We start from the raw sequence: 72,089 nt of genomic DNA, 5'->3' as shown, positions 1-72,089 counted from the left end.
TGCTTCATATGGAGTAATAGACTGCAAAGCTTTCGTAGGACACCTGTTAAGTACATAAGTGGCACACATGATGGCCTCAAGCCAAAAAGAATGCGGCAAAGCTTGAATTTTGACCATACATCGTGCCATTTCTATCAGTGACTTGTTTTTCCTCTCAGCAACACCATTTTGCTGAGGTGTATAAGGCACTGTACATTGGTGTTTTATCCCACGACTAGCCAGAAATGCATTAAATTCATGAGACATATACTCCCCCCCTCGATCGGAACGGAGGGTGCCCATAGTACATTTTGAGACATTTTCAGCCATAGCCAGAAATTGTTTGAAGCACATAAAAACTTCGGACTTCTCTTTAAGCGGAAATACCCATGCATGCCTGGAGTAATCATCAATGAAAGTCACAAAGTACAGGTAATTGCCCAAGGACGGAGTTTGCATGGGCCCACAAACATCACTATGCACAAACTGCAACCTGCATGTGGCCCAAACTGAACTATCCTTTGGAAACTTAGAATGTTGCATCTTACCCAAAATACAGCCTTCACAAACATGTTTGACAGGTGCTTCAAGAGCTAGCAAAGAAGCAACCATATCAGATTTCTGCAAACGCAGCAAACTGGCAAAATTCAGATGACCAAAACGTGCATGCCAAAGTTTTGCATCTAAAATAGCCCTTGAATCTGCAACAGCATTTGCAAAATTTTGTCCACACTTGTCATACAAAGTGAGCTTATACAGCCCACGGCACAAAAGCCCAGATGCAACAATTTCATCACCAAAACTGAGATCATGAACTGTACATCTGTCATCCACAAATTTGACTACAAGTCCATGTCTAGCAAGTGCGGATACAGACAAGAGATTCTTCTTGATCCCAGGTACATAAAGTGCATCAACAATTGTGAAGTAACTGCCATTAGCAGCAATGAGCACAATCTTTCCAACTCCTTGAACTGGATAAGAGGCGTTGTTGGCACAAGTGACTGAATTCCCATGAGGAACAGACTCAAGAGAGGTAAACAATTCACGATGTGAGGTAATGTGCTTTGTAGCACCACTATCAAAATACCATACATGTGAATCTGCAGCAACTGACAAGCATGCATCATGGACAACAGGATTGTAAGTGCACTCTGCGCTAAAAGCCCATTCTGCATCAACATCAGCAACACAGTCTCCTTTCACAGAAGACTCAACAATGGCTGCATTTGTAGTGGAAACAGCATTTGCAGTGGAACCACCCTCTTTCTTCTTAACCTCTTTGGCCTTCAACTTAGGACACGACTTGATCAAGGGATCATTGGCTTTACAATAATGGCAACGCATCTTCTTTTTGCCCTTATCACCAGAATTGCCAGACGAAGTACTGCCAGCAAAAGCATTAGGAACATAATTTTTGCCACTCGCAGCAGAACCATAAGAAGTGGCTGCATTGCTGTTACCACCCTTTCTTTGAGAAGCAATAAAAGCCTGTTCAACTGCACGCTGTCTAGTCCTGTTTTTTCTGGAAAGTGACTCTTGCAACAGCAATGTGCATAATGCATCAAACTTGACAACTTCTGGATTTCCTTCGGTCGTCAGTCTCCAAGTACTACCAAAAGTCTGGTAGGAATCTGGTAAGGCATCAAGAACAGTCTGCACAAGGGAACTGTCTGAAATGACTTCACCTGCAGAAATAAGCTGCTCATTGATATCCTTGACACTAGCAAGGAAAGTGTCCATATCATCTTCCTCATGCATAATCTTCGACTCCAGCTCTTTATGCAGCAAAGCAATTTTGGCCTCATTGCGGCTTGCATAAAGACCTGCTAAAATATCCCAAGCCTATTTTGCAGATTTTGTTGAACGGATGTGAGGAACAATGGTGCGCTTCACAGAAAACGCAATCAATGCATGGGCCTGCGCATCCTTAACATCCCAACGAGCTTGTTCTGCCGTATGCAATACAACTCTAACAGCTGCAATCCTTGCAGCAAGACCTGCAACATCCTCAACATCGCATACATCCTCAGAACTAGGACGTACATCAATGCCCTGCACAATGTTCCAGACACCTTTTGACACAAGAACATGTTGCATCATAATCCCACATAGGGTAGTTTTCCGCATCCAACCTGTCCTCAGCAGCAAACATCTTGGAACACATCTGTGTTGTTGTTGTCAGCCATGGTAAATGCTGCACCTGATGTGAAAACTGCCCGAAAATAGGAGAAACGGAGCGGGAACAACCTGTGCTATATAGCACAAACCGTAGAAGACTATAAGGCACCTGTTATGCATAAATTGGCACTGACATAAATTCTGCACAAAATGACAAAATAGCCTGTGCAGTACTGCCTGTAGTGGAAACGAAGGCCGAAATGAGCCCAAATCAAAATTCTGAGCAGACCAAGCTTTTAGAGCTTTCCCAAAATATTTGTCGACCTGCGAATGCTCGCCAAAGCTCACTGAAATCGGAGAAAGTGAGCAGGCATGTGCTGGAGCAGATGGCGACTAAGCCCGGGAGGACGTGACCTGCTCGATACCAATTGTTGGAACTAGGGTTGCAGAGAAACACACACAGCTTGGAGAAGACGAAGGAAGCTCAAGGCACACAATAGAGAGTGTGTTACTTAGTGTGCAATGGAAAGATAGATAGCCCTAGAGTGATGGGCGTATATACAATGCACGGGGGAAAAAACCTCCTAAAGAGGGAAAAAATGCCCCGGCGGTCCTAGTGTGTTCACACACATCACTACCACATGTATATGGTAACAGGAGGAAGAAGAAGCAGAGAAGGAGGATGAACCAGAAGAAGGGCATAATGATGATGATGATGACTCTCCTCCATCTCCACCTTCAAAACCTCATACTGGTGGTGCATGGACAACAGGAGGAAATCCGTCACAGGCAAACCCACTAGACCAGCATGAAGGGCAGCAGTCGAGTGATCGGCAGCTGGGAGAGCAACAACCCAGGAACACTGGAAATTCACTGGCAAAACAGTCACAACACAGTAGGGATGCTAAAGGGAAAGGCAAAGCTGTGACTGAGGGTCTAGCAGGTAATGAGCAACATTCATTATAGCTCATCACGTTGAATAAGAGATTGAGACATCAGCAGGCTCCTATAGCCAGGCGGCATCTGGAGAATGATGATCTTATCTCTGATCTGTAGAGATTTCAACGACTATATGTCGGCACCAGGGAAATAGTTGAGCATTGGAAATCAGCTACTTTCCATGACCAGGAGGTCTATCAACTACCTAAGCATCCCAATACAATACAACTATTAGAAAGGGTGCCTGAATGGATATTGACTGTTGAAGAGAGAGTAGCTAATCCACATTGGCAACGGCATTCTACTGCAGATTATCGTTCCTTAGCCATGGAATTAGAACTTCTACTGGGGAACAAGCCAACATATAGATGCATGAAGGATGTCAGGAGTCAATTAAAAGAAGTCTTAGTACAAATGTAGATTGCTAGGGGAGTTTTGGATAAAAGGGTGCGAGCTATTCTTGAAGATCAGACTACCACCAGCAAGGGACCTCAAACTCGAATGTCAGTGGGAGAACAGGCAAATGCTCTCCGGCGACTCTTTCAGCTGGTTAAAGTGACCAGAAAGATGATGCAGCAAGAAAACCAGGCTGTCCTTAATTTCTTAGAATTTGTGCATGATTCCCCAGTTCTCCTGTATGCTTTACCAGCAAGAGATGCAGAGTTGCCAAGATTTTTTCCAGCACTCTATCCTCAACATACAGAACCAGTAGATCGGCTCACATACTTCAAGATTATTGATGATCTTCAGGAGTGGTATGAGCGATCGACTGTGGAATGGAAAACCTGGCAAACACTTTTCAATGACGCTCTCCAACTGAATGATTTCCAGGAGCTAAGAGATGAGGTGCAGAGGATCAAACTGCGTATGGGACAGTGGAAAATTCAGCTCAGAGGTCTCACTAAGATCACCAACCAACTGCTGCAACTCACTGTTGAGTCCTCTAAAGTGCCTGAAAAGGACATTATGGCTAAACCAGGCTTAGGACCCTAGTACAAAGAGATGACTGAGATTCTCTTTGAAGCTAGGATCAGAACTAAACAGTCTCTTCCAGAAGGATGGATCCATACAGCTTCGCATTGTCACAAATTGGCCAGAACTTGTCTCACAAAAGGCAAACGCACGTTGTATGATCCCGACACCCAAACTTATCATCCTATCACGCCTTATGAAGTAGAAATGACCACAGAGAGGCGGGATCAGCTTGAGAAAGAGGCCATTTACAGACTCATTCAGAAGGACAATGCTGGCACTGGGACTTCGGAGACACCATCAAGACCTAAGGGCAAAAGGAAGCGGGTTTAGTGGAAGGATACTGGGTAAATCCATCTTGGTATTCGATGGAGGAATTTTCTAGCCGTCTTAGAATCAGACGGTGGATTTTTCCCAACATTTTCAGAATCACAGGGTGGATTTTCTCAGCTGGGTGTGGACATCTCTTTGGCTGACACCCTTGGAATTACAACTATAGGGGGTGTCAAGCACTCAACAAAGCATGAAATATGGTATAAAGCCATGTTTCAGAAGGATCAGACGGTGGATTTTTTTCAGAAATTTTGGAGTCTTACCAAAATTCAAGAAAGGAGGGAAGGATGTAGATGGCGGAGGCAGCCTCACTAGCGGAGGCAGTTTCACTAGGTGGGAACCAGCTCCTGGAAAGCCGAGCAGCGGATCAATCAGTAATTATCATGACGGTTACCACAATAACTCTAAGAGGCTATAAGTAGGATTCATTACATTGTAATAGAGTTGGCAATTGTTGGCTGTACTTTTGGGATGTTTTATCTTTTGACTTCCTACTCTTAGTGTGTGGTTGTAGTCCTGAAGTTGTTCCTAAGCTACATTATCCCCACTTGTACTCTTACTCTATAATTCCTAATACAGTAGTCGAGTATACTTCAATCAGATATGCTTTGTATCCATTCCTTCTGAATTTGAGTCTAAATCTGAATTAAATCTAAACACTAATTCCAGTCATTCAGCTTGTCTATTTCTCAGCAGATGTATTCCAGTTCATGTAACTGTTATAGCTCAGTTTCTATCTTTTCCTCCAGTTCTCTGATTGAACTAATGAATCAGCAGTAGCTGTAAACTCTAACACTGGAATCAGCTATCTAAAGAGATCAGCTCCAATTCCAATAAGGCCTACAAAGATCTTGTGGATAGCACTTGGAGAGAGTAGTTTTAACTTGGAAATTTTAACTTGAAATAAGCAAAAATTACTTGAGATTGGCCCATATTTTTTAAACAGTGAATAAATCTAATAAAACATACTTTTTAAGAAAATAACCGCTTTGTCACACTTTAAACACAAGTATTGACACTAGCATCAGAAGGGGTGATGGCGTTCCGGCTCATTACATTTATATATTCTAATCTATATACAAATAGAACTTTTTTTGGATAGTAGTTCAAGTTTAAAAATTTATATACTCTAGTCTATATATAATTAAAACTTTTTTGGATAGTAGTTTAAATTAAGAAATATTAAGTAAGACAAGGATAACAACTGATAGGTTCTTTGACACCTATAATACATATTCAACGCTAGCAAATTTGTTGTCTTGTTTTTATGGATGCAAGTGAGAATTCTATCTTTACTTCAAATGGTTTAGCGAATTTGAAGATTTTGGCCAATTTCAACCTTAATAGCATCTACAACTCTAATACTACTGTATAGGATTATAGGAATGAGACCTCATTCGTACCATATTGTAGAAAAATAATTTGATACTAAGTTATTTTTGTACAAACCATTGTCCACTTATTTAAAGCCAGTTATCTTTAGAACTTTATGCTCTTTTGTGTATAAGTATTAAGTTTAGTAAAGCAACGCACACACACACAACACCTACAGCGCGCTGCTATTTAATTCACTCCTTCCAAATGCACCTCTATGAGAGCTTCAATGAGTTTGGTAGTGTCTTGCTTAGTTGTCTCTTGATAATGCTATAGTAGCCAAGTGCGCTTCATAAAGCTCAAAGACACCCTCACAAGCGATCTATGTGCACACAATGCAATACAACTGCACAAACAAACATTGACGTTGGCTTCAAGCACTTCATAACAATGCTCACACAATCAAACATCCTCTCGACCGACTTGCCAACAACTTTCCATGGAGGGAACTCTTGCTTCCAAAGAAATTGGAGATGGATCGCCATCTTCTTAGGTCGGCATCTGCTAACTTTTGTTGAATATTTTGCAAAATATGTATTAAACACACTTTATTTTTGCTTTTGAATCTATAAATTGTGTTTTATGATTCTAAACTTTGAACCTAAATTGAGTTAAGGCGGCCTAGAAAAGAAATCATCATAAGGTTGGTACAAAGTCTAATAGCAAGGATGCAATACAAAAAAATACAAATAGAAGCTTTTTTTCCCTTGTAATCTACCCACAGATGCACTTACACACTTGTAAATCATGATATTTATGTCATCACCATTCTATCAAGGTATTAACATTGCTATCGAAGATACTAACAAAGGATCTGTTAGACCTCAACCTTTAAGTTCTTTTCTTAGTCTTCTCTATGCACTCTAATATTTTTGCCTGGCTTTAGTCTTGAATCATTACTTCACAGTTATGAAGTCTTAGCCCATATATGAAGGAAACAAATTGTTTTTTTTACAAAGCATAGACCTTAGGTTGTGTCACTTTTTTTAAATCTAAAAATCATGTATTAATGTTTTTTTTAAAAGACAAAATTAAGCAATCAAATGAAACGACATAAATGGTTGCATATTAAATGATGCAATGATTGTTGTTTGCATGGATTCTAACAATTAAACTCCTTTGCTTTATTAAAATCCTTAACCACCCTTTCTATTTAAAAATAAATATGTTTATGATCTTGAATTGAAGGATATTCCTCAATCTTGCTCATCTATGCACACTTGCTTGCATGTAGACTATAAATCTGGGCTCAAACATTTAGTATATTTTCCACTTAGATTAAACTTCTACTCAAAACTGGAAGCTTGTTTTGAACTCAATTTCATCAAGGAAATAAAGTAGACAACATTAGTGAGATTTTTTTTTTTTTAAATGGATCTCACATGCTCACGATGAGATATACTAAAATCTACCTACACCTTTTCAACCAAAACTCCTCAAAAATTGCAGCTTAGTAATGAAACCTTACAGGAGACTTAAACTTTTTTCCTGTTTTACCATGTTCATACATGGTGCAAAACTGGAGTTCCTGAGGTGTTGAACAAAACTTGAATGCAAAGATAAGAGGGACATGGATGACAACTGTTGGGTTCACCCTATACCTGCATTCCATGTTTAAACAAAAATACTGATGATTTTTTTGCTTGCATGATGGTTGTAGGTCAGGATTCCCACTTCTCTTATCCATCGATTCAAAAGTTGCTCAACATATTTAGGTAGAGGACATCTACTACAGCTACTTAACCTTTTTTATTTTTGAAATGTGACTAAAACAACAAAATTTGTTTCAATAGGTACATATATTTATTTTAAAATATATGAATCCATTTTTACTTGTCTTTGTCAATTCTTTTTTTTTATCGTATGGTTCAAGTTGTGAATAAGCTATATAAATTAATACTTCAACACACACACACGCACACACATAAGCACAAGGTTCTATATTGACTTGTCAATTTAGCACCAAGAGGTTGACAAAGGTACTTCATTATTAAAAATTTAGGTTTTTTAAATTAGATTTCTAATAGGGATACCAACTTACAATGATAATATCCTAGGATTGAGTGGTTTAATGGAAGTAGGTATTACCATCTTACTCTTTCCCTTCTTTTTTTCTCAAGTAATTTTCTATGGCAAGAACACTGCCCGAATTAGGAACCTTAATGACCCAAAAAAACTAGAAGCCATCAATGAAAAACTTAGAATGGCACGTGCAAACTTTCACAAACAAAACCTTAAACGACCTCTTCTTTAGCCTATAAATAGAAACAAACCCTTTTTTGCTCGGGTTGCTAAGAATTTTGTTTACTAAATTATGTAGGTTTTTTTTCTCTAATTTAACTTGAAGTCTTTACTTTCAGCATGACTCTTTAGCCCTCATAATGGAACCTCCTATTGAACTTACTTCTTCTAAATCAAATGTGTATATCTTACATTGCATTGATGATGCGACTGCTTCCAAACTCATTATTGGCTCTACTAATGTAGAATGTTATCCTCAAGGCTCATTACTGCAACTTGTCTTTAATGATTGGAACAAGCTCTTAGCAACTCTTGTGAAAAACAAGAAAGATGGACTCAAACATCTAGAGGAAGAATTGAAGCAACTCACTCTTTTCCAAAAAATTCACACCCAATCATTAGCAACCTTCTCCTCCTCAAGTGCACAGACAAAAAATCTCCTAAAGAAGCTATGTGGGCTTAACCTGACCTTCATTACTACACCTACATCTCCCTATAAATGTCTCAAGTAGCATTTTTAGCCGCAATCCTGCAGTACTAGAAGCAATTAAGAATTTTCAAGAGGATTTATGTTCTCTTAGTATTCCTCAATTTTGGAAGTGGTATCTTAAGTCTCCAAGTGCTTTCCCTTTCTTCCTCCAAAACAAGTCAATGTCAAAGGGGCCAGTTTTGACAATCAAATTTGGACCCTCCCCAACAAAGGATTTATAGCACCCATCTCACTTAAATTATGGATTTTCTTGGCCAACTTACCTACTACTTGCATGGATGAATGTCGGGTTCATATTCTTAAAGTCACTCAATTCTAGGACAAAGGAGAGTTAATCAATGCTCCCTTTTCCCCATGATCTTCTTAGATCCATCCAAGTGTTCCACTAATACGAGGATTTATGGATGCACAAAGGTATTATGGCCTTCTCTAGCTCAAATGCATATTATTACTCGGGACTCTATCTAGAATATTTATAGGCCACGTATCAAATGTTCTTATAAATTCCTCGATAATAAGGTAGATTATCAGTCAAGTATAATCTGGTTTGATCTATGAGAGATATTAAATCACTCGGAATTACTATTTCTTGACAAAGTTGTAGAGTTTCACCTATCATTGATAGGTTCTTGGTTGGGAAGACAAGCATGTAACTTGGTCTTAGCACATATATCTTTCATTCACTTCCGCAACATGATAGAAGTCCTCAAGAAGCTTAAGAAAGATGAACGAGGAACATTTCAAACATCCTTTGGAACTTACAAAGGAGTCAAAACGTTGTTGAGCCTTCTTAAACCGAACATGGAGGAAGAATTTACCCCATCCCTCAAAAGACCTATTTTGCTAACAAACACACTAACTCTCTTACGTCTCTCTTAATCCCTCCATACTTCAAGCTCCAACTTTGGTAAAGGAAAAACTAAAAGCTACACCAATAAAGGGAGAGCCAAAAATCTACCTATAAAATATTTGCTTGATATGTGATTGTAATATTTTCATGCAATTACCAACTTGACTAGAAGGAAGATCTTCTGTAGTAAGAAGGAAGATGGAAACCAAATTTTTGTTCATCGCCTATTTTCAAACAAAATCTTGAAATTGTACGCACATAAATCCATTTTTTTGGAAAATTATCATCACCATTTTTGTAATACTTCTCTACTAAATTCCTTCATTAGTCACTGCAAGTACACAAAACCACTAAAAATTTGGTCTTACAGTACCGACTTATTAAGACAACACACCGTGCCAACTTGTAATTGCCCTTATTTTACTAACTATACTTCTCAGTTTGAAAATTTTGATCTCACATATGTACCTCAAAACTAGACTTTTGCAAGGATCATGAAATTCAAGCATTGCTTAACAAGGGACTGAATCATATTCCCCTTCCCCACTCAACCCTCACTTAGCATTTTCTGCCCTACTTGACTGCCTAACCGACTTGGTTAATAAACTCCAACTGAAGTTCAAGGTGCACCAAGCCCTCTCTCAACTACTTTTTCATTCTTTCTCTAATAAAGTTTTAAAATTAAAACCACACTGGCAATGTGTGGTATACTCTAAATATAATTACAAAGATTAGAGATCTCTCTATAAATTTCTTTATTGTCAGACTCAACAATAAAGAAATATGTGGTATACTCTAGATATACTTACAAATATTAGAGATCTCTCTATAAATTTCTAGCATTGTCGGACTCGACAATGCTAGAAATAGGGCCACAATTATCTGTGAAGAACTTACACACTCATCTTCACTTGATAGATTGAATGGAGATTAATAATCCATTTCTCTCCTCAACCCAAATGAAATTGGGTACTTGCTTACAAAACAACTCAAAGAACTTGGTTACAATCCTCATAACAAAAAACTACTTGTGCTTTTTTCTACTTACAAAGAACACCAACATAATTTTAATGAATTTTTTATGCATCAAATAAGATTTATTCAAAAGTTACAGAATGTTTGAATAAATGTCTTAATCTAATTCTCACAAAATAAGAATATCACCACGCTACTAAACAAAAACAACCAATGAGTTTATTGGACTCAATTACAACCCTTTTTGGATCGCTAGGAATAATATAGAGCTATTCATAAACCTTCCATAGAAAATTATGCATATTTATACGATAGATATAACGTAATGCACAAAAACATTCCTAATTTTGGATCAATGGGTTTACTCTTTGTCCTTGAAGACCTAATTGACCTAGCCTTTAAAAATAGAGCAAAAAAACACTCCTTTGTCAGTTCACTCTTAAAAGAACATAATGCCCTTATGCACCTTAACCAAGTATATCCAATACTACACCTCCATTGGCTACTTAACAATAGCGTTATCCAACTTGGTACTAAATGTTTTAAACAACAAAATAGAATCTCCATGGGTTTCTCTTGCTCACCAGTACTATGTAATTTGTACCTTGCATATTTTACATGCAAATGGTACATCAGACCACTTATTAACCATGCAACTCGAAAAAAATTGACACATTTTATCCATACGACAAGATATATGGATGATATTATGAGTTTTAACAATAGATACTTCAAAGTACAACTTAAGGACATCAATCCACTAGACATCCTCAAAATTGAGAGTACAACGGATAAGGTTGTGTCTCTACACAAGGAACCCTTTACTATACTAGTACAACTTATCTCACCTTAAAACTTACATTACTAGAACCTTACACAAGTAACTTTACTACAAGATATAGTTGAAAACGTGATAAGTTTAATTTCATTACTATCAAATTTGTCGAAAAAAATAGACCTTATAAAAATTCACTTAACACTTGCTTGGGCATTCTTTACCTAATTTTGTACTCCTCTAGTGATACCTTTATAGCCTTTGAAGAAATGTCTAAACTTATCAACAAGTTTGTACATAATGGGTTTTTAAAACCTAAAATTGTACACACTATTACTCAAGCTCTTATAAAAAATAAATGGCCAGGAATTAAAGTCAACAAGAACACTCTCATCACTGTGATGAGGCACTAGGCCCCACTCTATGGGCCTACTACCTCATAGAATGAGTGTGCTTGGGTGTGGGTACAAACACACACACGCACACACTTTGTCACTATACTTGGCTTGACCTAATGACCTACCTAGACACACACTCACACTTTGTCACTTCAATTTGGCTGGAATTGCCCCATCTAGCTATGGTGATTAGCTATAAGCTACTGAATATATGTCTTATAAGTGATTACCAGGTGTTGTTACTTGGTATTTCTCTCAATGGATGTCAATAACTAGTCATCTTTACCTTTCTCTAATCTCCATGTGTATATTTGTCTCATGTTATGCTCATTGGAGCTGATGGTTACATTGTCTTGTGGATGATTCTTGAACACTTATATCGGTGGTCTACTAGCATGAAATTTCCCTTGTTAATTAGTCTATTCTTGGATTCTCTTGTCTTAAGCCTTTATAGCATTATTAAATTGATATGACCATATCTCATGGAATGCTACCCACTTGTTGCTCACATAAGTCCTAAAACTTTCATCTCTCACGGGCTTGACCACTTCCTGTAGTGGCTTGGCATAAATGGATTGCTAAGATTGCTCTGCATTAATGAGCTATTGAAGATTATATATGATGCAGTGCCCTTTTCTCTCCTCTATACCATGATATGATCTGAGATTTTGTGGTTGAGTGTGACCCTTCCCCTATGGGGGTTTGAGTAGATGCTTGGTCAATAATTACTATAATTATTTGAATAAATCAAGAATTTACAATACACGGCCATTTTGGAAATGTAAAAAGTGTGTAACTCCAATCTTTATTGCTTTTTTTATTCATCCTTTATGTGCATTTGTACGTCTTTGGTCTTTACCAGCTTTTGTTAACAACACCATGTAAGTTTTTAGTGTATATTCTTTTGTACAACAAAAAAAAAACTTAATATTAGACATGTTTAGTATATCTAAATAAAAAATCAATATGAATCCAAGTAATTAATATGACAAATCTCACTTTAAGGAAAGTAGGATCATTTCATATTGAAAAGATTAAGTAATGTGTAAGATATCTATATATAGAGAGAGATAGATAGAGAGAGAGAGAGAGAGAGAGAGGTATTCTACATTATGTCCTTGAGGTATCTGCTCAAAGATAAAAACTGTTAGGTAAGAAACTTGCAATCCTCGTGACATCAACTAAGAGTAGACACAAAAAAAGATGTTAGTTTTAAAACGATACATGCCACCATATTATGTAAAAGTTTGCAAGAGTTAATGATTTGAGCAAGTAAATTAGGACTTAAATATTTGTAGGAAAGTTTTAAGTACGTTTGTTTTTGCAGACAAAATGTTTTACAATGGGTTCATTGAAAATGTGATTGATTTTTTAGCAAGTTATTCTTAATGATTCTTATTGTGCTTGTCAACAACTTAACCTAACACCCTTCTTTTTCCATGGAAAATTTGTCCACTCTTGAAAATATTCCTAAAGATAGTGTCACAAATAGTAAGGCTATTCTACTTGCAATTGCCTTTTAAATCATGTAGTAAACATTGATGTATGAAAATATTCTATTATGTACACAACGTCACCCGCACAAACCAAGCATATGGAGTTACTGGCATATGAATATTTATTAACAGTGTGTCATCCCAACTTAAGTGTTAGTGGGTTTGGGCCCAATTCCAACATTTGTAAAGGGGAATGGACCAAATGGTTGGACTCATTGTAGAGTTTGAAAAATCAAAAATCACCTCAAGGAGCATCTACCAACCTACATAATACATACACTACGATACCCTACAGTTCTTGAATTGTCGTGATCTGAACTGGCTACCACACCCCACATACACTATCAAAAACATCCTCGAGGTGCATCTACCTACCTAAATAGTACATACACTGCAAAGGCTCTCCCACACACACCACATACACTATCAAACATAGCCTTTTTTCTCCCAATCATGGCTGGACCTTCTATAACCGGAATTTTTTGTTCTTAGTGTATATGTTTTTGTACAACAAAAATTAACTTTAGATTAGACATTTTTAATATATTTATAAATAAAATCAACAATACCTTATGGAAACCCAAGTGGCCCGATAAAAGAGGTGAGCATGATCATAGTCGATGTATGATCTTGCAGGGCTTGTGGAACGTAAATCCTTGGGTTGTGACCTGCTTGTAGTAGAGGACATTGTTGACAGTTGCGAAGTGGCTGTGATGAGAATCCACGTGAAACTTTTTTAGCTTTTGTGTTATGACCTGGATAGCTTGGTCTTGTTGGTGTAGATGTGTGAGCTAGGTTAGCATGATAGGGAGTGCATCCTGTGACAGGGAGTGCAAATGACCTGAATAGCTTGGTCTTGTTGTTGTAGATGTGTGAGCTAGGTTAGCATGATAGGGAGTGCATCTGACAGTTGAGCATTATGAAACTTTGGATTGCAGGATAAACCATATATTATGTGGCTGGTTATACCTTTCTTATAGTGGATAGTAAATGTGTATTCATGTAAGGCAAGGACCCATCTAAGTAAGTGACCTGGGAGATGAGCTTTTTGTAGCAAAGATATGATGGGTTAGTGATCTGTCTCAACTACAACAGTGGCTCCATTGAGATACACATGATATTTAGTGAAATCCCACACAACAGCCAAGAGTTCTTTTTCAGTTGTAGAGTAGTTACTCTCTACCTTAGTCAAAGACATGGTGATGAATGAGATGGGTTTCCACTCACTAGAGGTGTCTTGTTGTAGAAGTGCAATGTCAAGTCCGTGATTAGAAGTATCAGCCTGCAGCAAAAATGGCTTCTAGAAATCTGGATGGGACAACATGGTTGACTCCTTAATGGCTTATTTTAGAGTATCAAAACTGGATTGGCATGCCATGGTCCATGTATATGCTGTGTTTTTGTTAGGAAGCACACACAATATTTTTTCTTTCTATTTTCCTTTGTTAATCCGCGGCAATGCTAGCGGTTCTGGATTTTTTCTCTTATAGTGTGAAGGGTGCAAAGACCGCTACTGCATCAGATAATCATGGGTGCGAGAAAATGAAGGAGACCACGTTATGGCGAAAGAGTCCTCATCAAGTGAAGATGTGGTAATGGAGGCTAAGCTAATGGATGATGCATTCTCTTATGCCTTTGGGCTTTTGGCCTTCACCCACCGAGCTGATGCACCCAACCTAGATCCCATCAATCCAATCCTCTCTCTCTCTCTCTCTCTCTCTCTCTCTCTCTCTCTCTCTCTCTCTCTCTCTCTCTCTCTCTCTCTCTCTCTCTCTCTCTCTCTCTCTTTGTGTGTGTGTGTGTGTGTGTGTGTGTGTGTGTGTGTGTGTGTGTGTGTGTGTGTGTGCACGCACAATTAGGGTACACCAACCACACACAAAACAGCCTAGAGAGAGAGGGGACGGGAGAGAGCACAGCCATGGAGGAGGGGTAGCACACACAAACATTGCACACACACACACACACACACACAGAGAGAGAGAAAGAGGCTTACTTGTGATGAGCGTCCTCATGTTTGAAGCTTGTTTAGGTTTCTTGCAAAACGACAAAATGCATGGAATATTTTTTCTTTGCATACCCGTGTGACGGTTAACATCAACGTAGCAAACGGTTTTTTTTTCAAATTAATGTTTGTGTTATTTTTGTGTAGCCCACACGTGGCACTTTCTCGAGAGCAGTCTTCCCATTATATAAGTTAGATCCTTTAGGCCAGCATACTACTCAAACACTTGAATATGAACTTCAAAGTCATCTCTTCGACTACGTTTGAAAGTAAGAAATGCTATTTTTAGATCATTGGACCCGTCTCATGCCTGAATTTTACATGATTATATGATTCTTGTATCATCTAAGTTTTTCATGATGCTCCGTTCCTTGTTCTCTTCTTGTGGTCTTCTCTTCATAATCTATGTCTCCTTCTCATATCTTTTGCTTCACATGGTAATCCTCGTCAGTTTCTATGAATGTGTCAATTTTTTCTCCCCAACCAGGTTTTGCCTGAGAATTTGATCGCCTATGCCTACATCTGGTTGCATCATTGATCCTAGTATGATCTCTGGCCTTGCCCTTTCCTGCTGAATGACAAGAACCATGTGATTTTGAGACTCTTCTAGGTCTTTCTAAATGTCTCCTACTGAATGCATTGAGTCTTTAGAGGTTTGGCGTTCCTCAGCACCTATGATGCGTGGATTTGCTTCAGTTTCCTTGCCATGAGAGTGTTGTCAGTCATCATCATACCCTTGTTTTGATTTCTCTACCACTTTACTGATGTGATCTTGATCTTTTGTAAATACTACAGCAACTCTTATTGCTTGTGTTTAGCACCATACAAGCATTTTGAATGATTGACTAACTTTGAGTCCTAATTGGGAGATTGGTTCCTATCAAGAGTCTTAGCTCGCCACCGCGATTGCCAAAATGGAACGATTTGGATTGCATTGACAGATATTCCAAAGTTAGACTCAAAATACTGAATAAGTTCAGACTTTTGAATGATCAAATGAGGACTTCAGACTTCATGTGACTAGATAACAGTTTCAGACTAGGTGACTTGACATCATATGAACAAGAAAGAATTGAACTAAAATGAAAGACTTTAGATGGCACCCATGAAAGAAACAACTTGAAAATATATCCATTAGTAGATATTAGGTCTCTAGAAAGATTAATCTAGAAGTACAAATAGCACAAAGCCCAACACTAATTGTCCTTAAGCTCGGAAAGCTCTACACAATACAAGATTAAGAATAAAGGAGTAGCCACCAAAATAGGATTAGGGTTGAGACTAGAATTTGATTGATTAGAAGAGTCATACAATGTTTGATAACCTGTCCTTCTTCATACAATGTTTGATATCATATAATCCAAGGCATCTCTAAGGACTGGTCCCCACCTTCTACAACAATCGATGCAAAATGCAGTGCCTTTGGCTCCAAACGATTGCACCCGTTGCCTGTGGAGGATTTTTTCCTTCATGAGCGTGGCTAGAAAGGCTTTTTGTTTAGCGCTGCAAGAGCCTTTCTCTTTGCCCATGCTACATGTGAGTCCTGAAGATTCCATCGCTTTGTGATTTCATATTAGATGTGTTTGGGGGTCCAATAAAAATCCTTTTGAGGGTTTCTTTTTTTGCCACACTCCTTAGAGTCCTCTCTCATGGAGCAAGCACCAAGGTAGCATAGCCTTTAAAGGCATCGTCAATTGCCAAGAAGGGCTCAGTAAAGGGACACCCGGCTCCTCGACAGAAATTTTCTTGAAATTTTTACAGCAAGAAGTTTTATATAAGTAGCCTTTGTTTTCTTTGAAAATTAGCAAACAAGTGCAAAGATTTGTGGACGAACATGACATATCACACAGGTTTAATGCAAACATGCGCAAGCGATAAGCAATTTCAAGCCAAGACTTAATTAATAGCAATTATAACTTTTGCAAGACAAATTTTAAAACGATATCATCCAACCATAGATTACTTTGAATCTGCACCTCTTGTGGGTATGGAGGTAGTTATGGAAGATGCATGTACGTTTTCCAGGTATGGAGGTAATTATGGAAGATGCACGGGCTATGGAGCGGGATGAGTTGCACAATGAGTCAACATGCATGAATTCAAAGCCCTAATCTGTTGCACAAATCAAATGGAATGTAGTTTGATGGCATTCCAAATTGGATTACACTCACAAAGCTCGTCAATAACTTTATGATGCAAATGGATCGGGACAGGTCACAAGGACATAATACCAGATTCAAAGCACTAATCGTGGACTACCATCATCACCGTCAATTTTTATAGGGCAAGAAATCTTAAAGACTTCCTGCTACATGAAGGATCTGAAATCGCTAATGTATAGGAGCAAAGATAAAGAGCTCAATAATGCTCCAATAAACACCATTTTACATAAATGGGTCAATGTTCATCAACTACAAGCAACCCTAAATGTCTTTAGATCTCTAGACACTAGAGATCTAAATGGAACAATGGACCAATAATGCTCCAATAAACACCATCTAAATGGACCAATGGACCAATGTTCATCTGTTTCTTTTTCTTGGATTGAAGCAGATACATTATAAGCATGTTCCTCGTAAGCAAAATAAAGAAGTTGATAAGCTGACTAAGAAAAAACTAGATGCTTTAATAACTCCTTTGAAAGTTAAAGAAACCTTGTATGCAGGAAGGGAGTCACTACAAGATGTGGAAGTATTTCTTGGTAGAGGTCAGTGTCGTAGGAGTGCCAAAAATTCGACGAAAGAGAATAGTTGCAAAAGCAAGAAGCTACACACTAACATGCGAGTATCTCATGTTTTATGGCAAAGATAGCATCCTAAGGAGTGCCATATAATAAGAAATAGGCTTGATTTTGAAACATTGCCATGAAGAAACAAGCCGTCAAGGCAAGGACCAAGCTCTCTTTCATGTTTTCACAGTGAGATACTGTTAGGCCTCTATGATAAGAGAATGCTTATTTTTGGATCAAATCATGCCATAAATGCCGAGTATTTGCAAATCAAAACTTTTGGCTAAACCTCAAAAAGCAATATGAACTTTAATGCATTTGCAAAATGGAGTTGATACTCTAGGTTCGATGCAACATAACAATAATGGCAAAAGGTATATCCTGCGAGTGTGGACTATTTTAAAAAATGGATGGAAGCAAGGAGAAAAAAAGATACAAGAAGAGTGGCCTCTTTTCTGCATGAACAAGTATGCTACAAGTTTGAAGCTCCTATGGCTATCATTTTTAATCGCAACCCAAGATTTAGATGAAAACTTGTCGATGCTCTTATCAAGATACTAAAAATTTAACACAAGTATTCTTCTCCTCTTGCTACTCACAATACAATGGATTAGTTGAAAGCTACAATGGTTTGCTAGAGAACCTAAAGAATGCAACTTGGACTTGGAAAAGTGGTTGGGGACTTATAGAACTACGTAGAGTACACAATTTACACCATATGAAGTTGCTTATGGAAAGAAAATTCTCAAGCTTATATAGGTGCAACAAAATGCATTGAAATTGTTGCGTGAAATGCAAGATGGACAAAATAACGAGTTGGAGATGAGGATTCTTGATCTAGAATTGTTGCAAATGTACAAAGAGAAAGCTAGTGATTATTATCTTCAATAAGCGGAGAAAAAGATAGAGAAAATGAATGATAAGTTGCTTGAGAATGAAATTAAAGAGAAATCTTGTAATGGAATGTGATTCTTATTTGGATTTTACTTTTCGAAAGAAGTTGAGAGATTCTTTCAAATGGCACATTTTGCACTATAGAATAAACGGTTTTACATTGAAGATATATTCTGCAAGAGAAGTGGTTCCAAATGCAAGCAATCTCTTAGGTGTGCAAAAATGCTCAATCTAGAGGGTGAGCAATCATGACTAGCTACTTTTAGCATGTACATAGTAGTGGATAACCGCATGGACATAGGTCTACGTAGGATGACTAAATTTTTGGGCTTGGTTGTACCTAAAAGATGACCCCTCAAAAGTCTTTCAAAGCATACTAAAACATTTTTGAAAAATACTTCAATGAGTATATAATGAGAATCCATGCATATACTATTCTTAAGAAAAAGAATGCCAACTCTTTTTTTGGCTTGCTATCAAATTAAAAAGCGAGTTTGTGGCTTTTTACTATCGTAATTTTTATTTTTCCCCCTTTTTGGGGGGAATTGGTATACCAAGGTCTTTATGTATGTCAGAAGACCTCAATAATATCCTATGTTCATGGTTTTTTGAAAAATACTAGGTCGTAAAGTCAATTCTATAAAATAAAGCACCAAGCCAAGTAAATGGCTCAAACACAAACCTAGTGTTGATTGAAAAAACAAAAACTGAAAGAGCAGATTAAATTTTGGTCGCCCCAATTTGAATCTGCAGGTTAAACAATGAATAAGAACTTCTCCACTCCTGTATTACCCCAGAAAAAAAAAAAAGTAAAATGACAGCACCCTTGTTTGCTTTTCTATTGAAAAATGGTGAACAGATATATAATCAGCTGCTAGTATAGTGGAAAGCACTGTTGACACAGTTCTAAAAAATGGATCAGCGGAAATTTTTTTCAGACATATAATTACAAGAAAAAGGAAAAGAACTGGCCGCATCGTACAAGTGCTTCTCTTTAATGTACAATTCTCTCAACTTTGTACTCTGCTAGAAAATGACTACAAACAGGTCCTTGCACGCCGTTCACTTCCATAAGGCACGTGCCTACAACAAGCCAAAACATTAAAAGCTTGTAATGCGTATCCTAAATCAGATGAAGCAGATATTGGGTATCAAAAACAACCTCATTACGTGATGCTTTTATAATAAGAACCACATGGAAAGTAGGTTGCAATAATACCTTTTGAAGGGAAGTGCGTGTGGCAGATTCTCTGCTTCTTCAGACTGCCACAATGCTCTAAATCCAGGAGAGCAATGTGGTCCCCATTTTTGCACCACCCAAAAAATAGTATTGAGTCTATATTGACCAACTAATCTCCTATTTCATACTTTTGTTGTAAAAACCGATCCAACTCTCCCGGTCTTTGCACACCCCTTTCGTCAACAGCATCCGATGGTAAACCTCTCATGCAAGTCAAAATATGCTGTATATCAAAGTATAACCTGCTCCACAACACAAACCTCAGAATTGCAATAATCACAATGAGACGAGCACTATCTACCTATATTTTTTCTTGAACAAAGATATGTCAGCCATTTGGATTCTCTCACACACTAACCTTTGTTTGACAGGAGAAGAGCTCAGATCCAGCTTTGAGAAAGATTCAGTGAGCATTGAATGAAACAAAGAAACAACCCGCCTGTTATGAAGTTAACAAAAGAAATCATGTTATGATCGTGGATAAAAACCTGGAGCAGGTTGCTTGCCTTTTTCTTTAATGAGTGTGTGTAGGACGGGAAAGAGAGAGGAAAAAGGAATATTAACAGCATCAAACTTCAAGAGAAACCACCTAAATTTATGGACTTACGTAAAAATGAAGCAAACGTCTGCTTCCAGAAGAATTGGTGAGAGAACCCGATGAAGGACCCCAACTTCCTGTGTAAAGTTTTGTGAACGTCAACATCAACTGTTTTTTATTCTGCATAAGCTCACCCTCAAAGTCGTAAAAGAAGAGGAAAACAACCTTGGTAAGAGCGCGTGCAAACTGGCTAGGTTGTGTGTCACTGTCATCTAATTTAATCCACGTTTCAACAATTTGTGGCAAGGTTCTTAAGTGCGCCATTAACCTCTCTTTCATAATCTGAACCAGTTTCAGATGAATTTCATCCTTGTGCACTTTGTAGTCCTGAAATTAAAGATACAAATCTTCAGAAGCATGATAGTCGATAAACTGAAACCCCGTGTCATATGAAGTCATATTTCAACATGCACAAAAGACGTAGTCACCACTGCAGGCACCTTGCCTCGGAGGCCATCAAGTTGGTCAAGCCTGCCATGCTCTCTAGGGAAATTCCGAAAAATAGGAAAAATGCAAATAACACAATCGGAACTCAGCCGAAACTGTATCCATAGAAACTCGCTAAGACTAGTTAGTCAGCAAGTAATTGCATCTAGAGGCTAACTGCATCCATGCCACGTTGCACTTCAGATACAATACTAATACATGGATCCCATTGAGCTCAATGTGCATCCAACTGCTCTGACCTACTCACCAGATGCAACACCAGGCTATCCCATTATCTTTTTCTCATGCATAGGAAGGAAGACCTTCCACTTAAAGCTCCGTTCCATTGGTCTAGGACTCTTGTCCTCCCCTAATCAAAACGGTATCAGGTTCTCAAAAACCATGTCCTCATTAATATAGTTTGTCTACAATCAACTGGAGGCAACGAGTCCAGTCCCATATTCAGATCCCAAATAGAGGCCCGACTAGTTTTGCCCTCCAGTTGACTGTTGACAGTTTGATGAGGTATAGCCCTACGAGTACATGTGCCTGCTATGTGTGACAGTGTCTGACGATTAAGCAAAGGCTAAAGAATAAAAATATTTGTCTCAACTTTCAAGGATAACCTCATAAATGTATATTTCACGTCATATTATAACTGTACCACATATTGGACACCATTACAAAGACAACTGTGCTAGTAGAATTTGGAATGCTGGCAAAGACAACTACGGTAGTAAAAATGCCTTGCCAAAGTCTTTTGTCCGTGTAGTGCTATCTAGAAACTACATCACTCTTTCGACAGAGAGATAAGCTTCCCTTTCCTTGGACGTAGGACCAAAATTAATGTCTGTATAAGGACCAAAGAATCTGTAGTACCTGGGCAACATGATCAATCTCTGTAAATAACAGCATCTTTCTGGTGTCAGGTATATGAACTGCCAAAAGACGCTTCAAATCTGCAAGCAGCAGTAGCATGCTTCAGCTTGAAATCAAGAATAATCTAAACAAGACCAAAAGCATATGACAAGCCCAAGTTCACATAGGACAGCTCGTGTAGCATTAAACACCACATAATCCAAAACCCTGCATGCTAAAATGGGATCTTGATCACAAGGTTTCTTCAAACCACATTTCAATGTATGGGTACTCGAATGGTGAGAACGGGAATCAAGCTTCAGCTCTGGTGAAATGACCATGGAGAGAGACCACCCCTAACAACTACCACAAAAAAGCTATTTCCTGGAACAATATCCTTGAATTCACCGCATTGCTTTGTTTTTTAATGACTTAGGCTGAAATGTCAAATTTCCATCGTATCGATGACCGTTCAAAGGAGCCTTAAACTAAAGATGACTTCATAACGTCAAAAAAGTTTGGGTTCTCAAAGTACTTTCACAAAACAGAATTCTTTTTTAGATCAATACCTGGTATGAGAGCACAAAAGAAGCCAATGTTCTGGCTTGCTAAAGCCAGGTGCTTTGCTGTTATTGACTTCAAGCCCGAAACCTGCCAAGTTTTGACACACAAAAGGGGAAGGAACAGGAAAATTACAGCTCATTATTGGCTATAACCCAGCCACATATGAAAATACAGCAGAAAAAACAAGGACTGAACGTAGAACCTGCATGGCACCTGCACCAAGAACAAGCTGACAAGTGCGCCCATTGAAAAGCTTCAAGAGCTCAGAAACTCTATGTACAATTTCAGATGCCAAACTTGGAAGTGCATTGACAATCTCCAGGTATTCTGATGTCAACTTGACCAAGATAAGCCCACTGCACAGAGAGTCTGATCTTAGAAGATAGCAAACTTGATGATCATGTCCACCCATTATCCTTTTAATCACCATACCTGTTTACCATATGGTACTTAACACCTCGAATCTGAAGCGTCCTTGCATTTGGTTTATCTCGGCTCTTTTTAATTTTTGAGATGGCATCTGCCCCATCGTCTGTCTGAGCACCAGAACGCACTTTTGAATTTTTTAATTCACCTCCATTTGCGACACCATCACTCTCTTGATGAGGTTGGAAAGCAGCACCATCACCAGAAAATGTTCTTTCTGCGCCATCCAATTGCCCTATCGCTTGTGAATTCACATGAGTTTTTAGCTCTGTAGTGCCAGCACTGTCAACTGAAGTAAGAGAACCTTCTATTGCAATCACACTACCAGCTTCAGAAGGCTCGTCTTTCATCACTGCACTCAGATTCTCATTGCTGATAGCGTTAGAAATAGAAGAGCCATCTGTATCAGCTACCTCCTCAACAGAAAAGTTTTCTGTTTTTGAAATATCATTATGTGTCAACATGTCCACTATGGCCTGAAACTCATCAGGTGCATCCATGCTAACCCAGCTTTCCTGTTCTAGCAGTGCATTTATTTTCGACATCTGAAAGCAGATACCATGAGATCAAACCAAAGAAAAAGGACCTCCTGCCTGATAATGAACTGGCCATTCAAGCGCTTACCTTTAAACTGTGCTGATTATCAACAAATGCCTTGGACTGTGAGTGCATAGTCCCTCTGATACTTGAAGCATAGCGACCCCCTATCTAAAGCCCAGAAGACGAGTTCTTGAAAGTCTTCGAAAAGCAACCGGCATTCATGGTTTGTAAATGACTATTTACCTTTTCTGTTGCCAGCATGAAGACCTGCGTAATGTCATGTATGCTTCTGAATTCATGCAATCGCAGCTTAGGATGAATTAAAGCACGAACTCCTAGCAGTTTGGCCCATCTTTCATGAGCAGCATGACAAGCTGAGCAAACAGATTCCGTATTCTCGCGAAGAACATCTGCCCTGCATTGCAAATTGTGTTTGAAGTGCACAAACTGAGGGGTAAACGCTATTCCATCATCTTATAACACACTAACACTTTTTGCAGGTAGAAACACACGCATGCATGCACATGCACATGCAGAGAGAGAGAGAGAGAGAGAGAGAGAGAGAGAGAGATTTAACGAACGCAAGGGATGGGATAGTCCACCTGAAATTTCTTGAAATTGTTGTGGGACTCGGAGCTTCAAAACCCGGTTTGAAGGACGCTCCCTGAGAAGAGGTCAACTTTTCTGATTGCACAGGAAATGCAGAAGGCATTTGAACCTCTTGAGCAGCTTCAGCTGCAGCCTCTGCAGCAGCAGCTGCTGCTGCCCCCGAGGCAAAGGCAGCTGCGACAGCAGCCTCAGCATAACTACCTTGAAGTCCTCCAACAATGTGCTCTATTAGTTTCCGAATCTCGGCAGCACGCAATAGACGAACCTGCACGCACGTGTGGTATAAACATGGCAATTCCATGTCCGTTTCATTGTACAGATTAGATCAAGCCAAAAACATGTGGGCACACATAAGTTTATGAGTAGCAATACAGCATCAAGGCTTGCAGAATTTTGGGGTGGCCAGTAGTGGCCGGTGGTCAGCTTTTCATGTAGCACCTTTTTTGGGCAGAGCCTCTACATCGGCTACCGTACATTCAATCATTAAGCTACCTTAAAAAGCCTTTCTGTATCCCTTTACTCAGCTTACACAAATGTCACTTTTGTAAAGAGATGCCTAAAATCTCTTCCAAGCCCAGTCACATGAATTAGGACATCACAAAAGGGAATTTTGGAGCAAGCTTTATCAGTGCTTAGCCATAATAGTTAAGAATTTGATGGGATTTATCAACACCATGGACAACCGTAGACAAAAAAGACAAACCTCCGTACCTGTATTACATCAAACACTCCCATGAGAAGCTGGACAAAGCTTTCAGCTGTTAGGCTGCGTAATTTGCTTGCAAGTGACAGCCCTCCTGCACGATTTCTGCTGTTTAAGAGTGGTTACGCGTAATCGCATGCCATGCTGTGAGGAAGTTTTTGCAAACTATGTTGCTTACCTTCCATGTCACTTTGCCTTTCATTAGGTGATGTGTCTGTGTCGAGGGGCCTTGAAACTAGGACTTGAAGCAACTCTGCAACCACCACTTTGATGGCTGCTTTGATGTCTGTTATCAATGTGTCTCGATAGATCCTCAAGACCGCAGGAAGCTTTGACTGCAATTTAATATGAGTAAATATGACTATGCAGGAGTAAGATTTATTACACTACATTCAATCTACTCTACCGTTCGGAGTAGTCCAATGACAAGGGGAAGAAGCTGATCCCTCAGTTCAGTCCCATCATCCTCTCTTCCTTTCATCTCCTATAGTATCATTACAACAGAACATTTATGTTTAACTAGCCCCTGCTTTTTCTAATTCACAGCATCATCAACAATGTCATACCTCCATCCAAAAATCTTCCTTGGCACTCATAACAAAAGCAAAGTCTCTTTTCTTGAACTTCTGCAAAATCACTGAAGACTCAAGATCCTTTGTACCCTGAATGGCGATTCTCACAAAGTCTGCCGCAAGCATGCTGTTGGAGCAAGCAAGTTAATGGCGTAACCCATACTCAGTTTAACTTGCAGGATGCATACGACCATTTACCTGTTCACGGACTCCATAAATGATGTCAGTCGATTACCGAGGTGGCGGAAAGAATGGAAGCCAACAAGTTCGCCACTCTCCTACAAAAGCATAAAAGAAAAAGTTGAAGAACAGAAAAATAACCTCAGAGCAACTCTTAACCACTGTAAAACATATTGACATCATCATACAAGCAGTGTGCAGCCACTAAACAACACACAAAATACAACCAGCACTAGTAAAAGAAGACCAAACGAAGGGATAGGGTCTACAGCTCAAAGTTACCCAAAACGGGAACAGGAGGGTCTGAAACGGGACAGAAAGGGGAGGAGCAGGGGGGCCCGGAACGGGAAGGGGGCCAGAACGGTCAACTAAAGTAAGGCTTGAATTACCTCCATTCAGCTTAGTCCCAAATCAACTCTTAAACAACCCCAAAACTGCCACAATATCTGCCCCCAAACCTGCCACAATATCTGCCCCAAATATGTTCCCCAATCTGCCCCCAAACCTGCCCTCAAACTGCCACCAAATCTGTCCCCCAAACTTGCCCTCAAACTGCCCCTAAATGCCTACTTTTTTGCCCCTAAGCGCCTACTTTTGCCCGTTACACCCCGCGTTCCGCCGTTCCACACCTGGTTACACCCCGTTCCGCAACAACGTTCCGTTCCCGAATCCGTTTCGGGAACGGGACTCGTCCGGAATGCCGTTTCAGAACGTTTGGGCTACATTCCGCCCGTTTCTTGTTACACTGCTACAGCTCCATCCAAGACCACAAATAACAGAATTAGAGTTCATCTTTAAAGATACTCTCTGTTTGCAATATAAATGCCTTCTTCATACTTGCTCTTTTTAAAGAAACGGAAACCGACTGTCAAGAGAGGCGGAGTTCCCCTCTGAGATGCACTAATAGGCACCCCTGTTGGTATTTCGTTCTTTATTGATTCTGCAAGGTAGCACGCTGCACAACTACACCCTGCCCAGAGGAATCACACACTCTATATCTACTATGACTCGCACGTAGGCCACACGTAAATAGCTCTTATGGCTAATTGAGATATGTCATCACCAAATGGTGGCATGTCACGAGACCGGCACCACGTGCCAACAGAAAAGAACAGACTAAACAACTTTAAGCACTTCAAATAACAACTGAACTGTAAGAGATAGACGACAAGAGACGGGGAGTGGCGAAATTCCACCCCAAGGGAGCACAAGCCCCAAACCTTGGCGCCCCTTTCGGTATTTCTTTATATTACTTGAACTCAGTACAATGCTGGTACTCACGCTTTGCACCTTCACCCGGAAGAGTGCCAAAGAATGAGCCCTCTGCACATATTTAAAGGCCCTTGGCTCATGAAAAGCAATTACATGAAAAGCTTCAAACTCAAAAGCATCTAGTCCAAAAAGCTGCCAACACAAAATAGGGAATTCCGTACACTGCTACATCAATGCAAAACACGGAAACACGTACACTCCCACGTGAGCACCTGTCAGCACGAAATACAGGCGTCCGTACAGTTGCCACGTCAGCATGCATTGTAAATGCGGGATTCCGTACAACTTTGCCACGTCATCAATCTTTACGCAATTCTTTGTGGGTGTATGTGTATCAGTGAAACTTCTTCTGCTGCTTATTCTAGGGTTTAGGCCCTCGATTGGGATCTGCAAGTTGGCTCCCTTCTTCAGTGACTTAACACGTTAGCAGTTTGTGACATCCCCCCTTCTTGAAAGAAAGTAATCGTCCGCGATTACAACATATCTGCAAAACAACTCAAGTTCGCTCAAAAATTCCAAGGGTCATTTCGAGGGACAATCAGTTTTCTCATTCCAAATCGGAGCTCGTTGGCTTCCCAGAAAAATCTCATCCAATAAGGAGTCTCATTTCAGATCGGAGCTCTTGAAATCCTGGGTCGTTGGTTTCCCAGAGGTATCTCATCCAATAAGGAGTCTCATTCCAGATCGGAGCTCTTGATATCCTGGGTCGTTGGTTTCCTAGAAGTATCTCATCCAATAGGGAGTCTCATTCCAGATCGGAGCTCTTGATATCCTGGGTATCTCATCCAATAAGGAATATTCAGTGGTTAGCATATCACAATGCAACACAAATGCTCACATCTGCATGTTACAAGACATGACGAACAGTGTTGTTGAGCACTCCCCCGAGACAGATGGTCTTCGATATAAAGCTACTCAACAACTACCTCGTCACTCCCCTCGCAAATAACCTAAAAAGGTCCGGGCCATGAGATCAAAGGACTGATACAACCAAACGCTCCCCAGAGTCCAAACCGCAACCTGCATCAGTTGGAGGTTCAAGCATACGACCAAACGCTCCCCACACATCCCGTCTGCGTCGTTCGGAGGTATTTTAGCATGCAACGAAACGCTCCCCAGACACCCGTCTGCGTCGTTCCAAGGTTCAAACAATACCAAAACAACATTTCTCACTACTCAAACCGGGAGTAAAAATCGCCAATCAATGAAACCAGTATTAAAACCAGAGTCAAACAATTCAAATCCGCACCAAGATAGGTCTAAAATAGATACCACCCATTTCAAACTAATTCCAAACAACAAGTTCTCACAAATTCGAACTTAAAAAGCAATCTTGACATCAGTCGAGCTTGGAAAGACGACTGGCTTTCCATTCTGATGTAAGGTGCAACGGAAGTGAATGTTGAACTTTGCTCAAGATGAGTGCTCCGAACTGTGCTTAAGGGTTCCTTTTACTTACGGAAGGGAGAGCCTTCCGTTCCTTTAGTGAGAGAGTGCAAATGATCACAAACGAAGTGGTAAACACTGTGAATGAAGGTGCTAAGACTGAGAGATAATGAGAGAAGAATACAGCACCAGAATGTTGTCAAACCCTCCTCCAAGGTCCCCACTCGCATTGGGATTGAGCTATTGATTGCACAAATCTCTACAATGGTCTAAATGCAATGGTCTTGCCGACGATGTCGACGGCGATGATGACGACGACGACGAGACGGCTGAAAACTGAAAACGCTAGGGGCTGAAATCTGCAAATCTTCTCTCTGCTGAATTCTGACTCTATGTCGGTGACAACGGCGATGACAACGACACGACGACGATGCGCTGAAAATGCAGATGCTGAAATCTGCGAATAGCGGGCTGAATCTGCAAAGTCTGGCTGATCTGACCGTGCGGCGAGGATCTGATGCGGGAAGGTGAGATCTGCGAGGTTTGGGTGCTACCGTGCGGAATCTAACTGCTGAAAACTGAAAACGTTGATGCAAAAGTGGGTTTTGTCGCCGAAAATCTGCAAAACGCTGATAGTAATCTACAAATGCAAAAACGCGAGGCTGATCTGCTGTCTACAAAAACGCCAGGCTGATCTGAGAATCTGTAAACGCTAGGTGATCTGCTGCAAACTGCAAAACGCTCATCTGCTACAGAAAACACTATCTGTATCTTGATGGCTGAAAAAAGCTAATTCCTCCTGCCGGTCTTGCTGAGAAGGTGCAGCGGAAGCGACTAGGGATTTGCTCGGATCTAGTATTCCGCACACAAACACAACGGAAACTTTACTTCTCTTGAGAGAACTAAACTGAACTGAAAGAAAGAGAGAGACGAGAGAGAGAAAAGAGACTACATAGGGATGTCGGATCCCAACCCTCAAAGGCCCCCTTTCTCTATTGCCAAAGCAAGTACTTTCTTTATTCTTGCACAATGCTGATACAATGACTAAATGCTGAGATGCTGATGCTAATGGATACTGACACTACTGATGCTGGGTACTCGGTACTGAGGTATTGAAGGGGTACTGAAGTTCTACGTCGGAGACGATGATGTCAACGACGGGTACTACGGGTTCTATGTCAAAGACGGTGTTAAGGTGCAACAGAATGAATGTTGAACTTTGCTCAAGATGAGTACTCCAAACTGTGCTCAAGGGTTCCTTTTACTTACGGAAGGGAGAGCCTTCCGTTCCTTTAGTGAGATAGTGCAATGGACACAAACAAAGTGGATGAACACGGTGAATGAAGGTGTTGAGACTGAGAGGTAGAGAGAGAAGAATACGACACCAGAATGTTGTCAAACCCTCCTCCGAAGGTCCCACTCTCTATGGCGAGAGCTACTTATGATTGCACAAATCTCTACAATGCTTGGACTTGCCGACGATGTCAACGATGATGACGACAACGACGAGACGGGCTGAAATCTAAAAACACTAATGGCTGAAATCTGCTGAATTCTGACTCTGTCGATGACAATGTCGATGGCGACAATGCGACAATGACGCGCTAAATACACAGATGTTGAAATCTGCATTTTCCGGGCTAAAACAGTAAACTTCGATGGATCCCACCGTGCGCAAGGAACTGTTGTGGGAAGGTGAGACCTACGAGGTTTGGGGGTCATACTGCGGGGTCTGACTGCTGAAAAGCGAAAACGCTGGTCCTCTTTATTGATTTGCCGCGGAGGAACTGCAAAACGCTAGGTGAATATGCTGCTCCCAAAAACGCTAGGCTGATCTAGGGTCAATCTGCAAAAACGCCAAGTGTCTTGTTGAGCTAATGCAAAATGCTAGATGTCTTGCTTGCTCCTGCTGTCGCCAGGTTGCTCTTGATGAAAAACGCTGGGCTGATCTTGGGTCAATGGCTGAAAACGCAAGGGTTTACCGCCGGTGGGGAGTCTTGTTTAGTAGGTGTCTGTTGAACGTGAAGTTCCTGCTACCTCTTCAGCCAGAAAGTGCTAGCTTTGGTTTGCTTATATATTATCTTAGCAAAATTGCCCTACCTACTTTCCAACAAAAGTCACTTAAAATTAATAAGTGAAAAATGTCAAAAATAGGAAAAATAGGTTTAATGCACTGGAAAATTCCCCTAATGGATTTTGATGGATTCTGATGGGAATGCCGATGATCATGTTGTGTGCAACCAGAGGATATGCATCTAATCTAAGTGTCTGGACATGCACGGTCTGTGAACAGACTCACAAAAGTGCCAGATCACTTCCTATTTTAGAATGACTTGACTGAACTGAACCCTCGTCATGCTATAGCTTGTCCACGAACACATAGTGCCGAAAGCGACACAAAGTCATTTGTGGCTCCTTCAATGCCTCAACTTCGTCTAGAGTCATGCTTCTTCCTTCTTCAAGAATCTCCGAGGCTGAAAATTCCGAAAACCACTTCCAACACAAAAACATGAACATACCCATTCCATGTAAAGTGACTAGAAAAATACTATTCTTGCGAACAAACTGTGCATGCGGTGCAAATGAACAAAGTGACGGACTGCCAAACCGTGCATCAAACACACGCAAACGATGGGGCCGAATCTTGACTTTCTGATCTAAATCAATCAAGGCGTCGGGGAAAAGGGGCCGCGCCGGCTCACCTACGTTGCAAACGGGACCTGCAGGCAAGCAAACGCATACACAAGAACGCAACTTGAACACTGAACGCAAGAGGGACACGAGATTGAGGGACGCGAACGAATGATCAATATTGCAAGAAAGTGCCGAATACAAAGGACGCGAAGAATCACATGAAAACGGGGCTCGCAAGTTGGGGGAAGTGGCACATACTTCCCTTATATACACCCCCGGGTTGAGAGAGCTGTGGCAAAACCCAATGGAAATGCCTAAGCTTGATACTCAATTCGTCTTGTGCTCTTCCTACGACTGTGTCATGCCAAGGAAGAGACATGGAATGTGACTTCCTGGAACACATACTTTTCAGCTTTTCATGAGAAATCCGCATACGTTCGTGCTCATTTATGAGTGAAGCGTGCTCAACATACAATATGTCATGCCTAGGAAAAGGGATCACATAAAGACGCTGACTAAAATACAGGAAACCATCACGAATGAAACACTCGAACAATGCGTGCTAACTAATCACTCGGACACATAATACTTCCTGTGGGGTTTCTTTGGACCTAGGCTCGAGAGCCAAGATCGGTTCTTCCTAAGGAGGTACTTTTCGAGGGGGGTCTTTGAACCTCGACTCGAGAGCCAAGATCGGTTCTTCGTGATTGATCGAAATTGCAATGAGGTTAGCTTCACTAGAAAAAGTATCAACTAACAAATCATCCTTGTGAACAATCACATCATCTTTATCTTGCAAATCATCATGCTTGTGAGAAATCACATCTTGATCATGCAAATCGTCATGCTCGTAAGAAATCACATCTTGATCATCATGCAAATCATCATGCTTGTCATTGTCATCCAAATCATCATGCTTATCATTATCATTCAATTCCTCATGCTTATCATCATGCAAATCTTGTGTGTCATGCTTGGGAGAAGAAGAGACTGAGAGAGTCTCCTTTTCTTGATTCTGTGCAAACTGTGCCTGCACAATAGAAAAGAGTCGCAAGAACTCTTTTATGTGTCGAGCGCTCTGTTCGGCCGCCAAGCGCGCCTGCTCACGCTCACGCTCCCAATCGGCTTGTCTTTCTGTTTCTCTTTCTGCTTTTCTTACTTTGGCTTCCAAGCGGTACTTACGCTCTATGGCTGCCACTCTTTCTTCGTAGTCACGATCTATGGCTGCCCTTCTTTCATCGTGTTCTAACTTCCTGTCCATAAACAAAAGCGGCAACTCTTCCATAGGAGTTAGTGCAATCCTTGTCGTAGATGGGGAAGGGGGAGGGTCAGAAAAACCTCCTGGTGGGGAAAATTCTTCTTCGCCTCTCTCATCCTCATCACCTCCAAGCGAAGTATCCATTCCGCTTTGAGTGATGACCATCCACTGAAGACGTGGGTTCTTATGTGTTCTTGTGGTCTTGGGTTCTTAAGTTCACAAGGAACTTGGGTTCTTCGGGGTCTTGAGGTTCTTGAGGTTCTTCTTTCGCTTGCAATCTGTGTTAGAGAAGGATCTTCTCTTCACCCGAGTTCTGCTCTTTTCCGGGGCGCACCCCTTGGCGGCCTTGCGCTCACACCAAGGTTGCTTTTTCCCACCTCACATTGATTGGCCGGCCGCTAAGTGCACGGTCCGCTCTCAATGAGTGAAAAGAGGCACAAGGGGAGGCTGGACAAGCCCTTCTTTCTTGGGTTTCCTGTCACTCTTCAAAAACACGATTAGGAATCGACACGCACCAAGCAAAAAAATTCTGTGGTTCTTTCCTTGAGTGATACAGAACACTACCAAAGCTCTGATACCAATGTTAGGTGCAGCGGAAGTGAATGTTGAACTTTGCTCTGATACCAATGTAAGGTGCAGCAGAATGAATGTTGAACTTTACTCAAGATGAGTGCTCTCAACTGTGCTCAAGGGTTCCTTTTACTTACGGAAGGGAGAGCCTTCCGTTCCTTTAGTGAGATAGTGCAATGGACACAAACAAAGTGGATGAACACGGTGAATGAAGGTGCTGAGACTGAGAGATAGCGAGAGAAGAATACGACACCAGAATGTTGTCAAACCCTCCTCCAAAGGCCCCACTCTCTATGGCGAGAGCGGTCTACTTATGATTGCACAAATCTCTACAATGCTTGGACTTGCCGACGATGTCAACGATGATGACGACGACGACGACGAGGCGGGCTGAAATCTGAAAACGCTAATGGCTGAAATCTGCAAATCTTTATCTGCTGAATTCTGACTCTATATCGGTGACGATGTTGATGGCGACGATGCAACGATGACGCGGTGAAAACGCAGATGCTGAAATCTGTGTTTTCCGGGCTGAAACTATAAACTTCGATGGATCCCACCGTGCGGCGAGGAACTGCTGCGGGAAGGTGAGACCTCCGAGGTTTGGGGGTCGTATTGCGGAGTCTGACTACTGAAAACCGAAAACGTGGTCCTCTTTATTGATCTGCTGCGGAGGAACTGCAAAACGCTAGGTGGATATGCTGCTCCCAAAAACGCTAGGCTGATCCGGGGTCAATCTGCAAAAACGCCACGTGTCTTGTTGTGCTGATGCAAAACGCCAGGTGCTAGATCTTGCTGTGTTGATGCAAAACGCTAGATGTCTTGCTTGGTACCCTTGATGAAAAACGTTGGGCTGATCTTGGGTCTGTGTGTTAGGTGCAGCGGAATGATTGTTTGCGCTTTGCTCAAGACGAGTGCTCCGAACTGTGCTCAAGGTTCCTTTTAGTTCTTATGGAAGGGAGAGCCTTCCGTTTTTAATGGAAAGTGCTATGATCACAAACAAAGTGAATGGACACTGTGCGTGCAAGTGTATGAGACTGAGAGATAGAGAGAGAAGAGAGATACGACACCAGAGACGTTGTAAAACCCTCCTCCAAAGGCCCCACTCTCGTCGGCGAGAGTGGTCTACTTATGATTGCACAAAGTGGTACAATGCGGATGCAATGGACTGATGCAACTTGGGACTATGCCGATGACGACGACGGGGATGACGACGACAACTTTAGGGCTGAAATCTGTGGTCTTCTATCTGCTGAATTTCGGGGCTGTTTCAGTGGCTGAAAATGACTGTTTTGGCTGCGTTTTCGAGGCTGAAAATGGGGGTCTTCTGCGTGGGACTAGGGCTGAATCTATTGCTTCTAATGCATGCTGAAAACGTTGAACATCTGCTGCATCAATGGCTGAAAACCAAAAACGCTGGGCTGCCTGATAGCGTTAGTGAAAACGTTGAGGTTCTGGGAGAGGCTGGCGACAATGTAATGCTGAGATCGCCAAGGCTTGGTGCTTGATGCGGTGGAAACCTGCTAGGGACAGAAAACGTTAAGCAAATCTCGGACTGTGGCGACACATTCAATGCTGAAACGCCAGAACTTGGAGAGGTACTGCTGGAGACCAAAAACGCTAGCTGCAGGGAGAGGTAGCGCCAAGGTTAGAGGGCACTGCGGGTTCTTGCTGAGAAGACGCCTGTTGAGCGGGGAGCTCCTGCTACCTCTTCTGCCAGAAAGTGTTAAGTTGGGTTTGCTTATATATTAACTTAGCAAAATTGCCCTACCTACTTTTGTTGGAAAGTCACTTAAAAATAATAAGTGAACAATACCAAAAATAGGGAAAATAGGCTAAATGCACTAGAAAATTTCCCTGACTGATTCCGATGGATTCTGAAGGGAATATTGATGATCATGCTATGTGCAACCAAAGGATATGCATCTATGCTAAGGGACTAGGCATGCACGGTCTACGAATAGACTCACAAAAGTGCCAGATCACTGCAATACTAGACTGACTGGACTGATTGAACCCTGATCGTGCTGTAGCTTGTCCACGGACACATAGGGTTGGATGTGTCACGTGACAATGTGGCTCAAAATGCAAGGGTTTACCGCCGGTGGGGGGTCTTGTTGAGAAGGTGCCTGTTGAACGCGAAGTTTCGGCTGCCTCTTCTGCCAGAAAGTGCTAGCTTTGGTTTGCTTATATATTATCTTAGCAAAATTGCCCTACCTACTTTCCAATAATAAGTGAAAAATGTCAAAAATAGGGAAAATAGGTTTAATGCACTCGAAAATTCCCCTAATGGATTCTGATGGATTCTCGTGGGAATGTTGATGATCATGTTGTGTGCAACCGGAGGATATGCATCTAATCTAAGTGTCTGGACATGCACGGTCTGCGACCAGACTCACAAAAGTGCAAGATCACTTCCTATTCTAGACAAACTTTGACTGAATTGAACCCTGGTCATGCTATAGCTTGTCCACGGACACATAGCGCCGAAAGCGACACAAAGTCATTTGCGGCTCCTTCGATGCTTCAACTTCGTCTAGAGTCATGCTTCTTCCTTCTTCAAGAATCTCTGAGGCTGAAAATTCCGAAAACCACTTCCAACACAAAAACATGAACATACCCATTTCATGTAAAGTGATTGGAAAAATACTATTCTTGTGAACAAATTGTGCATGCTGTCACCAGGAGGTGTATTTTTCCTGTTGCCTTCTGTAAATAAGTATTAGATATATTTATTTTATTTTTACTTGTTTGTCCCGGAAACCCTTGAAAAGGTGCAAGTGGACATTGCATGGCCAGTGTGAAACGGCTGCAGCCAAATGGGTTTCTCACATCGGGGATCTAGGTCGGTCAGACAGGGACTGCGCGGGCCAGTTAGCACTGAATTTTGATGAGTATGGAATCTCGTGTGCGCCAAACTCGAATCTGGGCCACTCGTCAAGTCACTGCAACTTTATAAGTTGAAAGGGGCCAGTAAATTAACCCACATTGTAGATGGTGGTCAAATGGTAGTCTTCAATGATGGTCAGGAGACCGATAGGGACGCCATGGAAGCATCTCCTAAAATTTAGGGAACTGCTATTTTTGACCGGAAAATGTGTTCGCGTCATTAGCTCTGGAATGACAAGGGGAACATTTTATTGCTCTGTTGCCAAGTCAACTGACGCACCAGTTGAGATATTTTTAGCAGGGAAAGCCCAAACTCGGAAATTGGGCGACGTGTCAGCCTATGAGCGATTCTGTCACTCTAGGAGGCAAAAACGAGCTGCATATCAACAAAGGGGGCGCCATTTTCAGCCTCAGGTGGATTGTAGCAGGTACAGAAGCTATGGAATGCTTACCTTGCCCTCTATACACAGTATGGTGACGGGAGTGATGCCCCGCACGCTACATACTGCTCTCTTTCTCCCCTACGTACAGTATGTTATGCCCCACTAGTGGGCTTCTCATTTGACCTATGTACAGTTCTGGGGGTTTATGCGCGTTTGCCAAGGCAAGAGCCTTCTAAACAGGAACCGGATTAGCTAATTGCTAATCCCCCACAGGTACGCACAGTTCCATCACGAAAGATTGCGAGTTTGGAGAGTTTTCTCGCGTGAAAACTCGTCCAATTCACAAGGGAACTGCCCCATTGCGTGCGGGAGCCCTTGGGACACGTGTAGGCGTGTTCGCTCCGCTAAAAACGATCCGAAACAGGGAATTACAGCTTGCTGTGTTTTTCTGCAGGTTTAGGGTTTCGCACCTAAACTGCAAGGGAACATTGGGGGAGCCTCGTGAGAGCCTTGGGATGCGTGTACAGGCTTTTGGGCTCCCGGCAGTGAAAAACAGAGAATTACAGCCCGCTGAATTTCTGTGACAGCTCACCAGAAAGCTTCCAGATATCGAGGGAATCCGTCCTAGACAGGTGTTTTTGACCTACAGGGGTTTTTGCGCCGTTATGCTGTCGAAATACGGTCAAAAACCTGCGTTTTCAGCCCTCGCCAGGTTTGGACAGCTTTGTGAAAGCTTGTGCTAAGTGGTCGGATCGTCTACCTTAATTTGAATAAAGAAATACCGAAAGGGGCGCCAGTCTTTGGGGCCTACAAGGTGTCGGTCTCGTGTGCGCAGTGACATTCTAGTCGCTGGACGCAACTGTGTTCTCTTCCCTTCTCAGTGCTCTGTGTAAAGTTAACAGGTAATTGAAATAGTACCGCCCTCTACGTTGTACGGGCCGGTTATATGGTTCCATTGCCGGGACAGCCAAGGAAATTTTAGCGTTCAAACACTTGAAAGAGAAGCTGACTTCAGATCCGGTAATTATTTTGCCAGATCTTTCTAAACCTTTTGTGGTTCAATGTGATGTGTGTGGCCATAGTCTTGGTGCAGTTTTAATGCAGAATGGCCGAGTAGTCGCATATGAGAGCAGAATTCTTTTGAAGACTAAAAGGAACTTGCAAGTCTATGAGAAAGAATTGCTGGCAGTAATTCATGCTCTCACTAGTTGGAAACACTATTTGCTAGGGGCTGATTTTGTTGTCCAAACGGATCATCAAACCTTGCGATATTTTCTTACACAGACGAAGTTGTCTAAGAAGCACATGCGATGGGCAAACATCTTGTCAATGTTCCATTTTCAAATTGTGCATGTGCAAGGGAAAAAGAACGTGGTGGCTGATGCGTTGTCACGAAAGCCCCAAATTTCAGCTGTGTCAATTCCGTACCATTGTGAACTAGACAAAATGAAGACACAATATGCTGAAGATTCATATTTTGCAAGGATCTATGACCAGCTTGTTGATGGGCAACATCATGAGCACTATATGCTTAATAATGACTTTCTCATGATGCATGGAAAGTTATGCGTTACTAAACAGTTACGGCCAAAGATTTTGATGGAAAGTCATGCTCCACCATATGCTGGGTATCGTGGAATTGATGAGACAGTGAAAGGGGTTGAGGCATTCTTCTATTGGCCAGCTTTGCGTCAAGATGTTGACACATTTGTAAGATCATGCTTAGTATGCCAAAAAGTCAAATTTGACAGACAAAAGCAACCGGGATTGTTGCAGCCATTGCCGATCCCTGATAGGCCATGGGAAAGTATAGCAATGGACTTTATCTTTGATCTTCCAAGGACGCAAACAGCAAATGATGGGATTTGGACTATCATTTGTAGGTTCAGCAAGCAGGCCCATTTCATTCCTGTTAGGAAGAAGATAAAGCTAGAACACATGGTCAAGATATTTATGAGCAATATCTTTAAATACCACGGGATGCCTCAGTCAATTGTCAGTGACAGGGATCCACGTATGACGAGTCTTTTCTGGAAGGCATTGTTTGAGAACATGGGCACTACGCTCAAGTTCTCTTCTTCGTTTCATCCGCAAACTGATGGACAGTCAGAAGAGGCAAATTCTACTGTCTTGGACCTACTCAAATGTTATGTGTCAGAGCATAAGGCAACTTGGGAACACCATCTTCCATTGGTTGAATATGCTTACAATAACACTGTGCATACATCAACAGGTAAGGCACCATTTGAGATAGTGGAAGGAGGAAAGAAAGTCCCGCCCATTTTGCAGACTAAGGACAAGATATTTGAGGCAGACAAGTATGTGCAAGATATGGATGAAACATACAGGAAGATAAAGATTGCTCTTGAGAAAACTCAGGCTAAGCAAAAGAACGCTGCTAATCGTCACCGTCGTGTACTTGTATTTTCACTTGGTGATTGGGTACTTTTGCGCTTTGAAAAGGCCAGGTTAAGGAAAAGGAAAGGCAAGGAACGCTTGTTTCCTAAGCTCAGTATGCAATATTATGGTCCTTTTCAGATTTCAGAAAAGATCAGCGATGTAGCTTACAGGTTAAAGCTACCAGAAGGCTGGAAAATGCATAATGCTTTTCATGTCAGCCTTCTAAGGCCCTTTGTTGGTGATGTGCCAAAGAATATGCTTGATGAGGAACAAGCCGAAGTGGAAGAATTGGATGAAAACCTTGTTCCTGAACAGATATCGGCACATAAACAAAGAAAGGTTAGAGGAAAAGTTGCAAGACGCTATTTGGTGAAGTTCAAAAACTATCCATCATTAGATGCCAAATGGATGGAAGACTCTAAATTGGTTGATTCACCTCAGCTATTGCAATTGTATCTTGAAGCCTTTCAGATGGAACCCACAGTGACTTGATGCAGCCTTTTTGGAGCAAGGCAAGAGCATGGTTCATGATGCTCAAGAGAGTAGTTAAACAATTGTATCTACTCTTTCCATACAGAATTTAGCTAGAGAAGTTTGTGCTCAAGAGTACACTAGAAGACTTCTATGCTTGATATATGTGTCGTAGCCAGGTTGGTGGGATTGTTTAATCGCCCAACGCTACATTTCCGGAAGCATGTATATCTTGGATTCCCATCATAGAATATATGTGATATCAAGAGATATCCGCATGTATTATTGGCATGCAAGCGAGGTTGCTTGCAGTATTGCAAGGGTGGGGTGTGTCACCAGGAGGTGTATTTTTCCTGTTGCCTTCTGTAAATAAGTATTAGATATATTTATTTTATTTTTACTTGTTTGTCCCGGAAACCCTTGAAAAGGTGCAAGTGGACATTGCATGGCCAGTGTGAAACGGCTGCAGCCAAATGGGTTTCTCACATCGGGGATCTAGGTCGGTCAGACAGGGACTGCCCGGGCCAGTTAGCACTGAATTCTGATGAGTATGGAAGCTCGTGTGCGCCAAACTCGAATCTGGGCCACTCGTCAAGTCACTGCAACTTTATAAGTTGAAAGGGGCCAGTAAATTAACCCACATTGTAGATGGTGGTCAAATGGTAGTCTTCAATGATGGTCAGGAGACCGATAGGGACGCCATGGAAGCATCTCCTAAAATTTAGGGAACTGCTATTTTTGACCGGAAAATGTGTTCGCGTCATTAGCTCTGGAATGACAAGGGGAACATTTTATTGCTCTGCTGCCAAGTCAACTGACGCACCGGTTGAGATATTTTTAGCAGGGACAGCCCAAACTCGGAAACTGGGCGACGTGTCAGCCTGTGAGCGATTCTGCCACTCTGGGAGGCAAAAACGAGCTGCATATCAACAAAGGGGGCGCCATTTTCAGCCTCAGGTGTGTTGTAGCAGGTACAGAAGCTATGGAATGCTTACCTTGCCCTCTATGCACAGTATGGTGACGGGAGTGATGCCCCGCACGCTACATACTGCTCTCTTTCTCCCCTACGTACAGTATGTTATGTCCCACTAGTGGGCTTCTCATTTGACCTATGTACAGTTCTGGGGGTTTATGCGCATTTGCCAAGGCAAGAGCCTTCTAAACAGGAACCGGATTAGCTAATTGCTAATCCCCCATAGGTACGCACAGTTCCATCACGAAAGATTGCGAGTTTGGAGAGTTTTCTCGCGTGAAAACTCGTCCAATTCACAGGGGAACTGTCCCATTGCGTGCGGGAGCCCTTGGGACACGCATAGGCGTGTTCGCTCCGCTAAAAACGATCCGAAACAGGGAATTACAGCTTGCTGTGTTTTTCTGCAGGTTTAGAGTTTCGCACCTAAACTCCAAGGGAACATCGGGGGAGCCTCGTGAGAGCCTTGGGATGCGTGTACAGGCTTTTGGGCTCCCGGCAGTGAAAAACAGAGAATTACAGCCCGCTGAATTTCTGTGACAGCTCACCAGAAAGCTTCCAGATATCGAGGGAATCCGTCCTAAACAGGTGTTTTTGACCTACAGGGGTTTTTGCGCCGTTATGCTGTCGAAATCCGGTCGAAAACCTGCGTTTTCAGCCCTCGCCAGGTTTGGACAGCTTTGTGAAAGCTTGTGCTAAGTGGTCGGATCGTCTACCTTAATTTGAATAAAGAAATACCGAAAGGGGCGCCAGTCTTTGGGGCCTACAGGGTGTCGGTCTCGTGTGCGCAGTGACATTCTAGTCGCTGGACGCAACTGTGTTCTCTTCCCTTCTCAGTGCTCTGTGTAAAGTTAACAGGTAATTGAAATAGTACCGCCCTCTACGTTGTACGGGCCGGTTATACATGCCGTGCAAATGAACAAAGTCACGGGAGTGTCAAACCGTGCATCAAACACACGCAAACGATGGGGTTGAATCTTGACTTTCTAATCTAAATCAATCAACTGTGGCAAAAGCCAATGGAAATGCCTAGGCTTGTGCTCAGTTCGTCTTGTGCTCTTCCTACGACTGTGTCATGCCAAGGAAGAGACATGGAATCTGCAAATCTTGTATCTGCTAAATTCTGACTCTATGTCAGTGACGACGACGCGATGACGATGCGCTGAAGACGCAGATGCTGAAATCTGCGAATAGCGGGCTGAATCTGCAAACTCTGACTGAGCAGACCGTGCGGCGAGGATCTGTTGCAGGAAGGTGAGATCTGCGAGGTTTGGGGGATGCGGTGCGGAGTCTTGGCTGCTGAAAACTGAAAATGCTGATACAAAAGTGGGTTCTGTCACCGGAAATCTGCAAAACGCTGACAGTAATCTGCAAATGCAAAAACGCTAGGCTTATCTGCTGTCTATAAAAACGCAAGGCTGATCTGGGAATCTGCAAACACTAGGTGATATGCTGCAAACTACAAAACGTTAATCTACTGCAGAAAACGCTATCTGTGTCTTGATGGCTGAAAAACGCTAAGTCCTCCTACCGGTCTAGTGCACTGCAAGAACTAGGTTCCCTGCTACCTCTTCTACCAGAAAGTGCTAGCGCTAGCTTTCTTATATATTTCCTTGACCAAATTGCCCTACCCAGTTTCCCAACAAAGTCACTTAATAATAATACGTGAAAAATGGCTAAAATAGGGAAAATGGGTTCTATGCACTGTAAATGCTCCTAATGGGTACTGACTGTAATCATTATGATCATGTTGTGTGCAACCAGAGGAAATGCAACTACTCTAAGTGTCTGGACATGCACGGTCTGCGAACAGACTCACAAAGGTGCAAGAACACTTCCTAAGCTAACTGAACCCTTGTCATGAAGTAGCTTGTCAACATGCACATAGGGTTAGATGTGCACGTGACATCCCCTCCTTTTTAAAGTGAGGTACTGGTACCGAACTATTGGCGTCGAGGGAGATCGCCAACAGCGTCTGAATGAATTCTGGGAAGGACCCTTCGCCGGCCCACTCTGATGTGTGGGTCGTGCGATACTTGAACTTCATTTGTGGCTGCATCAAAGCTCCAACTTCGGCTATAGTCGTGGATCTATCTTCTTCAAGAATCTGAAACCACTCTCAACACAAAAACATAAACATATCCATTCCATGTAAAGTAACTGGAAAATTTTAGTCTTCTTTAAAGATTGTGCATGCAATGTAGATAAACAAAGTGACGGAGCGCCAAACCATTCATCAAACACACGCAAAAATTGGAATCGAAACTTCTCTTTCTGATCTAAATCTATCAACTATGGCAAATCACAATGGAAATGCCGATGCTTGATGCTCAATCCTTCTTGTGCTCTTTCGGATATTGTGTTATGCCAAAGAAGAGACATGGAATATGAATTCCTTGAATGCAAATATTTCATCTTTTCATGAGTAATCTGCATATATCCGTGCTCATTCATGAGTGAATCGTGTTCATCGTACAATATGGCATGCCTATGAAAAGGGAACACATAAAGACGGCAACTAAAATACAGGAAACCCTCAAGAATGAAACACTCGAACAATGCGTATTGACTAATCATGCGCATACACAATACTTCCTGTGGGGGTTCCCTTGAGAGCCAAGATCAGTTCGTCGTGATTGATCGAATCTGCAATGAGGTTAGCTTCACTAGAAAAAGCATCAACTAAACCATCATCCTTGTAAACAATCACATTTTTATCCTGCAAATCATCATCATTGTGAATAATCACATCTTTATCATGCAAACATATGTGTCGTGCTTTGGAGAAGACAGAACTGAGAGAGTCTCCTTCTCTTGATTCTTTTCAATCAAAGTAATAGTATTGGCTGCCCAATCAATGAGAGGGTTATGCTCACGAAACCATCGAATGCCTAAAAGCATAAAAATCCTGAGAGAGGAGATACTACAAATTTTCTGCGTAAGGACCCTGTTGAACAGTGAACAACACATCAAGGCACTCTTGCGTGATGAGAGAGTCCATACCGGAAGCGAAGCCCGACACCTCAAAAGGAGATGTCTTGCTAACCTCCAAGCGGGCTCTTTAGACAAGAGTCACTTATCACATCATGCATACTGCCTAGATCAAACAATATGACAAAACGCTGACCCTTCACATGACCATAACACTTAATGAGAGACTCATCAATGGGAGGATCATGAGAAACTTGGGTCACACTCGTGTTCTCAATTATGGCATTAACAGAGGATGTGGGTTCTGCGGGTTCTTTAAATTTGCTAAATTCAATCTCAGGACATGTTCTTTTTATGTGACCCTTGATGTGACAATGATAACATCGACCTTCCTTAGAATAAATGCTTTGTTCTTCTGACGTGATGTATCCTCCTAAAATTCCTTGTGCTGCTTTTTCATCTGGAGTGAGCTTAGGTTTAGCAATTGTGTTAGCTTTACCCTTAGATTCATTGTGTGAGTTCTTTTCCGAGAGACTAGAGGAAGATTGGTTAGAAGAGTTATCATTCTTACTATTCTTACGCGGGTTCTGAGGAGTCTGAGAGGTACTTTGAGAAGTCTTATTCTCCTTCAGCTTTCCCTTATTGTGCTTCATCTCCTGCACGAGAGCAATCGCTACCGCCTTGTTGAGATCTACAGGGTCAAGGACTTCGATATCAAACCTGATATAGTCGTCCAACCCGAAAATGAAAGCCTCCTTCCGCTCATCATCCGATTTGCGTAATTGGGTGCCGAGCTGCAAAACACGATTAGAGAAAAACATAACTGGCAAACCATTTTTCTTGAGACTGTGCCAATCGTCCTTCAATCGTGCTAGGTACTGAGGTGGTATAAACCACACCTTGAGCTTGTCTTGGAAGTGGGCCCAATTGAAGGAAAGAGGCGCGCCTTCATTGGCTTCCTCTACGTGTGCGGCTAACTGTGTCTGTTGCCATGCGTGGTACCAATTAATGGCATCATCGGCAAGGTACATGGCTGCCATCAAAACCTTGCTATTCCTTGTCTTCTTAGTTGTCGCAAAATAAGCAATAAATTGATGCAACCAAGAATGAATAACACTAGCATCCATCTTACCGTAATACTTACTGAACGTGATCTTCTGTGTTATGGGGTTGTTGGAGTTCGAGTCTCTGTTACTTAATGAACTACCAACATCTTTGATCGGCTCGAGTTTCGAGGTAAGTACCCGTAGGACCAACTCTTGCATGCGTTGGTCTCTTTGTGCCCCACGCTCTAACTCCAAGGCCGCTCGTTTATCTTCGGCCGCCAAGCGCGCTTACTTGCGCTCACGCTCACAGGCTAACCGTCTTTCTTCGCGCTCACGATCCAATTCTGCCTTTCTTTCCTCGGCCGCCAAGCGCGCTTGCTCAGGCTCACGCTCTAAGGCTGCCGTTCTTTCTTCGGCAGACAAGCGCGCTTGCTCATGCTCACGCTCCAAGGCTACCGTTCGTTCTTTGCGCTCGCGCTCCATGGCAGCGCGCTGTGCTTCTTGTCGTATCATCATGTCCATCATCGTCTTAACCAAAGCCCCTATAGGATTTGGTGCAATCCTTGGTGTAGATGGGGAAGGGGGACGGTCGGAAAAACATCCTGGTAGGGAAAATTCTTCTTCGCCACCTCCATGCTCATCACCTCTATGCAAAGTATCCTTTCCGCTTCGGGTGATGACCATACACTAAAGTCTTGAGTTCTTAAGTTCACGAGGAACTTGGGTTCTTGAGTTCTTGAGGGTCTTGATTTCTTGAGGTTCTTGTCTTCTTTAGCTTGCAATCTGTGTTAGAGAAGGATCTTCTCTTACGCAAGCTCTACTCTCCCTGTGGACGCACCCCTTGGCGGCCTTGCGCTCACACCAAGGTTGCTTTTTCCCACCTCACGTCGATTGGCCAGTCGCTAAGTGCACGCTCCGCTCTCAATGAGTGAAAAGAGGAACAAGGGAGACCGGACACGATTAGGAATCGACACACCCAAGTGGACTTGGGTTACGTGCGACCACAACAAGCAAAAAAAAAAAATCTTGTGGTTCTTTCCTTGAGTGATACAGAAGACTGCCAAAGCTCTGATACCAATGTAAGGAGCAGCGGAAGTGAATGTTGAACTTTGCTTAAGATGAGTGCTCCGAACTATGCTCAAGGGTTCTTTTTACTTACGGAAGGGAGAGCATTCCGTTCCTTTAGTGAGAGAGTGCAAATGATCAAAAACAAAGTGGTAAACACTGTGAATGAAGGTGCGGAGACTGAGAGATAGAGAGAGAAGAATACGACACCAGAATGTTGTCAAACCCTCCTCCAAGGGCCCCACTCTCTATGGCGATAGAGGTCTACTATTGATTGCACAAATCTCTACAATGGTCTAAATGCAATGGTCTTGCCAATGATGTCGATGGTGATGATGACGACGACGAGACGGCTGAAAACTGAAAACGCTAGGGGCTGAAATCTGCAAATCTTGTATCTGCTGAATTCTGACTCTATGTCGGTGACGACGGCAATGACAACGACGCGACGACAATGCGTTGAAAACGCAGATGCTGAAATCTGCGAATAGCGGGCTGAATCTACAAACTCTGGCTGATCTGACAGTGCGGCGAGGATCTGCTACGGGAAGGTGAGATCTACGAGGTTTGGGGGCTGCAGTGCGGAGTCTGACTGCTGAAAACTGAAAACGCTGATGCAAAAGTGGGTTTTGTCGCCAGAAATCTACAAAACGCTGATGATAATCTGCAAATGCAAAAACGCTAGGCTGATCTGCTGTATGCGAAAACGCCAGGCTGATCTGGTAATCTGCAAACGCTAGGTGATCTCCTGCAAACTGCATAACACTGATCTGCTTGCTGCAGAAAACGCTATGTATGTCTTGATGGCTGAAAAAACACTAAGTCCTCCTGCCGGTCTTGCTGCACTACCAGAACTGGGTTCCCTGCTGCCTCTTCGGCCAGAAAGTGCTAGTGCCAGCTTTCTTATATATTTCCTTAGCCAAATTGCTCTATACAGTTTCCCAACAAAGTCACTTAATAATAATAAGTGAAAAATGGCGAAAATAGGGAAAAATGGGTTTTATGCACTGTAAAATGCTCCTGATGGGTACTGACTGTAATCTGATGATCATGTTGTGTGCAACCAGAGGAAATGCAACTATTCTAAGTGTCTGGACATGCACGGTCTGCAAACAGACTCACCAAAGTGCCAGAACACTTCCTAAGCTAATTGAACCCTTGTCATGAAGTAGCTTGTCCACATGCACATAGGGTTAGATGTGCACATGACATTATTAGGGTTAGATTTGTTCCATAAGGTTGTAGCCGATTGCACCATGGTCCATAAGCTCTTGAATAGACAATGCTATTGTAGCGGTGATTGTAGTCCCAAGACATAGCAATCACATTGGAACTCCAAGGTTTTTTGCTCGGGAAGAGACACCTGATGAGAGGTGTCGAAAAATTTCAAGTCGTAATCTGCAAGGGTTTCTGTAGCAAGCATTTCACGATACCCCGCTCTACCAAAAGCTGAACTCCGAAGAAAGATGTTTGAAGGCATATAACTTCGGGCAAAAAATTTCTTGAAAGCTTGCCAAGTCCTTGGAGTGTACAGCTTGGTAGCTATAGACTTGCCCCATTGCATGGCACTGCCTCTCACAAAAACAATAGCTTGAAAAATCCTTAATCTGTCTCTTCCAAATGATCTTTATGGCTTATGCCTTGTAAGACAACGCAATGAAGACAAGAGCATGTCCGATGCGCGATGAAGTAAGGGTGGGAGTGGCTAATAAGTCCGGGGTCGGGACACGAAGATTCTTTAATATAATGACACGAAGATTCTTTAATAAAATAATTTCGTGTACACTTTGGAAGTGCTAACTTGCTCTGTCTACTCTTTGGTAGGACCAGTATGCTTTGAGCAAAGCACACGCCTGAAGCTCTAATACCACTATCACAAGACGGGCACCACGTGCCAGCGGAAAAGAGCAAACTGAACAACTTTAAGCACTTCAAACAACAATTGAACTGTAAGAGATAGACGACACGAGACGGGGAGTGGCGAAATTCCACCCCAAGGGAGCATTGACCCCAAACCTTGGTGCCCCTTTCGGTACTTTTTTATATTACTGAACTCGGTACAATGCCGATGCTCACGCTCTGCACCTCACCCGGAAGAGTGCCAAAGAATGATTCCTTTGCACATATTTAAAGGCCCTTGGCCCATGAAAAGCAATTACATGAAAAGCTTCAAACTCAAACGCATCAGGTCCAAAAAGCATCTTGCCAAAAAGTTGTCGGCGCAAAACAGGGAATCTCGTACACTGCAACGTGAGCACTGGCAACGCAAAACGTGGAAACCCGTACACTGCCACGTAAGCACCTGTCGGCGCAAAATCCGGGCGTCCATACAGTTGCCACATCAACATGTCATTGTAAAATGCGAGATTTCATACAGCTCTGCCACGTCATCAATCTTTACACAATTCTGTGTGGGTGTATGTGTATTGGTGAAACTTCTTCTGTTGCTTTTGTTGCTTTTTCTAGGGTTTAGGCCCTCGGCCAGGATCTGTAAGTTGGTTCCATTCTTCAGTGGCTTGACACGTTAACAGTTTGTGACATGGCATCCTAGATTGCATCTCATGGTGCGTGCTACATTGGCCCTGCTTATGCATTTTATGCTTATTTTACCCATTTGATGTGGCATACGTGAGTAGTGGCAATGAAAGATAGATGGATATAGTTGAAAACAGTGGCACAATCCCCCAGATCCAATGGCGGACAATCAAATATCGAACCTCTGAGAGCAACCCCGTCGCAGAATGTATGCATAGAGGGCGAGTCGCCTAGGGGAACAGAGGGCACAAAAGGAGAGGGATCCTACCAAAACACAAATGCAGACAAATAGGGATGGCGATTTAGCAAAAATGCTAGCGAGACAAACTGTTGAAGAGAGAACACTGAAGAGAGAGAGGAACCCTAAACACTTGTAAGCTCTAATGAACACTTAACCGATACAATGTGGATGAAGTACAAGGGGGTGGGGTCCCTATATGGTATAAAGGGACTCCCAAATTTTGCGCTACTCTCATTCCCACAAATAAATAACCCATGAACTCGAAAATAGGGAAAAAAACCTAAGAACAAGCTTGCAGGTGGAATCCAGTGACACTCAGTATCAGGGAAAATACCGTAAGCTTGGGGCAACCAAGAGGCACAATATATGACACTTCCAAGTGTACATGGCAGGCAAAACAATGGCGGGAACACACCAATAATGAGCAAACTATCTCACATAGGCCAGGCACAGCCACAAAACAGCCCTCACTCCCTCTGATTAGCCTCTAGGAGAAACTGAGGCACTAGCAGCTCCGCCGAGAGCGGCCGGAGAGGTGACAAACTCTAACACACCCTCTCAAATTTTCATCAAACTGCACAACCTGGAGTTGCTAGATGACATCTAAAAGAACCTCGTCTATCCGGGGTCTGAGAAGACAACAAGGCAAGGCACGCCTCCATTTGCTCTCCATCAAAAGCTCTACTGGGTAGCTATAATTGTAACTAACGTCTGCGAGTGTCTACACTAGCTTGCACATCTGGGTAGCTATAATTGTAACTAACGTCTACGAGTGTCTACACTAGCTTGCACATCTGGTAGCAAATTTAGGAGGCCTGAATCCGAAAGTAAACCATATGTACTCGGGTAACTCCACCATCCCTGTGGTATGAATCGGGGCACTGTACTGCCCCCCGCGAATGCAACCAATTTAATCTAGCACACCATGCAACATCTCGTCTAGATTAACCTGCCTAAGAGTAAACTATGTTGGGTGTGAGTGTCACAAGACGGGAACCACGTGCCAATAGAAAAGAACAGACTGAACAGACTTTTAGCGCTTCAATAACAAATGAATTGAGAGAGAGAAACGACACGCGACACGAAGTGGCGGAATTCCACCCCAGAGAGTATTGGCCCCTAACCTTGGCGCCCCTTTCGGTATTTCTTAATATTGCATCAACTCAGTACAAGCCGGTACTCCAGACTCTGCACCTTCTCCAGGAAGCATGCCAGAGAATGAGCCCATGGCCTCATATTTAAAGGCCCTAGGCCCCAAAAGCAGTTTACATTGAAAAGCCTTCAAACTCAAAAGCATCTGGTCCAAAAGCAATGTGTCACGTGACACATCCAACCCTATGTGTCCGTGGACAAGCTACAGCATGACCAGGGTTCAGTTCCGTCAAGTCACTCTAGAATAGGAAGTGAGCTGGCACTTTTGTGAGTCTGTTCACAGACCGTGCATGACCAGTCACTTAGATTAGATGCATATCCTCCGGTTGCACACAGCATGATCATCAGCATTCCCATCACAATCCATCAGGGGAATTTTTCAGTGCATTTAAACCTATTTTCCCTATTTTTTGACATTTTTCACTTATTTATTAAGTGACTTTTGTTGGAAACTAGGTAGGGCAATTTTGCTAAGATAATATATAAGCAAACGAGAGTTAGCACTTTCTAGCAAAAGAAACCAAGAGAGCACAAGGCAATCTTGCAGCAGCAGGCCCTCAAGGTGGCTCCTCAACAAGAGCCCCCAACAGATTCCCAACGTTTTCTTCAACCAAAACGCCAACACATCAGCAGTGTTTTCAGCTTCGATAGACCAACGTTTCCAGCTTCAGTAGACCAGCATTTTTAGCTTTAGTAGACCAGCGTTTCCAGCTCAAAACCAGCATTTTCAGCCTCAGAAAACCAGTGTTTTCAGCCTCAGCATACCGCGTTTCAGCAACCCATAATCAACATTTTCAGCAACCCTTAGCCAGCATTTCCAGCCCCATTTGGACATCGATTTCAGCCATCGATAGCCGACCAAAACAGCCATCAGATCCAATACGATTTTCAGCCGTCAGATTCAGTTTTCAGCCATAGTCTCGTCCTCGTCGTCCACTCCGTCGACCTCGACATAGCCCCATTTAGATTTGCATCGAAATCTTGTATCAGATTGTGCAATCTATAGTAGACCATTCTCGCCATCGAGAGTGGGGCCCTTGGAGGAGGGTTTACGTCTCTGGTGTCATATTCTTCTCTCTCTCTCTCTCAGTCTCAGCACCTTCATTCACAGTGTTCACCACTTTGTTTGTGTCCATTGCATTTTCTCAATGAAGGAACGGAAGGCTCTCCCTTCCGTAAGTAAAAGGAACCTTGAGCACAGTTCGGAGCACTCATCTTGAGCAAAGTTCAACATTCACTTCCGCTACACCTTACACAATGCCAAAAAGCTGCCAACATAAATCACAGAATTCCGTACAGCAGTCAATGCAAAACGCGAAAATCCATAGTCTGCCACGTCATCATGTCAGTGCAATTTCCAAATTTTTCGTACAATTGCCACGTCATCAGCTGCTACGCGATTCTTTCTCTATGTGTGTGGGTCCTGCTTTATTTAATTCCTTTATGTCACTTGGGGCCCCATCGTACGGGATCCCCATATGTTGGTAGGATTTCTTCTTTTGTTACTTGTTCTTCTTAGGGTTTAGGACCCTCGGCCGGCATCTGCAAGTTGGATCCATTCTTCAGGGCTTTGACACATCAGCAGTTTGTGACAGTGAGTCCAAATCTGAAGAAAGACGATCAAGTCGGTACAAGCCACATACTACTAGCCCCTCTTAACTTCCAAACTAGTAGCTTTATCTCAAATCAACACCTTGTGCTCATCAAATACAACTGTCATCCCACTGACAAATTGTGGTAACCAAGACGAGGCACATTAAGAACATGGGAGATGTAAATCCCCCCTCTAGTGTCTCGAATAAGCTCCATAGCCCCCTCACTGTGCCTAATCTGTCTCTGAACATAACTGAACCTTCATAATGTCTCAGATCGTCATTCAAATCACAAGAAGAAGCCATGTGCCTAATTGCACCACTCTCAATGATCCAATCTCGAGAGTCGGGGAAAGAAAAATCCCTCTCCTACCCCAAGGTAATTGATCCTATGGAATCTCTATCTGTGTAATAAAGGCAGTGAAGGGGATCGGGGAGCACCACAGACGGAGAGTGAGAGAGAGAAGGAGACACACGACACAGATATGGGTGGGGAGACTCAAAGAGTGAGCAGCCCCCTATACACTTATGCTATGTAAAAGGTATACAAGTCAGTGGGTGCCCAAACTCTGGGCGGCCGGGCAAAGCACAGACGCCTATACCCCAACAACCTCCCACTTAAAGGCGATTGAGCCTTTAAGCAAGGGAACCTAGTCTAAAGACTACAAAAGGCGAGAGAAAATTGCTCTCAACCGATGCCCACTGGCTGGCTGTGATCGTGTGCATCCGGCTGTCCTACTCCTGTGTAAGTCCATACACCACCAGACGTACCGCACACGTACTGCAAGTATGTACGCAATACCTGCATATCTCCCTCGTGCACTATGCCATCATCAGTCAACAAACGACTGACAACCCCAACTGCAAATGCTCCCACTGCAACTGCGATATCCGGTCTCAAGATCAGCATCTCATACATGAGACCACCGAATGCCGATGCAATGCTAGCGGGCCCTGCTAGCTCTACAGAGCATGCATCAACATATATAACCCTGGCAATAGGCATCTCTGACTGACAAGGCGTGTCAGCCACATGCATCTCCTGACTGTCCACAAAAGACGCATCAACCTGTCGTGCAACCTCAGAGCAAACCAGCTGCTCTAGGTGTCTGATGGAAGACATATCCTGCACAACTATATCCCCATGCTCACTATCGAGCATAGAAAGGAATGACTGCATAATCGCTGACATCTCAATCTCCTCTGCAATCATCCACTGCAAACATGACCACTCAATCTGCTGTGACTCACTAGAGCTCTCATGCTCTAACTCCGTATGCATAGACTCTTGCACAACGTCCTCCTGTCGTGACTCACTAGAGCAAGACCACTCTACCTGTCTATCCTGCATAGAAGTATCTCGCACAACTGACTCTCTGCTTTGCTCAGTCACTAGCAAAGCATGCATGTCTGACTCTGTCACCTCTCTGTGTGACTGCTCAAGTCGTGCCCCAACTGTGTGCACAACGAGCTCACTACTCTGCACTCCATGCAAAGTACCCTGCAACCCATGAGCAAAAGAGACTCGCCTGCTCTCTCGCTCTCTACCTGGCTGCATGATCACAGAGACAACACCGTCTCTCCCGTGATCCACATGCAATGGGTAACCTGTACCACTCCTGGCACCTCTCGCAATCACTAGCGAACCCAAATGCATCACAAAATCTCGCTCTCGTAGCGAAATCTGACATCCACAATCTCTAAGCTGACCAATTGAGATCAAACTCACTGTCAAATCTGGTACATAGCGCACATGTCGTAACAAGTAAGATGCACCACTCGGTAATGACAGTCTCACATCTCCTGCACCTGCTATCGCATGCACCGATCCATCGGTCAAACGTACACTGCCAAGCATCCCGCTAGAATAGCTACAAAACCATGCACGATGCGGCGTGACATGAAACATAGCATCTGCGTCTAGCAACCACTGCGAAGGGAGTGCACTATCCACATGTATAGCATCTCGTGCATAGCTCGAGGTAAAAGTGACATCCCCGTCACTAGTATACTCCGACACTACATCTGCCTCATCTGTCAAAGCAAATGAGTCCATGGCATCACTACATACATCTCTGAGACTGCCATGTCTCCTACGATGTCGCATACGACGAAAACAGCGCCGTCTAACGTGTCCAGAATGACCACAATACCAACATGTCACCTGTCGGCGTGCTCGTGAATGTACATGTCTCACACGAGTCCGTGATGACTCAGATCTATCATACATATCATGTAATCTGTGCCAGAGTGCTCTCGAAGTACTCTCATACATAACAAGAGCATATACAGATTCCGCAAGGTGCAAAGAGAGCGTAGATAGTGCCATCTCCTCTAGCTCCTGCCACTGATCGTCAGACATGTTTGAAGGTCTACCTGCATCACCACTCAATGGTCGATGCAACCCTCGTTGTGTCAATGCATCAAGCATACACTCTCTCCATGCTGCAAAGTCTGACCCATCAAACATGCACATTTCGGAGAGATCATAATCTGAGCGATCATCTGTCTCTGCCATAAGCAGAATGTAGCAAACTAGAAAGCAAAACCACCTCACCAACAACACCTGGAAACTGTCTACAAATATGGCCAGAAACACAATGTAAAACCTGTGAGACACACTCCAAAATAGAGCTCCCGCAATGTCAGTACAAGCCTCACCTGCTCTAGTATCACACTGCAATCTGTGAGCTAATCACCAAGCCCACACTGTGCGGTATCGATGCATACACACGCATAAATCTCCCACCTACAGAGAACACCGCACGCAAATGCTGAGTGCAACCTGCAATCTCTACCTAGATCGCATAAATGATACGCATAAAACTCCTGGGAAAATTTCGCCAGAGTTTCGACACACAATGGCTGTCAACACAAAATAACCATTGTCCTGCAAGCTCAATACAATGAGCAATCAATGCGCATCAAACTACACTCAACATACATACATAAGCTCTGCAAAACTATGGAAAACAATGCTCGAGATCACAAGACTCTCCCACCTGAGAGCAAACCACTGTCTCAAGCAAAGAAAGATACACAACTCCTCACTCTTGCGAGAGTGGATACAAAAACACAAAACTGTGTCCAAACTGACAAAACCTGTCAAAGTGAGAGTAAACACTCGATCACAAACTATGGCGAGAATCTGGGAAAAATCCGACAGAATTTCCCCTCAAAACTGAGCAAAAAACTCATGTACAAACTCTACCATAAACCATAACACTACTCAATGCCAATGAGTAGAAATGCCAAAATGGCTCCACATTTTCACATACAATGGCAATCCGCACTCAACGTACATCAACGGAGTGACTGCGCATAAGCAAACGCCAAAAGATTTGCAATCCGGAAACTTGATCAATACGAAAACAATGCTTTCAAGAGAGCTTACCGGCACTTGAAAGTGCTCGTCAAAATGCATGTATAATGGGCATCAACCATGCGCCATAACCATATGCAAACCATCCACAAAGACCATGAATCCAAGCACAAAATCACTGCCAAAGTATCCTGTGAAAACCAGTGAAAGAAGCTCCACCTGTGTGCTCCAAAAACCAGCGTCTCTCAAGAGACCGCTTCGGTGGTGTGTAAACGCCTCCGTACTTCGTTTCCCCAGTCTACCAAAAAACCCTCAAACCACAAGCTTAACACAAGCTGCAATTGCATCTTCAGCTCAGAATTTATACACTCAACTTCAAGCATCTCCCGTGCTTCCAAAAGTGCATCAAACTCGCACACAATGCGACAACAGAAAATCTGGAATTTCTGTATACAGTCAGTCTGAGCTGAATATCAGCAAAACGGTGAGGAATTTGCAAAAAGTTTCTTCTACAAAGCTGTAGACCACGTCGAAACGGATGGGCATAGCGGACAGAATTCTCAGATCTGCATTCTACAAGGAGAAAAACGAATCTGAAAACAGTGCTGCTGCGCACACAGTTTTAGGGCAGCACCTTCACTTACATACAATCTTCCACACTCCTTTCTGAGCTTCCACCAAAGTATACATCACTCTCAACTGAGCTCACAAGCTCCCATTGCATTCTCACAAAGCTTCCAAGCTTTCTTAATCTCTCTACCGTCGAGAGCGAGCGAGCTATCGCCTCGAAGCTCTCAAAGCCGTCGTGCTCTCCGCGGTCACCATAGCTCTGATACCAATTGAAGGGGATCGGGGAGCACCACAGACGGAGAGTGAGAGAGAGAAGGAGACACACGACACAGATATGGGTGGGGAGACTCAAAGAGTGAGCAACCCCCTATACACTTATGCTATGTATAAGGTATACAAGTCAGTGGGCGCCCAGACTCTGGGCAGCCGGGCAAGGCACAGACGCCTATACCCCAACAGGCAGGTGCTCGAGTCACTCCATCTGACTCCGCTCTCTGCAGAGAACATTTCTTCCAGTAATGATCCTTCTTACCACAATTGTTACAATCTCTGGGCATTCAAGGCTTCCCGCTCTTCATCAATCTTCGAAACGCATGGCTAACTCTGTCCAACCTGCTATTTTCCTTTCAAATCTCGTACCAAAGACTCGGTTGAATGAGAAGATCTCGATCTAACTTGGAATTTGACATGGTCCTTTAAGTCCAAAACCATCGATACTAACTCCTTCCATGTAATCGTATTCACTCCTCCCCTTGTAATCAAAGAAGAACAGAAACCCTCCTGGTCCAAAACCATTGATACTAAATCCTTCCACGTAATAGTATTCATCCCCTTGTAATCAAAGAAGAATAGAAACCCAAGTTATACGGTGATAGCTTGGACATCAAATAAATGATTCATGTCCTTCAATGCAATATTCTTCCCCATTCGAAGAATCCCCTACTGCATAGATTGCATCTTGTTGATATGAGACCTCATGGAAGCAACTTCTGCTGCATCTAAGTTCATCAACTGCATTTGTTGTAAGAGGCTTGGGCACCAAAGCGAGAAATCAATAGCAACATGTAACAAGGACAGGCACCACGTACCAACGGAAAAGAACAAACTGAACAACTTTAAGCACTTCAAATAACAAATGAACTAAAAGAGATGCATGACACGCGAGACGGGGAGAAGCGGAGTTCCACCCCAAGAGAGCACTGCCCCAAACATTGGCGCCCCTTTCGGTATTTCTTTATATTGCTTGAACTCAGTACAATGCCGGTGGTCCAATCTATGCACCTTCACGCAAAAGCATGCCAGAGAATGAGCCCTTGGCTCATATTTAAAGGCCCTTGGCCTCTCAAAAGCAGTTAAATGGAAAGCATCAAACTCTAAAAGCAACAGGTCCAAAAGCTGCCAGTGCATTTTGCGAAACACTACAGGTGTCACGTCAACATGCCAGCGCGTTTTGCGGGGCGTCGGAATAGTCATGCCACATCATAAGTCAACGAAAATTGCAGGATGGTCGAACAGTCTGCCACGTCATCTGTTGGGCCGCATGTGTGTGTGGGCTTTACTTCTAGTGACTTGGGCCCCCATCGGACGGGGTCTCATAAGTTGGTGGGAACTCCATAGTAATAGGGAATGGCCGTTTTCAGGTCTCCATTCCCCATTCCCATTCCAAGTTCCCGTTCCAAATCCCCGTTCCGTGTTTCAAATGTGAGTACCCGTAACAGGGAATGGCGTTTTGTTCCGTGTTCCCGTTCCGCGTTCCCGTTCCGGTTTCCCGTTCCTGGTAACTATGGGGAACTCCTCTTTAAAAATAGGTCACTCAGCACGACTTTGCAAGTTGGTAAAACTTCTTCTGCTACTTCTGCTTCTGCTAGGGTTTAGGCCTCTCGAACGAGATCAGCAGGTTGGCTCTGTTGGTAAAACTTCTTCTGCTACTTCTGCTTCTGCTAGGGTTTAGGCCCCTCGGCCAGGATCTGCAGGTTGGCTCTGTTCTTCACTGGCTTGACACGTCAGCAATTTGTGACACAACACACGAACAGAATCTACAATAACTGAACTTGATAAGAGAGAGAGAGATGGGAGGAGAGTCAACACGAAGCAGCCGAGTTCCACTTCCAAATGCACACCCCAAAGACTTGCGCACCTTTCGATATTTCTTTCTTTATTGCTCTGTCACAAAAGCAAAATTGCCGAGGGACTCAAACTCTGCTTCCGCGAACTTGGAATGCCAAAGCGAGTCCCCCAAGGCTCATATTTGAAGGCCCTTGGCCCAAAAGCATGAGGTATGAAAAGCTAACTTCAAAAAGCTTCTTGTCCAAAAGCAAGTGCCTAAAGGATTGTCCGTGTTTTGCATCGGTTATCCATACGCTCGTTGCCAGGTAAGCTTTAACTTCCCCAAATCACCGGCCAGTTAGTACTGAAATCCACGTCACCAACTTTAAGGGTTTCTAAGCCCTTTGTCCGTTTGTCCATCAGTGAGTAATCGCCCTTGATTACGCCTGCAAAACAGACAAAGAACAAAAACTAGCTCAGTGGGCACTGATTCTACGTACCCATGCACCAAACTACACACATCCAGCACTAGCACAAGAAACTAGTCACTGAACAGTCACATCACATCTTCATCAAGATCTCAGATACAAATCATGATCATTGTAACATATTTAGCGACCATATCCAGACCTCGCAATCTTTTCACGGATGTCTTGATCTCCTAAATCTAGTCACTATCAGATTCACATCCTTCCTCACATTTCAAGCAGACATGTCATTAACCATCCCCACAAGAGAGTATACGCACATACATGTATTCCACAAATCAATCACTTCATCGACATTGAACACTCAGATGTAAACAGTCAATCTAGCCATCTCATCTAGTATTGATGCACCTAGATCACTGTAAAGCCATCTCATCCTTTCGGAACCCTTGATACACTAAGATTAGTATCCAATCATCTCGTCCAAATAGAAGTCTTGATGCATTAGGATCACATTCCTAACTCGTTTAGCTATCACATCGAGACCTCACCAATCTCTAGCAGATGTCTAGATCATATTAATCATCAGACAAAATGTTGAAGACATTTCATCTTTTCAAATATACTCTAACAATACACGCATGAAAGCGCACATGTAAACAAATTCAATCTGGAAAATTTCCAATTCAATGTATATCATAAAATCATTCCCCATAGTACTGTCAACCTATCAATACCCCTAAAATCTCATTGTCATCTACACATCTAACCCTATGTGCATGTGGACAAGCTAACTCCTATTTCTAGGGTTTAGGACACCCTACAAAGTGTTCTGGCACCCTTGTGAGCCTGTACATAGGACATCCATGTCCACGCACTTTAGATTAGTTACATACCCTCTGATTGCACATGAGCATAACCAATGTCTTGCATGTAAGCATTGGGAAGTGTTCCCATACATCTGCATTGGTGCCCAGCCTAGGTTTTATCTGCATGTGAAGCACCTCTTATATGTGAGTTTATTACCTCATTAATAATTGACATTTTTAGAAATCGTGGGATTTTTATTGACATTGTCCGACCCAGCTTTAATCCTATATACAAGTGACCCTAGGGGTCACTTCTCAAGCATGAGTCACTACCCTCAGTACCAGCACCAGATACCCATAGTACCTCAGCATCTTTGGCCTTTTTGCACCAAATCAAGCCACCAGCACCAACGTTTTTAGTTGTCAACCAGCCATAACCTCACCGTATCGTCCCATGAGTACCAATGTTTTTAGTTTTCAGCCCAAGACAGTAGATCGGCCAGAGTTTTCAGATTCAGCCCTAGCCTCATCGCCAGATCTCAATCCCAAGCCAGATCAGCCAGCGTTTTCAGATTTCAGCCCTAGCCTCATTGTCAGAACGCAGTCCCAAGCCAGATCAGCCAGTGTTTCAAGATTTTAGCCCTAGCCTCATCATCAGATCGCAAATTGCTTTTAGGGGCCTAGGGACGTTAAATATGAATTGTGGGCTCTCTCTCTCTGTGATATTCTACCCGTGAGAGGTACAGAGCAGAGCCACAGGTGTTGGACCTCATTGAAACACTATAAAGAAATATCGAAAGGAACACCACAGCTTGGGACCAGACTCCAGTGCACTTTAGGGTCAGAACTACGCCACTCGTGTCTCGTGTGAAGTCTCTCTTTCAATTCAATTGTTTGCAGTGCTTAAAAGTTTGTTTAGTTTGTTCTTTTTTGTTTGACCCTAGTGCCCATCCCGTTAAAGTGGTATCAAAGCTTCAGGCGTGTGCTTTTCTGAGAGAATACTAATCTCTCAAGAGCAAACAGAGCAAGATGGCGCTTCAAAATCTACATAATTTTTTTTCCCTTTTCTCGCGAGAAAATCGGACCTACATGAACCTACAGATGAAAGCTATGGAATTGGATAAAGAAGAAACGACAAGAGGAAGAGGAGATGAATGAGGAGGAGTTCGTTTTGCCCTAAAAAGCACAAAAAAATATTCTTTTTTGTGTTTTTCTGTTTTGCAGATACCTCTAAAATTCTCTTCAAAGGTTGAGAATTTGGATATGCAACAGAAGACCTCTCGACAACCCCTACACATCGACGTGAACAAATTTTGATTCCGACAATTTTTGCAAAATTAGGGTTTTTATCAACAAATTAGGGTTTTTGCAAAAAATTTGAACATTATGTAATTGTTGGAAGCTATTGTTATTTGTGTGCAGATAACAGATGAAAGAAGCGAGGAACATGCATCTAAAAGCATTGGGAGCATAAAGCTAGACATCCACTCTAATGACGAGAACCATTTACTTGAAATTTTGTTTGAAATTTGATTGAAATGGATGTTATCTGTTTTGAACTTGTCTTGGTGCCAATTTGGGATGTTGGTTTCAATACTTTTTGAAAAATCTTTGGATACTCATCGCTCACGCTTTCTTGGGAGGAGTATTCAAGAGGAAATTGTGATTTAAAAGTTGTGCTTTACTCATGGCTCAAGCTTTCCTAGCTTGATAATGTCTTAATATCTCATGGCTTGGGCTTTCTTGTGAGGAGTATTCAAAAAAGTACATCTATGCATGAGCATCACATCAATGATCACCTTTGTAATATCACCGCTTTGGTTATAAGAAAAGCAAACACTCACCTGCCGAATCAACTAGCCTCAAAAATGGATAGCCGCACGACCTATACCCAGCCATCACGAGGCCCCAACGAGCGCAAAAGAATTGAATACCCCAAATGTTTCTCTCTTTGCCTTGTATCAAATTTGCAGTCCATAACTTGTCTCGGTGCAAGCCAATAGACAGAGGAGAAGAATTAGGAAAAACAAAATGTACAAGCTCCCGCTGGGCTGCCACTGGAATTGCCATACATGTTACATGATATAGCACAGACGAAATATGTAGAGATGACATATTGGTGCAGATGCAATCTAACAGTGAAGAATGGTGAAATAATATTAACCTCCACTCACATTCAAGATAAACAAATTTTGTTGTGATTACCAATAGGTTTTGCAATACATCAATTACGTCCAATGCACCTCCACAATCTGCAGCGGCTACTAGCTGCACACAGAAATAGACCGCAAATAAACTTTGGTCGAGCAACTTCCACAGCATGCAAGTCATATTTAACACAAGACTTCATAAAACACTCACCAATGGAAGATCACCAAGAGCTTGATTTACATATGACATAAGATTGAGCTTTCGATGCAGTGTAAGCAACATTTCACGTTGCTGATTCAACTTTTGAACATGCTGAGCAGATTCTACGACATGAATTTCAGAGAGCTCTACCACAGCTTTTAACTCTTTAATCTGTGCACAAGCTTGAACTATCTCACTGTTCAAGCCTTCGAGCTGCCCTTGTGCTTCGTAGAAAGACTCTGACCGAGCTTCAATTTCCCTAACAAGATGTACCTCGATGATATCTAGATAATGAGAAAGCTTTTCTTGCAGCATCATATTCTGTGGTATTGAGGAATAGGGACATGCTACCTGGAAAGTTGAGCCATCTTCCAAGGCAAAATCCTCCTTAAAATATAAAGAGGGAATTTCACGAAGGCATGCAACAAGCCCCTCCCCTTGAGCAAGCCCTTCCCCACTCAGAGAATCATTAATGCTAGCCCCACTGTCCTGATTAGAAGTTTTCTCCCAATTAGAATGCTCTCTCACATCTGCAAACCGCCCATAGGCATCTGAGATTGCATCTAAATACGGCTGAAAATCAGCTTTGCTACTATCAGGGATGGGCTTTCCTGGCATGGATGTTATGTTTTCTGGGATGTCACTCGCAGACGAGGGAAAAAACCATCCTCCCCATGAAGCATCAGACCCATAAACACCAGTTTTTCCCAAATGTGGATTATTTAGAATCGAAGCAAGACTTTGTCCAGCACTGTAGACTTCTGGGTCAAGATCCGCATTCCATCTCCTGTCTGAAAAAGACGTATTGGCCAAATCTGCTCCATAATTCCTGCTAGAAGCGGTAGGGGTACCCACATCAGCACTGTAGCTTCTGCCAGAGGAGGATGGGGTTGCCAAATCTGCACTCTGCCTTCTGCTCGAAATTGATGAAGTAGTGCCCAACTGGCTGTCTACAGAGGGCCTTGCAGGAGAATCAAAGGCCGTGGAAGAAGGCAGTCTCCTACTTGAAGGGAGAGCGGCATCCATGGTAAATTAAAACTTTTACGTACATGGATTAGAAGATCGGGAGGGTGTGTGCAGGTAAGAGCCTAGGCGCCATCGCTCGGATGGCCACTGAAGGTTTACCTGCCAAAGCATAAGGAGAGCTGCCCACTAAAGCTACTGCCCAAACAGATCGTACCCAATAAGACTCCACAGTCAAGCTTCCTGATCTCTTACCGGAAATGTACATGGAACTGCGAAAACGGAAGATCGAGCTGAACGAGCCAGGAAACCGAAGGGGTCGAGAGCCTTCTCATTTCAAAAAACGCCATATGCCATGGCAACAACGAGTCGAAGCTCGGGACATTGATCGAATTCTTACTTTGATTCTTTTACGTTTAGAAATAGTACGATTCTCAAAACATCCAATAGACAAAGGCAAAAACTAGATCTGCAGGGGTGGAGAAGCACATGAATCAGTTACAAATATATACTTTTATAGTGGCAAATTGGTGAATGTGGTCTTTAAGGGTGTCAACCTCAAGAAATGAACCTAGAAGCAAGGATGTCAAACTCTATAAGCAAATCAACAACTCAATGACCCGAAAGTTTGCATGTGTCCTATCTGACCGGTCTCAGACATCATGCTATTCTAATGACTAGATAGACACGAAACTTTAGGGGAAGTGGAATGAGCTAGACTAATTCAGACAACTATTCCAGATTGGTACTTAAAAGTAAAGATGTCAGAATCAGAGATTTGATGATTATTGGAAACAAGACTCGAATTGAATTGGAAAACACCATAACTGGAAAGTGAAGTACTGGAACTAAAAGACAAGACAAAGAGAACTGAGACTGAAACTGAAATTGTATTTCAGATATATAGAGTACACTGGGCATTTGATATTCCACAAGTTGGGTTTATCATAAAAGAAGGGAAAGAGCTCACCAAAATAATTACAAGAGCACAAGTAGCTATGGACACAAACTAGCGTAGATTTTAAAGAGTCAAAAGCTGTACAAAATGAATAATGGGTCCTATTTATAGGTTGTTGGAATGACTGACTGTGCACCGTCAATTATTGCGATAACTCACTGGTTACTGCTTTTAGGAACTTCCTTCATCCGCCAATCCACCTTGGAGTTGGTTGCCGCCTTCTACATTCCTCCTCTCCTTTCTTGAATTTTGGTATATACCAAAATTTCGAGTAGACGACCTCCAGTCTTTCCAATTGCCTAGTGATGAGGTTAATAAGGTTTTTCAGTTGCTTGTTGTTTGGATCAATAAGGTTTCTTCGTTGCTTGTTGCCTCTTTTGTATTTGAACAGTCAACTCTCCTATGTCCAAATAGGACTCCAAAGGTGCCGGTTGTAGACCATCCTTGTCTTGTACCATGCAACTTCAGCTTCTTTTATCGCCTCCTTGTCAGCACCCTCCACCTGTACAATATTGAATTTCCTCACCATGTCTGTCCATCGAACCTTCTTCTTGCCAAGTGCCTTTTTCCTCTTAGATGGTGCCTAGGATGCTTCAAGAGTAGTGGTTCCAACATTTCCCTTTTGAATCAATCTAAACAATGCCTCTGGTGGTCCTTTCTCACCGTTGTCATTTCAACTTCATAGGGTGTCAGTGAATCCCAAGTCTTTGTGTCGACATCATATAGGGTAGACTCTTGTCAGACGAGTTCTGACCAACTTGTGACAATAAGAGGCCGTATGCATCCATCCCTGAGGCAGTGGCTGGTTACATTTGATGCGAGCTTCAAACAAAATCTAGGTCAACCAGAGCACCTGATTTGTAATACAAATGAGCCTTTTGATCTGAATTTTCCATTGGTCCATTAACAACTGAAATCTACATAACTCCGCCTTAAGCAATGGCCACAGTCTTGTTCTCTGCATCTTGTACTACTCGATTCCATGCCAGCCATTCTGCAATTGTCTCTTCATACCATGTTTGGAGTCCATCCGCTATTTCCAGATATTTCTTTTGATCTACTGGCTCCGTGTACGGTGAAAAAAGAGATGGGAAGAACCGAGGCAGACCAGCTTCCTTAACTGGAATGGCAGATAGCAAAGCTGGAGAGTCGGGAAAAATTTCTAAGAAGTTTAGCACTGTATGATTTTCCCATTGCATCATTTTCCTTGTAAGCCAAACTAGGTGAAACAGACACTTGAGTTGCGTCTCCTGCTCTCTGAGTGACATCCTAGTGTGGTGCCCTCTGTTTGCTGGCTTCATTGAGTTCTATTAAATCCTTGACTCTGAGATCTAGTACTCCTCTAGCACTTTGCATTTAAATGAGCACATCCTTCAATTGGTGTCAGATGTCCTTCATACACTGTTATGTGGTCTTGTTGCCTAGGAGTATTTCCACCTGAAGTCCCTGTGAACTGAGATCTGTTGTGGCTAATTCTATAGCTTTGGGATGTACTACACTATCATTGCCAGTGAGTTCTCATTATGGAATCCTTTTCCAACACTTGCACATATGCAAGTTGAGCTGGTAGTTGATAGATGGTTTGGTCATGATAACTGGCTAACTTCCAATCGGCCACCATGAGTCTGGCTTCCACATAGAGCATCTAAAATCGCTCTAGATCCGAGTATATTGAGTCATCCTCGAGAAATTGGCCAATTTGACGGCTTTTTGTTCTTTGTAGAATTTTAATAAGTGCTAGCCGTTTAGTAGATCTAGTAGGGTCAGAATCAGTGATTAATAGCACAGCTTTGCCTTTGTTTGAAGTTGATTCTAGTTGATCCTGATGTCTCCCAATTTGCTGTTGAGATGCTTGATGGTCTTCTGCTAGAGGTTCATGATGTTCTGCAAGGTTACATGTTGTTTGATTGGGAGGTGGATTCCCCGTTGATGAACCCCCAATGGATGCTCCATTATTGCTATGCCCGCCAACTCCATCTTCATCATCATCATGATCGTTGGGTTTTTTTTTACGTTGTTGATCTTTTTTATGTTGATCATGATCTTGCTCTGTATCATCGTCTTACTCATCATCATCATCCTCAACTTTATGGCTATTGATGAAGTCCATGATAGCTCATTGACCAGTGTAGTCGTGTATTGCCCTGCTTTTTCTTTGAGTTCAACCTAGACTGTCTCAATGAAAGCTTCAAGATCAAACACATTAAGAGTCAAATCCCCATTGTTGTCCACAATTTGCACTAGATTGTGGTAGATGTATTTCTGGGATATTGCCTCCTTTGTTACTTGATGTGTTTTGAGCAAATCCTTGAAATCTGATCTTTTGGTTGCCAGCAGTGTCTAGTAGCGATCAGCATCCCTCAGAGCATCTTCCCTTGATTCTTGCATAATCCTGTTTTCATGTCGCCCAGTATACAAATTGCGAGACATACCATGCTTTGAAAAGGCTTCTGGATATTGCCTTAGCAGTCTGCTGCATAACACTACTGAATAAAAATTCTCCAATGTTGATATTAACTTTTGGGTTTAAGATTTTGGCTAATAGCATTGCAAAGAGTTTCTCAGATAGATATGTAGGGTTGTTCTTCAAGCTGATGGTCTCAACAATAAACTTGTATAATGTTGTGTGTTCCAGCACCACTAAATGGAATAACTTGAGTCCCATCTTTTTGTTTCTTTCTGGCATGACCGTCTTCTTTCAGAAACTAACTGACCTCTTTAGCAGTCACTGGTATGGCCTTCTGCTCATTGGGAAGTTTGAAGATTCAAGCTAATTTACCAGCAGTCAATTCTATTGTGCAACCCTAAATATTTACATTGTTGTTTTCAACCTTGTACATGTTGAGCACCCGTTGCATGATTTTCCCGTCAAAAGGATGTGTTGCGGCTTCCCTAATTACCTCTAGGCCCCATGACTTGAGCAATTTCTGCTCACTTTCTTGGAACACATACTTCGCTATCTTGTTGTGGGGTATGATACCTAGTGACTCCTTAAGGCTCTCTGTTTGAGCTTGCATCATGTCCATGGGTTCCCTCATATGTTATGACGTTTTCTTCCTGCCCATGCACGATTCAGATGAAGAGGTATTGGTTGAAGAACACTTACTTGTTGTGGATGTCATAATGAGTTGTTGAAGAAGTAGTGTGTTGTGTCGGGTATGGTTATGGTTGAAGGAGTTAAGCTCTGCACACGCAAAGCAGGTTGTGGTGGGTTGGACACACTATCTGTAGGTGGAGAAGCAAGTGGCACCAAAGGTTGTAAGTATATTGTAGATGGGCGAACACGTCGCATAGTTATACGTATTCTTCCCATGAATGCTCCACTAGCTGGCTACCCTTGATCTCTGAGCTCTACTTGTGATGTGTTGAACATGCATTGGCTTGTCCGGTTGATCATTACTAGAGAGATTCGCTTCGAGATTTGGTTCATTCTCCACTTGCAGGTGGCTGGGTTTTTAAATGGTTCGTTTGTTTCGGACTGGACTGGACTGGCTGAGTAATTTGTGTTGGTTTAGGGCTAGAGTGGTGACTCACAATGACTAATACTCGTACTACGTAGAACAAATCTAGCAGTTCCCCTTCTGGTTCTGGTTTTTGGTCTGATTATGGGTTTGAAACATCCTCTGTTCTTGAATAGTAGAGCTTAATCTTGGCCCGTTATACACTCTTGGCAGTAGTAAACCATATAAATCCCCGAGTATCATTGTTCCATTTGAAAATACCCAATCCACCTCATAGGGTGCTGACCATGTGACTCACTACGACTAAAATGGGTACTGCGTAGAACAAATCTAGCAGTTCCCCTTCTGGTTCTCGTTTTGGGTCTGATTCTGGGGTTTGGAACATCCTCTGTTCTTGAATAGTAGAGCTTAATCTTGGCCAATTATACACTTCTGGCAGCAATAAACCATATAAATCCCTGAGTCTCATTGTTCCATTTGAAAATACCCAATCCACCTCATAGGGTCCTGACCATGCTATTTTCAGATTCGATTTCTTTGGTCCTAATTTGGACTGGTAGAGTAGAACAAGGTCCCCTCTCTGGAATTCTCTCACCTTCATTCTATTGTCATGCCTCTATCCGATCTCATCCAGGCATAACAGATCGTCCAGTCGTTGCTTCAGGTTCTTATTGAAATCTATCCCATATTCAACTTCTAGTTTTAAACTTGGAACCACAATTTCCATAGGTATAACTGCTTCTATGCCATAGACCAGTTTGAACGGAGTCATGCCTGTCGTGACTTTGTAAGCAGTCTAGTAGGCCCATAATATTGTCTGAAGTTTTGTATCCCAGTGGTGTGGCTCTTTCTGAACAATCTTTGTAAGAATAGGCTTGATAGTTTTGTTACTGCTTTCAACCTGACCATTCCATCTGGGATAATATGGTGTTGACTTCCTGTGTTTGATTGAAAACATTTCCATGAGAATCTCCATCGTATCCTTAATGAAATGAGTGCCCTGGTTTGACACTATCTCAATGGGACAACCATATATGCACATGATATTCTCATAAAGGAATAAAGCGGTTGACTTAGCAGTGTTGTCTAGTAGAGCTTTTGTCTCCACCCATTTTCTAATGTAGTAGGTAGCCATAATGATGCACTTATTGTTTCTAGAGTGATCTTTTTGAATGGTCTCATGAAATCAAGTCCCCATTTCATGAAAATTCCTAATGGAATAACTGGAATTAGTGACATCATGTCATTTGTTGTGGGTATGCTCATCCTCTGGTAAATATCATAAGTTTTACAAAATGTTATAATATTCATCATCATTGATTGCCACCATAATCCTACCTGAAGGATTTTCTTATATGTGATGTCAACTGAAAAATGTCCAACATCACCATTATGTGATTCAGTGATGACTTGCATGCGTCCTTTTAAAGGTACACAAAGCCAAAGCACACTATCAATTCCCAAGCTGTAAAGCGCTTATGCGATAATGGTAGATTTCAGACTTCAAATGATTATTGTCTTTCTCTTATTTTGAGGCCACTCTTTTGAAAATTTTCCTAGCTGCAGGAAATCATATACTTCTTACCATTCTGGGTCTGGTTCTTCCTTGGTTGTGCTTTGAAATAGTTCAACATCTATTGATTTGTCTCTCAAGGATGTTTAGAGTATCATTCGGTGCTTCTTGAAAGAAAGTCTGCTCCACAATGTGACTTTCTTGGTCTGTGGAAAATCTTGAATTCGAATTTCATTAAGAACATCATCCATATGATCAATTTTCCTTTTATGATTACTTTATTGATCGAAAACAATAAATCCTGATGATCCACATCAAAGTGAAATAGCTTTCCAAGTAGGTAATGCCTGAAGTTAGTTGCACTAAGCACCATTCCTAGTGCCTTTCTTTTTGTTGTTGAATACCCTTGTTATGTTGAACTGAACCTACGACTGGCGAAGTAGACCAGGTAGTCAGTCTTCTCATCAGGCTGAGCCAGTTAGCCCCCATCGCTATCCCTGAAGCATCAACATGTACATGAAAGATAATATCTCAGTTGGGTTGGCAAAGACTGGCTTCCTACTAATTGCATCTTTCTTTTCTCACATTCTTCAGTCCATATGTACTTAGTTCCTTTCTTTGTGAGCTCATATAGGGGTAAGGCTTTAGCTACAAACATATGAACAAATCTTTGATATGAATTTATGTATCCAAAGGATGAACTCAATTTTGAAACCTTAGTTGGCGCTCTCGCTTGCTGAGTACTCTTGATCTTGTCCTCGGCCCTTTCTGGAAACAATGTGTCCCAGTACCTGACCTTTCTAGACCATAAACACAGACTTGTTCTTCTTGGTTCTTGGTTCTTCTTTTGAGCCGAGATTCCATTCTTCAAGTTCTTGATCGTGTGGAAGTAGCCAATTTGGTCCTCCTCCTTTTCTCTTACCCAATGATTCAACTTATTTATCTGTTCGAATGTCCGCAACATAATCATTAAATGGGTTACCAACTTCCTAAAGATCGTTTTGAAGATCCCGTTGTGGTGCTACTGGGATTTCCTCATTTGCTTCTGAATGCTCTTTTGAATTGGCTTCTACTTTCTCACTCAGATTTTGAGGTACTGCCTGGTCTAATTCTCGACCATCTATCTGAGTTGATCTTTCCCCATCGTTTTCTTCAGTGAACTAATCTGGGTATTGTTGTTTCTGTTGCTTCGCTTGTTGTTTGTTCATTAGCACTGCACTGAGGTCGATCTCTGTTAAAGGAAAACTGTTCATAGAAGCTAACATTCTCTTGATCTTTTTGGTACCATATTTCTTATAGAGCTCTTTCGGCCTTAATGCCTTTCTCCATGACTTGTGTTACTTGTCTTAACCCGGATTCTCCTGTTGGAGCCTTGTATGGTTAATGTTTGGTTTGCATAATCATGTACAGCCCCAGTTGTTCTTAACCATGGCCTTCCTAACAGCATTCCATAAGCCTCTTGGACATCCAACACCAGAAAAATGGTTTTGAATCTCTCTTTCCCCACCCTTATTTGCATGTTTTTTATTAGATCAGTGGCTTGCACTACCCTGTGATTTGCCATCCTTATTTTGAATGGAGCTGGCTTCATCTCATATATTCCTAGCCTTTGCCAAAGATGCTCACCAAGAATATTCACTCCTGCTCCCCCATCCACAATAACACTAAGTAGCGATTCCCATTGTTTTTAGAGCTTATAGTCTATTTGAATTACTGGAACCTCATCATCTTTGATGGTCGCTAAATCCACTGTTCTAGCCTCTGCTTCGGCTTTCCTCTTTTGTCTGATAAAATTGGCCGCCTCAGGCAATGTGCATCAAATGTCATCCAACAGTTAGTTTCTGAATCTGGTCACAGACTTGGACATGTATCTCATCCTGCTCATTGTACGAGCTCCCAGTATCCAAACCAGAAGACTTCCCTGAGAATCTTCACAATTCCACTTCATTGATTCTCTTCTACCTATGGTTGGCTCTGTGATAAATCCACCTGATTCTTCCCTGGTCCAATAATTCCAACTTTCGTCGGGTCTACTCTTGCGTTGATTCTTCTCTCAGACTTTGTATCGCAACAATTATGGGCTCATTTAGTCCCTCTACTGCTTCCTTCGATTTTGATTCTGAAGGTTGGATTGGTATTTATTGAATAGTTATAGTATCTAAACTTTCTGGTCGTTCTGACAACTTCTTTGATAGATTTTCAGTGATTTTTGCTGCAAGTTCCCTTTGTTCCTATCATTCATCAAATACCTTTTCCTTCCACTTACCCTTCCATACTTTCCTTTGGCCTCAGCAGTTTGACTATCTTCTTCAATAGGGATTTCTTCAATCACTACCCCTCTGCTTCTTGTGACCACTCTTATGGGTACTAGTTATGGTGGTTTCTGGTCAGCTACCTCTGGCTTTGGAGATTCTGTACACTGAGCTGCAAAATGACCATACTTTCCACAAGTATAGGGGTTCATATTTCTCTTGGAAAAATCTTCCCTGCCTCTACCCCTTCCAGTTTCATTTCGATAGTGTCCCCTTTCTCCTACAGTGCTTGTAGTAGCTTCATTTTTCCTCCTACTACTGGCTCCATTTGCCTTAGGTGTTTTTGGATTCGTAAGGGCAATCATTGACAAGTCCTTCCCTTTCTTGAAGTGATGAATTCAAATTCCACGATTGTTCTTGACATGCCCAAATGCATTGCAATATGTACATTGGGAACACTCACTTGACATATGGTCCTTTGACCTGTGCTTTGAACACCATATTTCTGTTTTCTTCACTGAGGTTCTTGTTTTGGCTATCTCAACAATTTTCTTAGATATTTCTTTTTCTGGTCCAAGCTCCTTTCTTAGTTTTTTTTTCCCCTCTAATTCGCTTTCAGAAGAACTGGAGCTGGAGCTTGATCTGGAGCTGGTTTTCGAACTTCCTTCAGTATAGGATTCATCGTCACTAGATTGCCTTCTTCTATACCCTTTCTCCATTTTCACCTGTTGTTCCAACTTTAGTGCTCTTTGTACCAGATCATTAAATTGCTTTGTTGGTGCTGAAACTTCTTGCTCTCGCAACTTCCTACTCTTAAATCCATTTAAGATCCAAGCTCTCATTCTTTTTTCTGGTGGAGGCTCTTGCAGTTGTGTGGTTAGTTCTTTTATCTTTTCCACATAACTTCTCACTGATAGCTTGCCTTGTTTGATCTTATCTAGCTCACATAAAATAACTTCATCTCCCCTATTGTCTAAGTATTCCAATTTAAAGGCTTTAATGAGCTTGTGATATGATCTGAGTTGACAGGTTGGGTAGTGGTAATACCATTTCCTAGCTGCATCTTTCAGTGTTTGTGGAAATTATTCCACCCATTCATCTTCATCTATGTCTTTCAGTTCAACATACTGCTCAAAATCTTGTATGTGAACATCGGGATCATCCTTCTTTCCTCCTTTGAATATAGGAAAGAAAATTTTTAGATCAATAGAATGCTCCTTGGTTTTGCTGCTTCTGGTTTTACGTACGGGTTTCTTCCCTCTTGGATTCTTCTCGTCGTAATGATCATTATCAATCTAATAGTCCTCCATTTCCATCTCTGTCACCGTCTCTTCAACTGCTTTCTTGGTTCCCTTGTGTGTTGAGTGATGAGTTCTTTGGCTCCTATCACTCTCATCAGTCTATCGTTGACTTTTGGATCCTTGGGTCCTATTCCTTCTAGCTGCTCTTTTAGCTCGTCAACGCCTGTAATGATTGGAATGCTGTGAATCTCTTGATTCCTTAGCAATTTCCCCATCTAGAGCAACCTCAATTTCAATCCCAAGTTGTGATCAGTCTCAGAGCCTACTTCAGTCTCTTCTAGGATTGGACTGACCCTTTCTTGATTTTTTGTACAGCGAGTTGTTGGTCTACGACTTCTGGTGCTTTGTTCTTGGTGACACTATGGACATACAATAGCTATAATACCAGCTCGGAGATAGTTCGTCTGTCTCAGAGCCTCTAGCTCAAACCACCGCGATCACCAAAATGGAATTTGTTGGACATATTCAATCATCTATTCTAGGTTGGTTGGAACTGAGAACTAAAGATGTCATAATTAGAGATTTGATGATTATTGAAACAAAAATGGAACTGAACTGGAAAACACCCGAACTGGAAAGTGAAGTATTGGAACTGAAAGACAAGACACTGTAAAGAGAACTGAGACTGAAATTGGAATTGTATTTTCAGAGTACGCTGGGCATTTGATATTCCAAAAGTTGGGTTTATCATACAAGAAGAGAGAGAGAGCGCACCAAAATGATTAAAAGAGCACAAGTAGCTCTGGCCACAGATTAGTGTAGATTCTAAAGAGTCAAAAGTTATACAAAATTAATAATATGTTCTATTTATAGGTTGTCCTAAGTGACAGAGCACTGTCAATTACTACGGTAACTTAATAGTTATTGCTTCTAGGAACTTCCATCATCCGTCAGTCCATCTTGGAATTGGTTTCCGCCTTCTACAAGAAGCTATACTAGGTCTAAGGGGACAAGTCTACAAAGTCTAGCAACATTTCAACAAGGTATAAAAATCATCCATCATTAGCTAGGTCATGAAAGTGTAGTAAAACTATTTAAACAGATCACCCTAAGGTCTAATAACAGTCTCCGATAGTCAAAATGTTGTAAAACAAAGTTTAAAGCACTCAAAATTGAAGATAAAGCTTGCAAATGCTTTGTCACAAACCATGATAAAACTTGAATTGCTTACACTTGAGTGAAAGAGCAAGAGAAGAGGAACGAGATGCAAGTTTTGGAATTTAAGATAGATTACCCAATCAAAAGTTATGTTGATTATCGCAAAGATTTTTCTCTTTTCCAACTAGAGCTATTTGGTTATATACCTAGGGCTTTCAAATGGCCATTGTCCAGCTACTTTGGGCCTTCATACAAAATAAGACATTTACAACTCATAAATATAGATCTAGGATCAAAATTACATAGGCTCAAGTACATGGCTCTCGGAAAAATAAATAACAATGTATCAAAATTTTGGCTTTGAAATTCTATGTCCAGTTAGTGGGGTGCGCATAAGATGTAATGGCCAAACACTCCTCCCTTCCTAGTAAATGCATGTCCTTGTGCATGTTGCAAAAGATCTATCGGTAGTTTTTGAAGTGTCACTTTTCAAGGGACTTTTGTACTTTGTTGAGCTTTGTTGCTCATGCCATGATTTCCACCTTGAAGGAGAGATCTCTGAGAGGGTGTTGAGCAGTGTGCTTTGGTAGGCCATGTGCCTTGCTTAAAGTTCTCTTGTCAATGGATTAAAGATGTTGAACTTTGTTGCTCATGCCATGATGTCCACCTTGAAGGAGAGATCTCTGAGAGGGTGTTGAGCAGTGTGCTTTGGTAGGCCATGTGCCTTGCTTAAAGTTCTCTTGTCAATGGATTAAAGATGTTCAAATCCATTTCAAAGAAACCTGTCATGAAGAACTCTTTGAAGGTCTGCATGTAGTGTGATGGTAAGACCATGATTCATGCATGCATGCCCATAATCACATTTTTGGAAGGAGCCTCTTGGAGTTCCTAGTTGATGCCATTTGTGTCCTCAAGAGAAACTTCCCAAGGATGCTCCA

The 72,089-nt window shown here is 42.2% G+C and overlaps 1 protein-coding gene across 2 annotated transcripts; it reads right to left on the bottom strand.

Moving 5' to 3' along the window:
- Window positions 1–19,372: 19,372 nt before the first annotated feature.
- On the bottom strand, window positions 19,373–61,028 carry VPS54. 2 transcript variants are annotated; one of them, XR_015187812.1, is made up of 20 exons: window positions 60,824–61,026; window positions 59,615–60,730; window positions 59,459–59,521; window positions 25,302–25,381; window positions 25,098–25,230; window positions 24,938–25,015; window positions 24,710–24,866; window positions 24,540–24,625; window positions 23,822–24,093; window positions 23,463–23,634; window positions 23,304–23,387; window positions 22,686–23,224; window positions 22,456–22,609; window positions 22,259–22,340; window positions 21,711–21,790; window positions 20,571–20,732; window positions 20,415–20,482; window positions 20,166–20,246; window positions 19,787–20,049; window positions 19,373–19,650 (listed from the first exon to the last, which is right to left on the bottom strand). XR_015187812.1 is itself a non-coding variant. In XM_086510329.1 (20 exons), the coding sequence occupies exons 1-20, from the start codon at window positions 60,629–60,631 to the stop codon at window positions 19,605–19,607; spliced, it is 3,525 nt and encodes a 1,174-aa protein (XP_086366455.1). In that variant the 5' UTR covers window positions 60,632–61,028; the 3' UTR covers window positions 19,373–19,604. The 2 variants fall into 2 exon arrangements, 1 of the variants encoding a protein (XP_086366455.1); XM_086510329.1 differs by having other exon boundaries at window positions 19,787–19,843; window positions 19,936–20,049; window positions 59,615–61,028.
- Window positions 61,029–72,089: the final 11,061 nt, after the last annotated feature.

This window comes from Adiantum capillus-veneris, chromosome 4, assembly GCF_014529385.1.
Source record: "Adiantum capillus-veneris isolate H3 chromosome 4, ASM1452938v2, whole genome shotgun sequence".
NCBI lineage: Eukaryota > Viridiplantae > Streptophyta > Polypodiopsida > Polypodiales > Pteridaceae > Adiantum > Adiantum capillus-veneris.
Note: the sequence above shows the minus strand (reverse complement) of the source record. Positions and strands in the feature narration are given on the sequence as shown.

Coding starts and splice junctions, on each gene's coding strand:
- VPS54 (XM_086510329.1), bottom strand. CDS start 60,631: ATGGATGCCGCTCTCCCTTCAAGTAGGAGACTGCCTTCTTCCACGGCC. Junction 24,626..24,709: donor AAGGCAAAGTGACATGGAAG/GTAAGCAACATA, acceptor GAAATCGTGCAG/GAGGGCTGTCACTTGCAAGC. Junction 19,651..19,786: donor CACGCACTTCCCTTCAAAAG/GTATTATTGCAA, acceptor GGCTTGTTGTAG/GCACGTGCCTTATGGAAGTG.